The sequence below is a fragment of the Phodopus roborovskii genome, unplaced genomic scaffold, assembly GCF_943737965.1.
Source record: "Phodopus roborovskii unplaced genomic scaffold, PHOROB, whole genome shotgun sequence".
NCBI lineage: Eukaryota > Metazoa > Chordata > Mammalia > Rodentia > Cricetidae > Phodopus > Phodopus roborovskii.
The window spans coordinates 54,985,876-55,037,066 of record NW_026126480.1 but is presented as its reverse complement, the minus strand read 5'-3'; the positions used below and the strand labels follow the sequence as shown (position 1 = coordinate 55,037,066).

General features: G+C 46.4%; 1 protein-coding gene across 1 annotated transcript; it reads left to right on the top strand.

The window, feature by feature from the left end:
• The first annotated feature begins 24,539 nt into the window (after window positions 1-24,539).
• Window positions 24,540-50,604, top strand: Capn1 (calpain 1). The gene is made up of 22 exons (XM_051193772.1): window positions 24,540-24,801; window positions 25,692-25,959; window positions 26,101-26,170; window positions 26,457-26,575; window positions 28,463-28,596; window positions 28,699-28,867; window positions 30,231-30,314; window positions 30,649-30,734; window positions 31,232-31,306; window positions 31,391-31,551; window positions 42,496-42,671; window positions 43,832-43,843; window positions 45,373-45,581; window positions 45,669-45,708; window positions 46,207-46,272; window positions 46,354-46,411; window positions 47,795-47,859; window positions 48,245-48,313; window positions 48,543-48,621; window positions 49,580-49,696; window positions 49,986-50,044; window positions 50,559-50,604. The coding sequence occupies exons 1-22, from the start codon at window positions 24,797-24,799 to the stop codon at window positions 50,583-50,585; spliced, it is 2,148 nt and encodes a 715-aa protein (XP_051049729.1). The 5' UTR covers window positions 24,540-24,796; the 3' UTR covers window positions 50,586-50,604.
• The last annotated feature ends 587 nt before the right edge of the window (window positions 50,605-51,191 follow it).

Below are 51,191 nucleotides of genomic sequence, written 5' to 3'. Positions count from 1 at the left end.
GGAGGATGAGGAGGATGTCTACTAGGATTGTTAGAATTCTCTGGACAGAGGCCCTGCCAGGTCTGTTAGAGCTGCTTGGAGTTGCTCGGAGCAGCAGGAGCACCCGGCTGTTCTAGGGAAGGCAAGAACTAAACCGGGTGTGGTATGATCAGAACACTCAGGAGTCCAGACAGAAAGATCCAGAGTCTAAGGCTAGCCTGGGCTACATAGCAAGATCCTATCTCAAACAAAACCACACACTCACATAAACATCCTCTTCAGTACAAGAATCTGGAGCCTCCACGGTTCAGAGCTTCCAGAGGAAGCCATACTGAATCCACCAGAACCAGGACACAGCAGTTCCAAGGTGTAAGTCTCACCTAACTGAAACTGTCCAGGACAGAAGCTGGAGGCGCAGGGACACGGAGGCATCTGGCTTTTCCATGCCGCTGTACCAAAGCTCTCTGGCCATGTGGAGTTCTGCGTGGTCTGCTTCCAGCTTCCCTTATCCCCAATCATGCTCCTTTCCACGTCCCCAGACTCCACTTCCCTTTCAGTCTAGTTGTCTTCTCTGTGCCTCTCCCTATCCCAAGTACAGTAGCTTGCCTTCCTTCTCCCATTAGCCCAGGGAACCCCAGCCACAGGCATTTCCAGCCTCAGGCTTGAACTCAACAGAGTGAGTTCATGTGCTTGGTATTTGACCCAGTGCAAACACAAGCCTGTATGACCAGAAAAATCACTTGTGTGTGTGACCTCGCAAGGGCAGAGTTCATAACAATAAAAAACATCTTCCACTTGCTGTACACAGAAGGATCTAACAGACTGTTGTAGGCCAGGCACAGTTTTAATCCTCATGCCAATCTCATGAGCCAGGCTCCGTTATTTGGCCTATTTCATAGGTGAGGAAATTAAGGCATGGAGATTGAGCAATTTGTCCAGGTTTGCCCAGCTAGTAGGGAAAGGGATGAGACTCATTGGTATAGCATTTGCTTAGAAAGTGCAAGACCCTGGATTCCATCCCCAGCACCTTAAGGGAAATAATAATAAGGCTGGGAGTGGGGACCAGGGAGATGGCTCCTCTGTGGAGGGCATTTGGCTGCTCTTCTAGAGGACCCAGGTTTGGCTCACTGCTCACACAGAATGGCTCACAACCATTACTAAATCCAGTTCCAAAGGCACCAGGCATGTCCACAGTGCACAAATATACATGCAGGCAAAACATTGATAACCAGACAAGATAAATTTAAAAATTTTTAGAACCTCAAGATATAAATGTAAGGGTTGTAGATATAGCTGAATTGATGGAGTGCTTGCCTAGCATACATAAAGCCCTGGGTTATTCCCAGCATGCCCTAAACCAGGTGTAGTGTGATGATACATGCTAGTAATCCAAGCATTCAGGAAAATGGGAGTCAAGAGGATCAGAAGTTCAAAGTCATCCTCTAATACAAAGAAAGCTCAATGCCAGTCTGTACTAGTTGAGACCCTACATCAAAATCAATAAATAAGTAAATAAAAATAAGCAGTCCAAGAAACTGATTAGTGATGGATGGTGGTAATACACACCTTTAATCCCAGCACTTAGGTGGCAGAGACAGATCTCTGTAAGTGTGAGGCCACCCTGATCTACAGAGTGAGTTTAGGACAGCCAGCGCTATTTCACAGAGAAATTCCATCTTGAATACTCTGCCCTCCCCAACACAAATAGCTTAGCAAATAAAGGCTTTTGTCACCAAGGCTGACAAGCTTTTTGATTCTTGAGACCCACATGGTGGAAGAAGAAAACTACAACTTATTCTTTAACCTCCACATGAAGCAATAAATGCAGTAAGTTTTATAAATACACAAAAATAAATAAATGCATAACATAAAAATGTATCGCCAGTGAGAGGACTCAGCAGGTTCAGGATTCAGCGGGCCAGCTTGACTCATAGTAGAAGGAGAAAACACGCTCCTACACGTTGTCCTCTGACCTCCATGTGTGCTTGAATCCCAGCACTGGGGAGGCAGAGGCAGGGATCTCTGTGAGTTCAAGGCCAGCCTGGTCCACAGAGCTAGTTCCAGGACAGGATCCAAAGCAATACAGAGAAACCCTGTCTTGAAAAAAAATTATAACAAGCTGGGTGTGATATTGCATACCTGTAGTCTGAACTCTCAGACAGTAGAAGTGGGGCGGTCAGTTCATGTCATCCGTAGCTATATAGTGATTTTAAGGCCAACCTTGGCTATATGAAATCTGTCACCCTGCCCCCCCCAAAAAAAAAGACAACAACCAAAACAATAAATGGGATAGGGTGTGGAGTTCAGTGGGAGAGCTCTTGTCTAGCACACAGCAGGTTCTGGGCTCAATCTACAGTACCACATACATAGTAAATCTGAGCAGAGTAGCACAGGGCCCCATTCTTACCTCACCATTTGTCACATGTCTATTTCCTCTATCCAAAAACAGACAGACATCTTATTGATGAGAAAACAAATACTCAGAGATGCTAGGAAGCTTGTGCTGGGCAGTGGATAAACCAGGAAGCTGTCTGTCTAGTTCTCTGTTGCAGCAGGGACCTCATTGAGGACCTCTTGCAAGTTCCTCTCAAGCTGGTGTGGTACCATGGGGCCAACCATTCCCAGAGGTTTCTGGGTAGAGCCTTGGGACAGCCAGTTCAGGCACCAAGCAGATTGCCCATGCTATAGAGGTCATGGAGCCTGAGTATCCTTGGATGGCGGCAGTCAGGGACAGGAAACTAACTCATGTGTTTCCCCAGTGTAGCAGACAAGTAGGTCAGCTGGCCAAGCAGGTCTGGCCTCTGTGAAAGGAAGCAGAGTGTAGTGGATACACGGTAACAGGGCTCAGGATGTGACAGTCAAGGGATAGATGATGGTGGAGAGGGCATGACACAATGCTGAACAGGAACAAACCTGCCCTCATTCATGAGACTTTTTCTTTTCATTTCATCTTTTTTTTGGGGGGAGTGTTTTTTTGTTTGTTTGGTGTTTTGAGACAGGGCTTCTCTGTGACCTGGAACTTGCTTTGTAGACCAGACTGGCCTCTCATGAGTCACCATGCATGATATTTGATCTCAGACATCTTCCCCAGCCTCCGAATTCTTCCTTCTTTCCTGAATGGGCAGTTCCCCTCCTCCCATTCATTCCATGGTTTAGTCACCTGACCACCATTCGCAGAGAGCCCATAGTACCCCAGGCTTTGCTTTGTGGAAAAACTCATTGGGGAGTAAGTATAAAGAGAAAACAACCTGCCTCGGAGTTGGAAGGTGGCTTGGAGCTTCAGAGCACTTGCTCTGTCCTCTTCCAGAGGACCCACAGGGCTGCTCATAACCATCTGTTACTCCAGTGGCAGGAGACCTGATACCTTCTTCTGACCTCTACAGGCACTGTACACATTTACATTGGCATATGAGCATATAGTCTCATACATATAAAATCAAATATCAACCTGGCATCCATGGAATTTATGATCTATAAAAGAAGAAGAAATCAGCCGGTAAATACACAGAAAAGCAACAACTAGCCTCTAAGGGAGAGAAACTGGACCAGGCTGGGAAGAACCAGAAGCAGAAAAAGGAAAGCAGGGCTGGGTATGGTGGTGCGTGCCTTCAGTGCCAGCATTTGGGTCTTCTCTAAGTTGGGCCAGCCAGGTCTACACAGTGAGTTCCAGGACAGGCAGTGTCATGTAGAAACCCTGTCTCAAAAATAAATAAATAAATAAAATAAAATAAAATAAAATAAAGGAAGCCATTCCATCTCAGTGGGAGGGATGACAGATATAGGCTGGAAACACAGGAGCAGAGAAAGGCTGGATGAGAGCAAGAGAATGGTGACCATTTGCCCAGCAAACAGGACGACTGGAATGGGACATAGCTCAGGTGATAATGCGCTCACTTAGCATGCCTGAAGCTGGGAGTTAATCCTCAGCATTACATTACTTGAGCGTGGTGGTACATGCCTAGTAATCCCAGCATTGAGGAAGTGGACACAGCAAGATCAGGAGACATCCTTGACTACCTAGCAAGTTTGAGGCTAACCTGAGGTACACAGTCAAACAAAATCACCAGGCCCAGGTGCTGGAGAGATGGCTCAATGGTTAAGAACACTGGCTGTCTTCCAGAGGTCCTGAGTTCAATTCCCAGCACCCACATGATGGCTCACAACCATCTATAATGAGACCGGGTGCCCTCTCCAGGTCTGCAATCATACATGCAGGCAGAACACTATACATAGTAAATAAAAAAACAAAACACCAAGCTAGAGGAAGAACAGTTAGTGTTGGAAGAAATTGCTGGTTGGTTGAGATCACAGATAATCTAGCAGATTTCTCCCTAAGCAATCTAGAAACTCTCCTTCCTGAGCAAGGCTTCCAGCTCTCTACCTGACCTTATGAACTTCCCTGGGCCTGGAAGACTGACCGACCTTATCTAAAAGCTGTCTCTAAGCCAGTTGCCTGATTCATCTTTATCTTAACCCTTGGCACAGATCCCTGCTAAGAAGACTTGTGCTAGGAGCTCTGCTACAGGAATCTATTGCCCCATGCTAAGCCTTGTGATGGGAGTGTGCCACTTAATGCAAATGAGGGTTTGTGACCCGCTGGATCTCCAATCCTATATATTCCTTACGCTCTGGAATTAAGTTGAGCTGATTCACCGAAGTCTATCTTCTGGAGGTCTCCCTCTGTGTTCATGGGCCACATACAAATCTTTCTGTCTCTTTCCCTTCTTGACCTGGTGGCCAATGGGCCAAGAAGGAAAAAGGACCCCCATATTACAACCCAACAATCACACAGATGGTCCTGGTTAAGCTAAATAGGCATGTACATGTGTATGTGGGGGGGTGCTCAGGGTCAAAGGACAACTTGTAAGAGTAAGTACTCTCCTTACACCATGTGGGGCCCAGGTATCAAACTTATGTTGCTAGGTTTGGTGTTGAGTGCTTTTACCTGCTGAGCCATTTTTTTTTTTCCTTTTAAAAGAACTTTCTAGCTGGCCTGTGAAATCCCAGCGCTCGAGAGGGAGAGGCATGCAGACCTGTGTGAGTTCCAGACCAGCCTGGTCTACAAGAGCTAGTCCAGAACAGGGCCCATACATACACGGAGAAACCTACACAGAGACTTAGGTATTTAGGAATAGAAAGACACATCAGTAGTCAAGAGCACGGTCTGCTCTTCCAGAGGAACCAGGTTTGATTCCCAGCACCTGCAGAGGAGCTCACAACTGCAGCTCCAGTCCCCAGGATCCAGCATCTTGTTCTGGCTTGCAAGGGCACCAACCATGCATGTGGTGTACATACATAATGCAGGCAAAACGTTCATATATAGAGAATAAAATAATAACATGGAAGATTTCAATACTTTTGTATATGAGTGTTGCATCTGCACATGCGCGTGTACCATGTGATACCAGAAGAGGGCGCCAGATGCCCTGGGGCTAGAATTAGAGCCATGAGACACCATGTGGGTGCTGGGAACCCTCTGTAGGAGCAGCCAGTGCTCGTAACCACTGAGTCACCTCTCTACCCCTTCTCCAAAGTCTTAAAAAGCTAATTTCTTATACACATAGGACAATTATCAAAGTCAAGAATTTTACTTTGATTTTAAAAATTACCTAGGGGGGCTAGAGATGGCTCAGGTTAAGAATACTGGCTGTGCTGGCAAGGAACAGGGTTCCATTTCCAGAGCCCAGAAATGTATCTCTTCCTCACCCTCCTGGGGGCCAGAAGTCCAGAATCAAGATGTCGACAAGGTCACGTGAATGTCTCTTGCGGGGTCCATGGTCTCCTTCCATCCCCAGCTTGCTGCTGTGTAGCCATAGTCTCCTCCTTGTTGCTCACTCGGGGCGTCTCTGTGTGCTGTTGTCTTTACTCAGTGCTCTCGTTGTGTGTTTATGCCTGTCTTTTCTCTTCCTATAAGGACTCCATAGTGGATCCTGACCCACACTTACTAAGATGAATATGAGAAAGAGAAGGGGGAAGATGAATAAAGCCAAGTGTGATGGTTCATGCCTTAAACTGAGCACTCAGGGGGCAGAGGCAGGAGGATCTCTAGGAGTTGTAGTTGAGGCCAGCCTGGTCTACATGGTGAGTTTGAGGCCAGTCAAGGTTACATAATGAAACCATGTCTCAATCAAAGAAAAAAAAAGTATGATTGTATCTTAAGTTGATTGGCATTTTCAAAGGCCCTAGCCCCAATAACATCATGTTCACAATCATCAGGATAAGGACCCCAACACATCTTCCAGGGAACCTAATATAACCAATGATAGACATTATGTACACAGAAACAAGTTCACAAACTGGTTGTTGTGGATTGTGATCCTAATCCCAGAATTTATGAGACTAGAGCAGGTAGATTGCCATGAGTTCATGACCAACCTGAACTACATATGGAGTGCCAAGCTAGTCTGGACTACAGGATGAGCCCCTGTCTCAAAAAAGCAAACAAAAAAAAAATTAAGCAGGATGTGGAGATACATGCTTTCCATCCCAGCACTCAAGAGGCAGAAGCCTGCCTGGTGTACAAAGCAAGTTCTAAGACAGCCAGGGTCGTTACACAGAGAAGCCCTGTCTCAAGGGGAAAAAGAAAATAAAACCAAAACAACACAACAAAAACCCATGTACAACATCATTATCCAACAGAAAAAAGTCTTCTACCGAATGGGTCCTAGAGATCTATCACTGGACTTGAGGCTTGATGGCTAATGGGTCATCCTGCTAAGCACCTCACTGGTTCTATTCATTTATTTATCCTATTTATTTGTTTGCTTAGGCAAGGTCTTAATGTATCTCGGACTCACCTACCAATCAGAATCCTCCTGCTTCACACTCCCAAGGGCTAGGATTACAGGCATTACCACAATGTTCAATACTAATACTCTTTTTTTGTTTGTTTTGTTTTTCAAGACAAGATTACTCTGTGTAGCCCTGACTTTCCTGGAACTCACTCTGTAGACCAAGCTGGCCTCAAACTCACAGATTTCCACCTGTCTCTGCCTCCCAAGTACTGGGATTAAAGATGTGTGCCCCAGACTCAGAGATCCATCTGCTTCCTTTGCTGGGTTAAAGGAATGTACCAGCATGTCTGACTTTTTTTTTTTTTAAACACAGTTTCACTGTGTAGTCCTAGCTGTCTTGGAACTCCATTTGTTGACCAGCATGGCCTCAAACTCAGATATCTTCCTGTTTCTGTCTCCCAAGTGCTGGGATCAAAGCCATGACCATCATCACCCGACTTACTGCTAAGATTCCTGAAATGACATGATTGAGAAAATTAATGGTTTGTTTGAGGCAGGGGTAGATGCCCATGTGTCTCTAAGGGAGTTTTTCTGGGATGATGATTGTCTTGATTGAAATGTTGGTTACAGGGATCTATGCAATAATAAACAATCATAGAAGTAGGCTTGGCATGGCAACATGCATCTATAATCACAGCTCTAGAGAGGAAGAAGCCGAAGGACTGATGGTTGGAGACTAGCCTGGGCTAGTGAGACCCTGACTCAAAAATAAAAACAACTTGGGAGTGAGGCACACACCTTTGTCCCAGATATTGGGAATCAGAGGCTTATTAGTCACAGGTCTGCCTCTGCCTCCTGAGTGCTGGGATTAGAGGCTACACAAGCTGAGCCTGTATTAGACTAAAGGAAGGCTGGGAAGATGCCACAACTCAGGCAATGAGAACCTAGGTTGAAATCCCTAGCACCCATATCAAAAGCTGCCATGCCCATGCTGTCTCTTGTATGGCCAGCACTGCACAGGGCAGTTCCACAGGACTCCTGTAGCTTGCTGGCCTAGCTCCAGAGTCAGTGAGGGACTTTGTACTCCAGGATATGACAGACAATGATAAATCAGGATACCACATACACTCATATGCACACACACTCTCTCTCTCTCACACACTCATACACACACACACACTCTCTCACACACACACTCTCTCTCATAAATATAATAAAAATATATTAAAACTTCAAAAGAAGCAGGGTGGTGGTGGCACACGCCTTTAATCCCTGCACTCAGGAGGCAGAGACAGGTGAGTTTGAAGCTACCCTGGTCTACAAGAGTGAATTCCAGGACAGCCAGGACTACACAGAGAAACCCTTTCTCAAAAAAAAAAAAAAAAAAAAAAAAAAAAAAAAAAAAACTGAGCTAGTAATAGGCGAGCAAAGTCTCAGTGTTGGTTACTTAGAAAATGGCTGCAGGATGGAAAAACTCTGCCTATAGTGTTACATTTGTTGATGCTGTGAAACATTTGCTTAATGATGCAAAGATGTGTTGCATTCTTTTATGTTGCATTTAACTCTGTGAAGTTGTGTTACTTTGCCTGACTAAAACACTTGACTTATCTAATAAAGAGCTGAATGGCCAATAGCTAGGCAGGAGAAGGGATAGCCAGTCTGGCAGGCAGAGGGAATGAATAGGAGGATAAATATGGGAAGAGAGGATTGGGGAACAAGAAAAGGAGAAGGAGAGGAGGGCATTAGGGGCCAGCACCCAGCTACACAGCAAGCCATGGAGTAAGAAGTAAAGAAAGGTATAGAGAAGAGAGAAAGATAAAATCCCAGAAGCAAAAGGTAGATAGGATCATTTAGGTTGAGAAAAGATTGCTGGAAACAAGCTAAGCTAAGGCTGGGCATCCATAAGTAAGAAGAAGCTTACATGTGTGTATTTATTTGAAAGCTAGATGGTGGCCTCCAAAGAGCAAAAAAAATAAAACAACAATCAACAACAAGGCTTTGTCTAGAAACAGCTTTGGATTGGATAACCAGACCCCAGGACTACCAGTTGATCCCTCTCTGGAGGCTGGACTTGACAGCCAGGTAGTCGGTTGGTTCTCCACTTACAAGCTGTGTGGTTAGCAGAAACTTACTTAACCTCTGTTGGGGAAAAAAAAATCAAAGCTATTGAGAACAGGTGACACTTAAGTGCTCAACCCTAAATGAAACATCTCTGTAAGTCCTTCTAAAACATAGGGAACATGGAGGGAGGAGAGAGCTGAAATATTGTCAAGACCCAGAGGATTGGAGTGTGGTGAAGCACTGTTCAGGACAGGATATGGCTGTTGCACACAGGGCCCCAGGGCAGTGGTGGTGGTTGCTTGCACAAGACTGGACCCATTAATATTTCACCACGGGGCCTGTAGAGATCCCTCAGCAGTTAAAAGCACTTGTTGCTTCAGAAGATCCAGATTCAATTCTCAGCACCCACATGGGGCTCACAACTATCCATAGTTCCAGTTTTGTGGGATCCAACCCTCTCTCATGTCCCCTGCAGGCACCAGGTAAACACATGATACACACACAGGCACAAAACACTCATACGTACAAAAGTGAAATAAATAAAGCTGGATGGGGGAGAGGTCTGTGAGGCCCCACCCTACTCCATGAATCCATAGATTGTTAACAATTGCTAGCGAAGAGGGAGTCCTCAGTGGTGTAGCATGAGTAAGTTACCTTTACTCAGGTAAATAACCCTTCATCCACCCTCATGCAAGCAACCTTAAATAAGCTAAATGGGAAATACACAAAAGACATGGAAGTAGGAGCAGGGATTGCTGTGAACAAGAGATTGTAGTTTAGGGCAGGGGATTGGATGGTAGGTAATGGGGGAATATGATTAAGGTGCAATAGATATATGACATTGTGAATGAATAAAAAAAACATGAAAAAAAAACCCAATTCTCTTTCAGTGGTTGTTTTTCTTTTATAAAATGAGGCTGTTAACATTGCCCAGGGACCCAGGAGGCCTGTGGATATCAAGGCACAAGGACATTGAAGACTCAAGAGAGAAGGAGAAGGTCATGAAAGGACCTCAGACAAAGGGGAATCCGAGGTGTCAAGTGTGGTAGTGTAGGCTGGGAAGCTCTGCCACTCAGGTAACAAGCCTGAGCTACCTGAGTGAGTTCTAGGCCAGCCTTGGACACTGGGACCATGACTCAAAATGTATAAAATAATGGGGTGGGGATGAGGAAAGCACTGGCTGCTCTTCTGGAAGATACAAGTTTAAGTCCTAGGATCCACACTATAGCTCAAATCATCTGTAATTTCACTGCCAGGGAATCAGAGAACCTTTTCTGCATCAGGCACACCGATACATGATGCAAAACACTCATACACATGAAATAGTAAAATAATGATGATAATAATAATGAGGTCTGAGTGAGAGAGCAATTTGCTTATCATGTTGTCTGAAACTTTGCATTCAACTCAGGCTCCTGCATTGCACCAGGACCAAGGGGAGAGAGAGAGAGAGAGAGAGAGAGAGAGAGAGAGAGAATATTTCTGAGATCCAGATGGAAAGACCTGGAGACCCAGGAAGGCCCATGGTGTTCCAGAAACTCACATCTATCTTTGAAGACATGAAGACAAAGGAACCCAAAGACCCAGTGATCTCAAGACTGCTTGAAGGCATCTTCAGGAACCATAACACACCCGCCAACCAGAGCCGGGCCTCATGAAGGAGCTTAGTACCAATGCTGTATCAGTGAAGAAAACGGTCTTAGCTCCCTGCAAATCTTATGGAGTTTCAGACAGGATGACTCCAATGGTTGGCCTGTCTTCAGCATTCCTCACAAGCCTGGAAGGTTTTTGTTAGCACAATTAATTAGTTAACTGTTTTGAGACAGGACCACCCTACATCATTTGCTTGCCTGTCCCAGAACTCATTATGTAGACCAGGCTGACCTGGAACTCAGAGATTTCACTGCCTCTGCTTCAGGATTAAAAGTATGCCATCAAGCCCAGCTGGTTGTCCTTTTTCTAAGAGAATCTCAAGTAAGTGGAGGAAACAGGAAATGTTGAGAAGCTCCAGCTAGCCTGCTTTAAAGGAGGAAGGTGAACAGGCTCATGGTAAGGGGGAAGGACACTATTGGTCTATAAATGGGGTGGAGCCACACGAGGGCTATTTAAAAGCACTAGCCTGGGCCACAGAGGGGAACATAACCTCAGAGATCTAGTTGAGAACAAGCCTAAGCTATGGCTGAGCTTTCATAATTAATAAGAAGTCTCTGTGTCATTATATGTGAGCTGGTGGCCCAAAGTAAACTACAACTACAACCTCTTGCCCATAGTTGTGGTCTACTTGCCAAACGCTGGCCTGAAGTTCAGTGATGCATACACAGCATCCTCTTTCTGGTGTTAGGAGTGGTAGCAGGATGTGCAGGGCCAGGCCATACACAGCCTCCACCCCCTTGATCTCATTCCTCTCCAATGACACGGAGGAGAATGTGGAGGAGCCTAAATGTGAGATGGGCCTTCCCATGGGCCTGGGAGAAGCTGTTCTTAAGTGGGAGAGCTCTTGGGCCATAGGGATTCCCTGTGAGCAAGGGTAGGCTTCCAGGTTGCAATGAGGTAAGAGAGGTGAGGTAGGGCTGGTTGCCCGGGGCGAGGAAGGCTGGGCCTCCACAGACTGTTCACCATCCACTTTGGCCTTCTGAGGTCATGGCCGAGGAGACAGCTCAATGGGCCTGGACTGTGCCAGCACCATGGTGGAAGGAGGTGCTCTGAATCAGGAGTCCCTGTGTCTGGGCCCAGCTGCAGGCCCCTGTGCCCCTGCTGCGGGAGTCCATCCCTGCCGTCTGAATGTCATTGTTTTCATTACCAAGGCTTCTCGGTGGCCAGAAACCTCTGGGGTTGATGGTTTTGTTCCCTCAGATGGGACTGGAGCCAGGCACCTACATGCTCTGAGTTAGGAGACAGAAGCTACAAGTTAAAACTACGTGGGAGGGAGGGGCATCTGGGCTGGGTCCACCTCTGCCTCTTCCTGCTTTGTGGCTTTGGCAGATTTCCCAGTGCAGATCCATCATGTCCCTTGCCCCATCTTCCCCTAGCCGCTGACAGGGTCAAGAGCTGCCTGCTTGCTTTCTGGTTGAGCCATGTTCTGCCACCAGCTGGGTCTGAACTCCTGCCTGTGGGCCTCAGGCTGGCAGTGCTGACCCTACCCTACCCCTCACTTTCCTCTTCACTTGAAACACATCCCACTCCAGCCTCAGCCTCTAGAACAAGCATGTGTGATGGACACCCACTGCTTAAGTCCTGGTTTGGTTTCTTGACTCCTGGTGGTGGGGGAGGGGTCCAGCCGGTATCAGGCACAGACAGTTCCAATCTGCCCCTTTCCAACCAGTGGCCAATTGCTGGGATTAAAGGCATGTACCATCACCATCCGGCTTTCAAAGTCATCTTCAGTTACATAATGAGCCTGAGAACGTTCTGGCATGCAAGAGACCCTGTTTGAAAAAACCCAAACAAAGAAATGAAGCCTGGTTCCTTCCTGGGACTGCAGTCAAATGTACCATATTAATTCTTATAACAGCACCCCACCCCCAGAGACATAATGAGTGAATGTCCAAGTTGGGGGTATAAGCTCAATGGTAGAACCCATACCGCACCACAGCTTCAAGTCTCAGAACCGCAAACCAAAACACAAAGGTAAATTATTGCTAATGGAGAGAGAGGCTTCCTAGAAGAGGGGGCATTTAAACTGAACCTGGACACTCATGGAAAGGCAGTCCTATGCACCTTGGAGGCAGGTTCTAGGAGTGGCTCCCAAGGAGCAGAGGCAGAAGAGCTGCAGGCTGAGACATGAGAAGCCAAAATGAGCGCCACAAAGAGTTTCTGCTTGCTTCTCCCTCCTCCTCCCTCCTCTTCCTCACTCTCTCCCTCCCCTTCACTCCCTCCTCTTCCCCCTTCCTTTGCCTCTTCTTTTTTGTTTTGAGATGAAACACTTGCCTAAAACTCACTGTTTAGCTCAGGCTGGCCTTAATTTATATCAACCAATCCTGTTGCAGCCTTCCAAGTGCTGAGTGTGTGTGTGTGTGTGTGTGTGTGTGTGTGTATGTGTTACAGAGCGCATGTGGAAGTCAGAGGACAACTTTCGGGAGCTGCTTCTCTTCTTCCATCATTGGTTGCAGAACAGTAAAAGACACTGTTTGTCTTTTACAGCAAGTGCTTTACCTCATGGGCCATCTCAGTGGCCCCTCATGAATTTCTTTTGGCCTTCTCTAGAAAAAAGTATAAACAGTGATATATATGTGTTCACGTGTGTGTATCAGATACACATATGTTGGCCTCTGACTCTGTTCCTGATACACAGCTCCTAAGACCCACACCATTTTCTGTGTGATAGAATATGTCCTTCACAGAAGGCTTTCAAAGACTCATTCATACAGCATGTGGAATTCATGCTAATGAGGTGACAGGGCCAAGGCTGCTCCTTAGAAAGACCCCTCTGGGACCGGAGAGACGACTCAGCTGTTAGAGTGGTGTCCTTGCCCAAAATTGTGAGGACAAGAGTTTAAATTCTCCAAACCCAAATATGTAGTGAGTGGGCGTGGTGGCTTGCCTGTAAGTCTAGCTTTGACACGAGGGTGGGATCCCAAAGCAAGTTGCCTTAGTAACACTATCCAACCACTCAGTGAGTCCTGTGTTGATAGAGAGATGCTGCATGGATAGGTAACATGGAAGAGGATTGAGAATATTTTTTATATCAACACATGCACACATGCATACACACATATACACATACACATGCAGATGCAGATACGTGTATGCTTACACACACACATCACATATACACAAGAACTTGAAAAGAAAGATATATCTAGGGGGTAGCCACTCAAGGGTACATATATATGTCTTCCATACACATATGTATAAATCTCTATAATATATATATATATATATATATATATATATATATATATATATCTTTTCTTTTTCGAGGCAGGGTTTCTCTGTATTGCTTTGGAGGCTGTCCTGGAACTACATCTGTAGGCCAGGCTGGTTTCTAACTCACAGAGATCCACCTGCCTCTGCCTCCCGAGTGCTGGGACAAAAGGCGTGTGCTACCAACACCTGGCTGGTTATGTATATTTAGTGGTTTTCTTTTTTTTACAGGTCATAAGAAACTTTCATGAGATGCCAATAAGATGGTCAACTACGTACAAGCACTTGATACACAAATTTTACAATGAGTTTGGGACCTGGAACCATGGGAAAAAGAGAGACAAACTCCTGAAAGTTGTCCTCTGACCTCCACACAAGTTCCAAGTTCCAGAATACATACATGTCATCCATCTATCCATCATACACACATCCATCCATACATACATCACACACACACACATACACACACACACACACACACACACACACACACACACACACACACATGCAATGAATGCAGTTTTAAACTTAACTCTAAATGCATGAGTAAGCACACTGGGAGGGGAGGGGCCAACAGCTCCGCCCTCACACACACCTTGTCCTGCCCTGCATGACTATGCTGTGTGGCTATCACTGAGCAGTTTCTTTCTTTCTTTTTTTCATTTTTCTTTTCAAGACAGGGTTTCTCTCTGTGGCTCTGTTGACCAGGCTGACCTCAAACTCACAGAGATCTGCCTGCTTCTGCCTCCCAAGTGCTGGGATTAAAGCTATGCCCCACTGCCCGGCCAGCTGTTTCCTTCTTACTCAACTGGTAGGAAGCACAGTGCTATTGCCATATTCTCTAATCTGGTGAGGGGTTGCAGGAAACCCTAAATGTGTAGTAATGCGGTATCTCAGCTAGCATTTCTACTGTGGTGATAAGAACTACAATCAAAAGCAATTTGGGGAGGAAAGGGTTTATTTCAGTTCACACATCTCGATCACAGTCCAGCCTGAAAGGAATCAGGGTAGAGCTCTAGGCAGGAACTGAAATAGAGACCATGAAGGAACACTGCTTATTGGCTTGCTCCCCCTAGCTTGCTCACCCTGCCTTCTTATACACCCCAGCACCGCCGGCCGATGCCCCAGGGGTGGGCCTGCCCACAGTGAGCTGGGCCCTACCACATCAATCATTAATTAAGATCATATATCCCACAGACTTGCCTACAGGACAGTCTTGTGGAGACGTTGTCCTTATTGCCATTGTTGACTGTCTGAGACAGGGTTTCTCTGTGTAACAGCTCTGGCTGCCCTGGGACTCACTCTGTACTCCAGGCTGGCCTTGATCTCACAAAGAGCCACCTGCCTCTGCTTCCTAGGTGCCAGGATTAAACAACTGCCCAGCTGATTGATGGAAGCATTTTCTTAGTTAAGATATTCTCTTCCCAGATGTGTATAGATTTGTGTCAAGTTGACAGAAACAACCAGCACAAGCAGACATAAATGAGTCACTTGGGTACCCTGGTTGTGGATGATATCTGAGGTAGGAACAGCTATTTGTGGCAGAGCTTTAAACCTGTGTGATAGTTAATGGTGAAGCACTGGTATGTTAAAACATATTCTACATCCACTTATTGTGTGTGCATCACACATGTGCTACCAATATGCATATGAAAGTCAGAGGACAACTGGTAGGAGTCAGCCCTCTCCTCCTACTACATGGGCCAGGGTCAAATCAGGTTGTTAGGCATAGTAGCAAGTGTTTTCAGTCACTGAGCTGTCTCCCAGGTCCACAGCATCTCCTTCTAAAGCTCAGACATCACTGTTGAAGTAACACAAGTCTGTAGTCCCAGCACTTGGAGGCAGGAGGATCTGCGATTCAAGGCCAGCCTGGCCTTCTTGAAACCTTGTCTCATAGGAGGTCATTGAGGGGCTGGAGAGATGCTTAGCAGTTAAGAGCACTCACAGGCTGCTCTTCCAGAGATCCTAGTTAGAATCCCACACCCACACCACAGCACATTCACTATCTGTAACCACAGTTTGAGGGGATCTAGTGCCTTTGTTCTGGCCTCCTCAGGGAACCAAGCATGCAAGTGATACACAGACATATATGCAGGCAAAACACCCAAACATATTAAAAATAGAATTGATTTTATTTTGGTTTTTTGAGACAGGCTATTTCTGTGTAGCTCTGGCTGTCCTGAAACTCATTCTGTAGACCAGGCTGACCCTCAATTTAGAGATCCACTTGCTTCTGCCTCTCTAGTGTTGGGATTAAAGGTGGGTAACACCACTGTCCAGCTCAGAAGAAAAGATAGGCAATGGTTTCACACACATTTAGATGGAGCATTCAGGAGGCAGTGGCAGGTAGATCTGCAAGTTCAAGGCCAACCTAGACTACAGAGCTAATTTCAGGACAACCTCGGGCTTCATAGAAAGAACTTGTGTCAACAAACAAACAAGGTAAAACAATAAAAACATCATGTGGCCCCACCGTTAGGTGGAGGGCACAGGGAAATGTATGAGAGCCACGTATCTCCTTATGCCGTGTGGATTCCAGGAACTGAACTTGGGTTGTCAGGTGCCTTTACCCACCTACCTATTTCACTGCCACCACCTCCCTCTGAGGCAAGGTCTCATGGATTCCAGGCTGGCTGTGAACTCCTCGTATAGCAAGGATGACTTTAAGTTCATGATCCTCCTGCCTCCACCTCTGGTGCTCAGGTAACAGGTGTGCACCACTATGGGCAGCTGCCACAGCATCCTCCAAGCATGACCCTCTGGTGTCCCCCAACTTATCACCCCATCATCTCATTAGCCCACTCAGAGGTTTAAGCCACATCCCAAAATCTAAAGTTGCATTTGATACCTCTCCATCTTCCAGGAGCCCCACCTGCCAGGACATTCCTGAAGGTCTTCTAAATGGCTTTATTGAGGAATAACTGAAACATAACAGACCATACAGATTTGAATGAATAACTTGTTTCAACACATCACATATCCATGAAACCAATATTATAGTCTGGAGAATGAACATGTCACCCCCTGAATAAGGAAGTTTCTGTTCTGCAAGGTATCCCTATCCTTCAGACCCAAATAAGCACACAGAGACATTTGAACTCTTAAACTGTTCATCTCTGGCTAGGGCTTCTTACTGGCTAGCTCTGTCTTAATTATTAAACCATAACTACTAATCTATGTATTTTTACATGGCCTTATCTTACCAGAGAATCCATGGTACATCCTATCTTCCTGGTCTCCACATGGTGTCTCTTCCTGGCCTCTTTCTCCTCTCTCCCCAGAATTCTCATCTCCTAGTCCCAACTATCTTTCTGCCTGTGCTGGCCATTAATCAGTGTTTTATTTATCCTCCAATACCAGGAACATATATACAAAATAATATCCTCCATATCCCTCCCCCCAAAAAAAATTTTTTTCCTCAAGGACATTGGTAATGTATCCCTCTTATCCTTTTCAACCCAATAGTTACCTCACCATGCAACGCTAAAGTAGTGTGAATTTTCTAGAATATTCCCCTGTGTCCTCATGGTCGTTTGAGTAAAAATGGCCCTCACAGGCTTATATGTGTTTGAATAGTTGGCCCCCAGTTGTAGAATTGTTTGGGAAGGGTTAGGGGTGTGGCCTTGTTGGAGGAGGTGTGTCATGAGGGATGGACTTTAAGGTTTCAAAAGCTAGTGTCAATCTCAGCTGCTGCTCCTAGGCTGTGCCTCCCTGGCTCTGCCATGTTCCCCACCGTGATGGTCATTGACTCACCCTCTGAAACCACAACCCCATAAACTGCCACTTCTGAAGGTTGACTTGGCTGTGATATCTTAGCATGCAATAGAAAAGCAATGAAGATCTCTCTCCCTTGTTTCCTCCATCCCTCTCTTCCTGCTGGGTACCAAATGCAAGGCTCATCTATAGTAAGCATTTTGTTTTTGTTTTTGTTTTTGAGACGGGGTCCTAAAGCGTCAGACTTACTCTGCAGTTGCAGATGACTTGAATGCCTGATCCTCCCAGGTGTTGGTACAAAAGGGGTACACGCCACATGCAGTTTAAACAGTTCTGAACATTGAATGGAGGCCTTCCTATATGTTAGGCATGTGCTGTACCCTTATTGAGATACATCCCCGGCCCCTTTAATTTAAATATTTGTTTTTTATGCATGGTTGTTTGCATATGTGTATGATGGGAGATGTCATTCTGTAAATATGTTTCTCTTATTGGTTAATGAATAAAACATTGTTGACCCATAGGAAAGCAAGATAGGCGGGACTAGGAGACAAGGAGGATTCGGGGAGAGGTAGAAGATTCAATGTGTAGGGACTTGAGAATAACTCCAGACCCTCTCTCTGGTAAGATAAGACCATGTGTAAAGATTTATATTGATAGAAATGGGTTAATATTTAAGGAAGAGCTAGCCAATAAGAAAAGCCAGTAACAGTCCAACAGCTTTATATCTAATACAGTGTCTCTCTGTGTTATTTGGGGCTGATGTGGCTCTGGGACCAGGCTGGATGGAAAAGTGCTTGTAACAAAATTGTGCCCAACATGGGGCTTGAGAACTTTCACTTAAAACTGGACAAAAGCTTAAAAAGGGTTTTAGAAACAAAAGAACAGAGACAAGCAAGGCTTCTTGGTAGCAGCATTTATTTTTCAGTTGGGCTCTGTTTTGCTAGAGATAAGCATACATTTTCGTGGCCCCTTTCAGGAAAGTTTCCTGACTCAGCATAGAGGCAAAACAAAACAAAACAAAACAAACAAACAAACAAAAAAAAACCCCAAAGACTTTTAAGAAGCCCTGCTAACAATTTAATGGTGTGTATGAGAGCTGGCAATGACAGGGATCACATTTCAAAGCCAGCAGCGTGCTGCTTGATGGCAGTATAGACCCAGGCAGAGAGCACAGCTCTCAGTTCTGGTGATAAACTTACCCCACCATCTTGAATAGACCATGGCTAATACAGCTGTGGCTTTAATTTTAGCAATGTTGTTTAGCAGATAAAAAGACTCCTAGCCAGAAAAAGATAAAGATTTACAGACAGATTCAGAAAAAAAAAAAAAAAAAAAAAAACCTCTAAATGTTTTAAAATATATGTAGGCTTGGGAGAGAAAAAGAAACAGGATAAAGTAGTTTTAAAAAAAAATAGAGACTATCTGGGTGTGGTGGCACATACCTTTAATTCCAGCACTTGGGAGGCAGAGGCAAACAAATCTCTGTGATTTTAAAGTGAACCTGGTGAACAGAGTAAATTCCAAAGCAGCCAAAGTTACACAGAGAAATGAAAAAATAGACGTAGAAGAAATAGAATAATCAAAAAGCCATGTAAAGATGGAAAGCACAGAGAGATTTTGGATACTGTATGCTATTGTGTTGTCTTTGAATTGCTCAATTGCTAAGGAAGGAATAACTGCTAAAATATACTTGATTATCAATGCTGCTAGATTAATCCATTTTATATATTTCAAAAAATGCTTTGACTTCCAAATTTAAATCTAAGGGTAGGTTACTGGGGGAAAGTATTTCTATTTTTGTTTCCACAGAAAATGAAAAGCTGTGGATTCCTTCCATATTAACATGGTTTGATCAAGCAAGACCCCCGAAACAGAGTCCCAGGTGACCCAACATTCAAAACAGCTGGGACAAGGCAGCCTTGCAGATCACTACAGCCAGGGTTTCTGCATCTTCTTAGGATCCCCATGACAGTGCCCCCTACCAGCAGGAAGCAGTTTGGAAAGAATGATACCCAAATTCCCAAATGTTGTCTGTAAATGTTTATTTTCATTTAAATGGGCTTGGTTATAAATGGTTAATAATCACAACCAAATTCTTTTTAAGGTAAAAAGGGGGTTATGGTATAGAAATGAATTCTTTGTTTTGGAATGGATTTTCATTTATTGATACAAATTTAGGGTCAATTTGTGATAAGTATATTTCTCCTCTTGTTTAGGTATTATGTTTATGTAGCTCATTAAAAAATGTAATATAGGGCTGGAGAGATGGCTCAGCTGTTAAAGGCCAGGCTCACAACCAAAAATATAAAATTTTAATGTATAACTTAGTACTGATTGTACTGATTGTAGATAGTTACCTATAATAGACAAAACTTAGAGTTAAGTTAGTTAGGTTTTCAAGATGTATTTGAGATGGATAGGCATTCTTCAAACCTTTCAAAGACCTACCGAATATGGCATTTAAAATGGTTTAGGGTTTTTCTTAACAGTGAGACATAAATGCTCCTGGCAACACCACCTGTATCAGAACAGAAGATGGACACCAAAGAAACACATTATGGAGTTTGCTTTCACTATGGCAAGACTAGCCATTTGGGCAAGTCTTGTCTGGACTGTTTGACTTTATGCTGTATAAACTGGACATGCAGGACCCACAGGAAAGTGACTGCTGAAACAAGATGGACAGTGCTACAGGGTTCCTGCTTCATGGAAGAGTCTGCCAGACAGTCTGCAGGACACAAAGAAAAGTGACTGACAAACTGCCAATACAGGTGGACAGTTTAAAGTTCCCTGCTTTGCTGAGGAGTCTGCCAGACACACTATGGCCTATAGGCTGAAGATAAAACATTACATAAGAACTTTGGGTGACTGACCAGGTAGCAAGATGTCTGTCATTTCTAGAGTTTATATATTATCCTTCTGTGGCCTTTGATGGAGTTGAAGGCAGGTAGTTATGGATATAGTTTTCCTTAGTTAGGATTAAAGATAAGTGTAGGACTTTAGACTCACAAAGAGAGGATAGATGATGGAATATTTTCTTTAAATCTTGCTAAATGTTAATGGCTAAATATTGTTAACTGTGGTTCTTATTTGATAACTATTTTGTTGTATATTTTGCTATGTTAAGGTTAAAACCGTACATTGAATGGAGGACTTCCTGTATGTTAGGCATGTGCTGTACCCTTATTGAGATACATCCCCAGCCCCTTTAATTTAAATATTTGTTTTTTATGTATGGCTGTTTGCATATGTGTATGTTTGTGCACATTTGGGGCAGTGCCCACAGAGACCAGAAGAGGATTTTGGAAACCCGGAACTGGAGTTACAGATGGTTGCAAGTATTCATGTGGGTACTGGAAACTGAACCACAGTCTTGCAGGTCTTGCAGGAGAAGCATGAATTCAAGACGAATTTGAGCTACACAACAAGACTATGTCTTAAACAAAAGCCACCATTTTACATTACCTTGCTCAGCTTGTTACAACTGCTGAAGCAATATAGACACAATGTTACTAACTGAAGCCCACAGTTCACCCTCAGGTACCTCCTTCGTGTTGCTGGTCTGTGGGCTTACTGGCACAGTGTCATATATCCACCACAACTCAGTCACTTCCCAGGCTTGAAAATTCCCTGTGATACACCCAGTCACCCCTCTAGTCCCACTTCTGGCAACCACTGATCTCCTCATTTTGTCTTTTTTGCCTCTTTTTCAGGAAGTCTAAGATCCAGAATCATTCAAGTTACCATTTTCTTTTTAATTGTTTAAAAACTATGCTGCTTTTTCTTTTTTTAAAGATTTATTGTGTATACATTGTTCTGCCTGCATTCAAGCCTGAAGGCCAAAAGAGGGCACCAGATCTCATTACAGATGGTTGTGAGCCACCATGTAGTTGCTGAGAATTGAACTCAGGTTGAGGCACCATTTTGAAAAGGAGATCTGCAAGATCAGGGGTAAAGGTACTCAATGCCACACTTTACAACCTGAATTTGACCCAGAACACACATGGTGGAAAGAGAACTGACTGCCAAATGTTGTCCTCAACATGAACGCTGCAGCTTACAACACACACTAAACAAACTCACTCTCACATTTGCATTTTGCACTTACAAACATGAATTTAAGATCCAGCAACATCCTTGTAGCTCACTTCTTTCTTTTCTTTTTCATTCTCTCTCTCTGTCCCTCTCTTCCTTCCTCTATCCCTTTCTCCCTTCCTCTGTTCAGTTCTGGGACTGAATCCCGAGCTTAATACTTGCTAGGCAGAGTGACCTAGCATTGAGCTACAGCTCTTCCCGGTTTCTTTTTAGACCTCAGTCTGTGCCATCACGTCCACCCGGAAGACTATGGGCAGCCTGTCTGGGAAATGTTTTCTGACAGCCATGGGGCTATCCAGAGCATCATCATGCACAGACTAACACTGTCAAGGTCATAATGAAGGTTAGCTTTAAACTGAACGAATCAGAAGCTCCCCGGAATGCCCTTCCTGTGCCCAACCACAACATCTAGGATCCTACCTGCCTGCAGTCAAGAAAAAGTCACAGAGTACAGTGACATCAAGAAGGTGGTGAGCTGGGTGGTGGTGGCACACTCCTTTAATCCCAACCCTCAGGAGACAGTCTCAGGAGGATCTCTATGAGTTCCTGGAGTGAAATTTTGTCTTTAAAAAAAAAAAAATGGTGAAGTAGTCATTGGAGATTCTGAACCAGCAAATCAGCCTCAGGTCAGTTCCTGAGTGGGGGCTATGTGGATGAGGAAAAGGCTAGCTATAGAGACAGAGACACAGGATAGTATCAGTCCATATTGAATGTGCCCCAGTTCATTCATACACCAGTTTAAGTAGTCAACCAAAGGTGGGGGACAATGGCAGAAGACTTCTATTATATGTATAAAGGACAAATAGCAATTACTTCATTTAATCTTTGTTTGTTTGTTTGTTTGAGACAGGGTTTCTCTGTGGCTTTGAAAGCTGTCCTGGAGTTAGGTCTTGTAGACCAGGCTGGCCTAGAACTCACAGAGATCTGCTTACCTCTGCCTCCTGAATGCTGGGATTAAAGACATGCACCACCAACACCCGGTTTATTCCCTTAATTTTTTTTTTTTTAAACAGGGTTTCTCTGTGTTGTTTTGGAACCTGTCCTGGAGTTAGCTCTGTAAACCAGGTTGGCCTGGAACTCACAGAGATCCACCTGCCTCCCAAGTGCTGGGACTATTCTCTTAATCTTAAAGACACTCCATAGCTGCATGTATGACCTAGCCTTAAGGGTGATGGTAAACCCCTCTGGGCCCAAGTCTATTGTTATTTAGATAGAAGTCATTCACCACCAGGCCTGGGCATCCTACAGTAGTTAAACTAATATCTTAGAGACAATAGGAGTGATTTGAGCTCTCTGAATTCGTGGCAAGATGGAATGGATTCCATATACTTGTCCCCTGAACCTTTCATTCTGAGAGTGGAATTTCCTTCAATGACCACATTGTCAAATTCATTTCCTGACAGGACAATGAATATGGGTACAGCACCAAGGTGGTAGCACTTACGTTCCATGTGGATTCCAACAACTAAGAATCTCTGAGCCACCAGGTCAAGCAGTATCATGAGACAAAGAGAGAGAGGGCTTTATCCTTGCCCCTACTGAGCACCCAACACACAGAAAATTCCCTTCCTTATAGTACTACATTAATCGTTAATATCATTATCATCAATAAAGTTCCCTCCCTTCAAGAATACCCACCACCTCTTTGACTTGAGCCATCCTCATCTGTCCCTGGGTATTTTAAGCCCACCTCTTCTCTTGTCCCCTCCAACCTACTCTTATTCAGCCTCCTTTGCTTGTTAACTTAGAATGAAATCTAAACTGGCAGGGTTGAGTGGTAAATTCTGTAATCACAATAGTTTGGAGATGATTGGGAGCTCAAGGCCAGCCTCAGCTACATATAGAATTCAAAACTAGCCTAGGCTACTTGTGCAGGTAGGTGTGTGTGTGTGTGTGTGCTCGCGCACACGTGTGTGCGTGCACACACGCGTGAGTATGTAGAGAAAGATGGCTCAGCACTTAAGAGCAATGCTGCTCTTCTAGATGTGCCGGGTGCCCAGCACTCATGTCAGGCAGCTATAGACTGCATACAATATAACTCCAGCTCCAGAGGGTCTAGATCCCTCTTCTGCCCTTTTGATGCTACTTATATGCATATGTACACACACATAAACAAAATAGATTTTCTTTAAAAATTTTTTATTTACCTTTATTTTATGTGCATTGGTGTTTTGCTTGCATGTATATCTGTGTGAGAGTCTCAGATTCTGGAGTTACAGACAGGCTTCAGGCAGGAAAGTGTTATGGACCAATTTTCCTTCCCATTAACTATGAAGGCAGAGGTCCTGAGTCTTCATCATCTTATGCTCAGTTGAATACAATGCCAGGTACGGAGTGCCCATCTAGGGAAAGTCAGATGCAATCAGTTCTTAACTTTTGGACTGTCATGGTGTCTAGAATCCCAAGAGAGGTAGGTACCGTTTATTCAACGAATGTGTGTAGGGTGCGTGGGCCATGTTGTGACTTCCAGACCTAGGAAGAGACCTGAACCTGGGTACCACCGCCCTAGACCCTCCAAGTCCTTGCCTTTCCAACCGTTTGAAGTGCACCAGGTGGGATCCGGGGTCCCAGGTGGGCCTGCCCTGGTGCTCAGGGCCTCTGCTGCCCTCTCCGGGGGTCAGGCAACCCCCACAAAGGCCATGCTCCCAGGTGGGTAGACAAGAATGTGGGAGAAAAGGCCAGAATGACCAGTTGTCAGCGTCTGAATTCAAGAAACCTCAGAACGGTACAATGTTTGGCTGTGGTCATTGATTGTCCCTCTTCTTCCACTGCATGGTTGGGGAATCAAGGCACAGATTTACCTAAGGACCGCTTGGGCAGCGTGCTAGCTCCGCAGGCCTGCGTCTTAAGGTTCAGGGGTGGGGAGCTGGCCCAGGGACAGGCAAGGGTGGGGCTGCCATTTGCCTTGTGTCCTGTAGAGGTCCGCTCGCACCCAGCACGGGAGGCTCTAGAGAGTAGCTGCAGCGGCCGGAGGTAATCTCTGCCTCACCCGGAATGTCGACTGGTCTGGAGGACGGACGGCTGCGACCCAGTAGGCGCGCGGGAGTGCGGGAGGCGAATCAGGGCTGTGAGACTGTGCCACAGCCCGGATCGTCCCCAGTACCTTCCCGGAGGGCGACGTGGGGTGGGACCAGTGGCCTTGCAACTCGATCTGAGCCCTAGTTAAAAATACCCTTGCCCTGCCCTCCCTTTGGCTGGCCGTGCCCTTCTGTCCCAGCCCAACCCTCCTCACCCCGACAGGCGCCCGGCCCCTCCCGGGGGACAACTCTGCCTTTTAACAATTTGTCCTCTCGCAGAGTTGGCTCAGAGCCCGAAGAGAAAGGGAGGGACCGAGGGACACCCTGAGCATGAGGTAGTAAAAAACGTTGCGGGAGAGATAAGAGATAGCATACAGGGAACGTAGTAAAAGCCCCAGGAGTAGGTGGAGGACCAAAGAGGGAGGAACCAGGGCCGAGGGGCGGTGGAGAAGGGCGGGTAGGAACGCTCTTCCTGGTTGGGCCCTGCCCTGAGCAGCACCAAAGAAGCCAGCAGCAGGGACTGCAGCAATCTCCCAAACTCCCCTCCCCCAGGTAAGGAGTTGGATGTCCAGACTACGATTGTCTGATCACGGTCACTGGTTCTGAGTCTAGGGTACTGTCACTGGTTCTGAGTCTAGGGTGCTGTCACTGGTCGGCCCCTGTGCCAGGTCCTCTCCTTGCTTGCCTGAGGGGTAGAGGTCAGGAAGCAGCTCATCGCAGGCTCTCAGCCTGTCGCGAGCACTGTGTCCAGTGCTCTGATGTTCAGCCTGTCTCTGGAGCCTGTGGAGGGGTATCAGTGCCTGGAGTTTTCAGTTCCTAAGCCGCGGAAAGGGGCAAGTGAACTTGATGCTTAGCAACTTTATGGAGGGGGCTACAGGCAGGCAAACAGGGTCACAGATCTTACCTGAGGTACCGCTGTGGGCTGGCCTACGCCCTACACCATCTGCCTGGATGCTGGATGGCTGACACAGAACAGTCAACCCTGGATAATGGGAATAGGGAAAAGGAGAGGAGGTGGCCAGTGTACCTGAAAATCAGGCATCATTTTTCAGATTCGGGGATCCTAACAAGGTGGTTGAGAGTTCCAGGCTCTGTAAAGGGGTCAGTGAAACAGAGAAAGCAAGTTTGGGGAGGACTGGACAGGTTCAGGAAAGCAAGAACAGGCAGGACTTGTGTTCTATTCCTGGGAAGGCCTGGGTTGCTAGCAGGCCCATGTGTCCCCCAGGATGGCAGAGGAGCTCATCACAGCTGTGTACTGCACTGGGGTATCAGCCCAAGTGCAAAAGCAACGGGCCAAGGAGCTGGGCTTGGGCCGCCATGAAAATGCCATCAAGTACCTGGGCCAGGATTATGAAAAGCTGCGGGCAAAATGCCTGCAGAATGGGGTCCTCTTCCAAGATGAAGCTTTCCCTCCCGTGACTCACAGCCTGGGCTACAAAGAACTGGGTCCCAATTCCTCTAAAACATACGGCATCAAATGGAAGCGTCCTACGGTAAGAAGGCCACACTAGGTGGAACTTGGCTCTGACATGGGTGAGGAATGGACTGGGGCCCCTGTTGTTAGTGGTGTCTGAGGGGCTGGGTGCCAGTTTCTAGGAGGGACTGGCTCAGGAACAGGACTGTGGGTCTTGTAGGAGCTGCTGTCAAACCCCCAATTCATCGTGGATGGAGCCACCCGAACAGATGTCTGCCAGGGATCACTGGGTAGGCACCCAGGGTTGGGTTCTGGGTCTTTCTCCCAGTGTAGTTCCCCATTCCCGTTCCACTGGGCACTGCCCCAACTCCTCCCTCCTGCAGGCCCAGACAGGTTTTGGCTATCAGCACAGGTGCTGGTTTGTCCAGATTCCTGGGTCTTTTCTGTAAGCAGGGAGAGAGGAAGGGTTCCTCACCCAGGGAACCCCAGGTTGTCCCCCGCACTCCCCAAACACAGCACCTGCCTCCCCGGAGAAGATCCACAGGCCAAGCCTAATAAGGGCCTTTCTTATCGCAGGGGACTGCTGGCTCCTGGCTGCCATTGCCTCTCTCACTCTTAACAAGCCCCTTCTGCACCGAGTGGTTCCCCATGGCCAGAGCTTCCAGGATGGATACGCCGGCATCTTTCATTTCCAGGTGAAGGGTCCTGTACCCTCGCTGGGGTGGAGGTATAGTTTGCATTAGGGAGATGTGAAAGGATGCCCACAGCACTGTGAAGTTGGGATGGCCAGGACCACACCCTGTGGGGGCAGCCCTCCCTCTGAATGGTATTTGACCTCTCAGGGCCACCTCTGGTCTGTCATGTGTGAATGGTGGGCAGGTATTTCAGCTGGCAGTCTTCCTAGATAAGGTCGTTCTTAGTGGATGGAGAAAGTGTGTGGAAGGAAAGAGACTCTGTGCTTTGGCTCACAAAGCAATCTTTTTTCTTCACCCAAGCCTCAGTTTCCCCAGCTGAAGATGGAGTATTCTTCTGGGGAAACCTCATGGCTGTCTTCATGTGTCGGTTTGCCTTTTCCCAACTTCCTGGCATTGACCAGCTCCAACAGAATCTAGGAAAAAAAGATAGACTCGGGATTGAAACCACCTTTTCCTACATGACCCACTTTTCAAGTTACATTATGGAATTCTCCAGGAGCTGGTGTTGAGAGAAGCACACTCCAAAAGTTTTTGTTGAGGCCTTCCGGCCATGACCCTGGCCATGCTTTGAGTCCCTGTGTTGCTTCCTCTGGCTAGTCAGGACCCCCTACTTCAAACTGCTCTGGCCAAGAAGAAATGGAGGGTACTACACTGTCTGCTGACATCCCCATACCTAACCCAACTCTAATCGTCAGGGGCGTGGCCTCGCCACCCTTTTCCCCGCCCCTTCACTCAATTCTCCAATTTATTCCTCTCCAGCTTCTGATTGGTCCATTCAGTACCTCCTCCCAAATACTTCAATGGGCTTCTTATACCACTATTGTGAGCTTCTGCCAGCCATTGTTATTGGCGCTCTTGGAAGCTTCCCTTCCTAGGCAGCCTAGACCTGCACCCAACCTGTTATACACTGGGAAGGGGGTCCTTTGGCACCTCTGGGGCAAATCCGGTGATTTGGAGAACCAGCCCCACCCTCTGCGGTCGAGGGTCTGGGCGAGGCATTTTCAATCCACATCTCCCTCTTTTGTCCACATTCAGGTTTAGAATAGGGAGGCAAGTAGCAGGCAGCAGGACCTAGAGGTCCCTGAGGAAGAACCGGAGCTGGAGGCCTTCTTACCCAAACCCACTCAGTATCTGAAGAGCAACCCTGTTCCATTTCAGTTTTGAGTTATAGGTGTCGCCTGCATTGTTGAGAAACCAAGGTTGTAGCTCCTTTTCCTGGGGAGGAAACTGAGGCTAGGCCTAAGGCAATATAAACATCCCATCAATAATTAAACTGTTTGCCTAGAGGATAATGTCAAGAGACAAGTCTGTCCTTGTTCATTTATACATTTTAATTATATTTATTTATTATTTTTGCGAGTGTTTGTGTGTGTGCATGCATGTGTGTCTGTGGTGGTGTGTGTGTGTGTGTCTGGTGTGTAAAGGTCAGAGGATGATTTGCAGAAATCAGTTCTCTCATTTTAACATGTGGGCCCTGGAATTGAACTCAAATTCTCAGGCTTAGTAGCAAGCACCTTTATGTCCAGAGCTATCTCCATGACCCAAATATGGTTTTGTGGAATTGTTATTTTGTTTTTGAGACCCAGTCTTACTGTGTAGCCCTGACTGTCCTGGAATTTATTTATTAAGTAGCTCAGGCTGTCCTTGAACTCAGAGATTGGCTCCTGAGTGCTGAGATTGAGTGTCAGTAGTTGTGATCCCTGATGCTGAGGTGGGCTAACAGGCTATATACTCTGGTAGAATGAAAGCATGCTTCTATAAATGTTGTGTGTTACACATGTAGCCAGAATATGGATGTAAACCCATGTACTTAGCAAGACCAGTTGAAGCTGGAGCTGAGGCCTGGGGGATCCCAGGGCAGTTGCTCACCTTGCCCTTCCCCCACAGCTGTGGCAGTTTGGAGAGTGGATAGATGTGGTCGTGGATGACTTGCTGCCCACCAAGAATGGGGAGTTGGTGTTCGTGCATTCTGCCCAGGGCAATGAGTTCTGGAGCGCCCTGCTTGAGAAGGCCTATGCCAAGTGAGTAGGAACCCAGAGCATATTTTCAGTCTCCAGTGGTGGAAGGGGTTGCTCCTGGCTCTCTTACCTGGTCCTACCTCACTGACCTGGAACTGCCCACAGGGTGAACAGCAGCTATGAGGCCCTTTCAGGAGGCACCACCTCAGAGGCCTTTGAAGACTTTACTGGTGGGGTCACCGAGTGGTACGATCTGCACAAAGCACCCAGAGACCTCTACCAGATTATTCTAAAGGCCCTGGAACGAGGCTCCTTGCTGGGTTGTTCTATTGACGTGAGTGATATCCAAGTTCTACTCCCCAACCCTAACCTCAGCCTGAGACACACCCCCCACTTACCTCTTTGTAGGTTGTGGATGCAAAACCAGCCCCACCCATCACCTCCTTCCCATTTCAACCATCAAACCCCTGGCCTCAGCTGTGCCCCAGACTTGTGCTAATGATTCTTCCTGCTCTCTTCCCTTCTCAGTTGTTTTTTAAAAAATGATACTTGCATTTTATGTTTGTTGGTGTTTTGCCTGTATGTCCTTGTGAAGGAGTTAGATATCCTGGAATTAGAGTTACAGACAACTGTGAGCCTCCGTGTGGGTACTTGGAATTGAACTGGGCTCCTCTGGAAGAGCAGCCAGTGCTCTTAACCACTGAGCAATCTCTCCAGGCAGCACATATACTAAAACTGGAATGATACAGAGAAGGTTAGCAAGGCCCTTTCTCATCCTTGGTACCTTCCCATGTTCCCAGGCCATCACAGTCAGGTGGTTCAGCTTTCTGATAAGATCTCTTTCCTACTCCCAGACTTCACCCACTCCTAGCTCCTCCCTCTCCTTTCTCCTTCTTACCCTTGTCAGCCCCACAACCAAATCCTGACCTCCCTGGTCCCGTTTCTGATTACTCCACACCAGCATCATGCAGTCTTCTGGGATACCCTTGCCTAATGCTGCTATGTGGCCCAACACAAACCCTTGGAAGCTTAGTTAAAATTTGAGATTTGAAACTCTGTGACTTGACTGAGCTATTACCAAGAGTGAACTTTGTGACTGACAATGCCATGCCACAGTGACAAAAAGGTTGGCTATGGGACTGGAGAGATGATTAGTAGGTAAGAGCATGGACTGCTCTAGGAGACCCGGCTTTGGTTCCCAGTCCCCACATCAGATAACTCCCACCTTCCTTGTCACTGCCACTCCAGTGCGTTCCGATGTCTCTGGCTGCTGAGGTCTCTTCACTTACCTGCACACACCGTCACAGTCACACACAGAGAGACTTAGAGTTAATCATGTAAAACTTTAAAGCGCTGCATGACTCTGCCAGTTTGCCCTATTTAGAGCTGTCCTTTCCTTCCCCCCTTGCTTGTGCCCGCACTGAGTCATCCTGGGGGTGTGCTTGATTGTAAGTGTGTATATGCATGTTCACAATCTTGCCAGCCCTAGCCAGTGACAGCAGGGTGACAGCATCGGTGAGGTGGATGGACCCTGCTCCAGGAGGAACAGCATTGTGTGCAACAATGGAGTGGATGGGATAGGAGTCTGACAGTTTCTCCTATCAGCTTGTGTGGGTTGTGTGTACTGTGTGAGCCCTGTGATCACTCCGAGCAGAGATAGCGCCTCATCTTCTGACCACAGTGCATGTTTCCTGTAGATCACCAGTATCATGGATATGGAGGCTACTACCCTTAAGAACCTGGTGAAGGGCCATGCATACTCTGTGACAGGTGCCAATAAGGTATTTCCTGGGTGGGGTCTGTCCTGCAGGGTGGTTCCCATCTTCATGCTTTCCTGGGATCTGCCCTGGGTTGTGTGAGGTGATTTCTCCTTTTATGACCTCCTGGGATAACCATTCTGCGCATTCTGGGGTGTGCATTGCTGTTTATCCCACGTGACTCTAGTCATGTGTACAGCTGGCTATCTGGGCTGTTAATCCCTAGAGGGCTGGCTTCAGGGTATATTGACTCTGTGGCCCTGGTGTGCTGATGGGTACTAAGCAGGGTGAGATGGTAAAGAAGTGGGCCAGGCAGGGTGTCAAAGGCCATGGCACTGATGTGTGCTCTGGGGAACAGGTGAATTACCAGGGCCAGCAGGTGAGCCTAATCCGAATGCGGAATCCCTGGGGCACAGTGGAATGGAAAGGAGCCTGGAGTGATAGGTAAGGGGCAGGGCAATGGGTGCTGGTTGGGGAGGTTTGGGGAAGTTGGAGAAAGCCCTGGCATTTCTCCTTGGACCTCAGCTGGCTGGAGGTGGACTCAGTGTTGGGGAAGCCTGAGGATACACCCAGGACATCGATTTCACATTGATAACACCCCCTGGCTGGATATGGTGGTTTATGCATGGAATTCCAGTATTCAGGAAGATGAGGCAGGAGGATCACTGCAAATTTGAGGCCAGCCTGGGCTACACAGAGTGAGGCCCAGCTGGATCTATGCTACAGAGTCTTTAAGGCAGGGAGAGTGTGGTAGCTATGTAGTGAGACCTGTCTGAAAAAGAAGGGCCCTTGAGTAGGGACCCATAAGGACCTCCAGAGGACTGGTTCTAGAGAAAGCCCCTTGATCTGGGCTCTGGAAAACATGCCAAGTTGGACAGAACCCAGGGACAGAATCCCACAGGTCAGTAGTGTCCAGTCCTAGCTGTGCTTGCTTCCCACAGCTCCTCAGAGTGGAACAGAGTGGACCCCTATGACAGAGAGCAGCTGAGGGTCAAAATGGATGATGGGGAGTTCTGGTAAGCAATCCTCTTCTCTACTTGCTCCTCTAAAGCTCAGTTCATGGTGGGGGCTGTGGTTCACCTCTGCCCTTGTGTCCTCAGGATGTCATTCCAAGACTTCTTACGTGAGTTCACCAGACTGGAGATCTGCAACCTCACACCCGATGCCCTTAAGAGCAGCACCCTCCGGAACTGGAATACTACACTTTATGAGGGCAGCTGGCGCCGGGGAAGCACCGCTGGGGGCTGCAGGAACTACCCAGGTACCTGAGCCTAAGGCAACCTGGGAGACAGGGCAGGGCTGTGGGGCAGACCCCCTGGCGGAGCCTGTTCTGTCCCCCGAGAGACAGACAGTCAACCTCGGGTGTTCCTCAAATTAGCTTCGAGGAGTACATCCTTAAGGTCCTTAAGGAGCTAAAGGGCCATGCTGGACTGCCTGGGGCCTGGGTAGGTAAACCTGGTTATGCAGGCATCTGCTGGTCACTCCTCCTCATTCCCAGCACCCTTCCTTCCTGACCTGCTGACTTCCTGTTCTCTCACATTTCTGTCTTACTTATGGGTGACCTCCTGACTATTGTGTCTTGGGGTCAATCACAATGTCTGGTTCCCCCGTCCCTTTCCCGTCATCCTTTTCCTCTACTCCAGCTCCACTCTGTTCCACCACAAAGCATTCTGGGTCTTGCCATTGCCTACTCCCCTCCATCTGAAAACATCTGCCCCTGCCCAGGCCTCAGCCTCTGCCTTGAAGGCCTCGGTGTCTTGGAATTGACTGACCCTGTCACTCCCACTTGAATTACTCTACTCTCTCATTTTGTACACATTGTCTGTCTCTCTCTCTCTTTCTCATATTAGGGTTATTTTATTTTGTTTTGTTTTGAGTCAGGGCTTAATGTAACTGAGCTTACCTTGAATTTGCTGTGTAGCCAAGGGTGACCTTGCATTTCTGACCCTCCTGCCTCCACTTCTAGAATTGTAGAATTATGGGTGTGCATTACAACACTTGGTTTTAGCGGTAGTAAGGTTGGAACCCAGGAATTTGGGAATACTACCAACTGATACTCAGCCTAGTTTCCTTACCCAGTTTTTTTTTTTTTTTTGAGACATAATTTCTCTGTGTCACCCTAGCTGTCTGGAACTCACTCTGTAGACCAGGCTGGCCTCAAATTCATGATTCGATTGCCTCTGCCTCCTGAGTGCCGGAACTAAAGAACTGTGTGTGCCACCACCACCTGTTCATTGTAATACATTTAAAACGTTACATTTGTTTTTTATGGGCATGCATGTGTATGTACATGCACACGTGCCACAGTGTGTGCCTGTGGAGGTCCTACTCTCAGGGCTGGTTCTCACTTTCCATCATGTGGGTCCCAGAGATCTGACTCAGGGAATCAGACTTGGTGGCCAGTGCCTTTACCCACTGGCCAGTCTGCTGGCCCTCATTGTTTCCATCTTGACCTTGCAAATGTCTAGTTCCCTGGCCTTTCTCCCTCTCTGCTCCTGTCACCCAACACAACCACAATCCCAGCTGAACCAAGCTTTTGCTACTGACTCAGAACCACTAAATGTGGTTGGAGAGAAAATACAACTGAGGCTGTTTGCCTTGTAGATTCACAGCCACAAACCTCTAATAAGCACTTTGCATAGTCCTAACCATCCACTAGAAACTCCCCACCCTCCTCCAGCTCTCTCTTCTTTTACTGTCATCTAGAGACCTTGCATTTTACTGAAAAGAGACTCTGTTCCGTATGGCAACTCGTGCCTGTCATCCCAGTGCTTGGGAAATAAGGCAGGAGGTTCAGGAGTTCAAAGCCAACTGAAGCCAGCCTGGGTTGTCAGAAAAGAGAGGTAGAGAGTGCCAGGTGGTGGTGCATGCTTTTAATCCTAACACTCCACTCAGGAGGCAGATGCTGGCAGATCTCTGTGAGTACAAGGCCAGCCTGGTCTACAGAGTAAGTTGCAAGACAGCTAGGCCTACACAGAGAAACTCTGTCTTGAAAATAAAAACAAACAAATAAATAAACAAATAATAATTAAAATAAAAAAGGATTGAGGAATAGAATAGAGGGAGAGAAGAGAGAAAGAGGCCTCAGTACACAGCGCTCCTCAGGTCCCTCCTCTGCCTCCTGTTTATCTCCCATGCACTTGTGTGCACCTGTTTGTCTGATGGTTCACTACTTCTGCAGTGGTGGAAGTGTTGCTGCTCCTGCTCTTGCTCCTGGGAGCCCCGCTGTTCCTCAGATCCTGTCCCCCCTCTCCTCTGAAAGCATCCTGCTCCCTCACCCTCCAGGCTTCCTTATGGGAAAATCCCATTCTAAAGCTTGTGGCCCTCTCTTGACCTCCGGCCTCCGGGCCCCGGCCTCCTCCCTCTTCTGCTCCGAACTGCCCTGCTGCCCTCTCCTTCCTGGCAGCATTGACTTGGCCCAATTCACCGCTATGGTGGGCTGCATCCTCTGCCTGTTCCCTTGAGAAGCTCACCCGTGTTGTTAAAAGCATTCTTCTCCCCACTTCTTTTTTCTCCAACACTCCTGTACCAGAGCCGAGCGGACTGTGCTTCCCTCTGCTGGCTGTTCAGCGACATTGTACAGTTCCCGTGTCTGGGTATTTCTGGCCCTGGCCCAAGCATCTGTTAATTGCTCATTGATGTAATTGTTTTGTCAGAAGTCCTGTTATCAGGCAAGGTGTATGACTTCTTCAGGAGTCTCTTTTCTATTTTTTTAAATTCATTTTTGAATTTATTTGTTTTAGTTTATGTATATATGTATTTTGCCTGCAGGTATATCTGTGCACCACGTGCATGCACGGTACCGGTGGGCAGAAGGCTCTGATGCCTAGAATTGTACTTAAGAGAAGTTTGTGAGCACCATGTGGGTGCTGGGAATCTAACAACAGTCCTCTGCAAGAGGAGTATGCACTCTTAACTGCTGAGCTTAGCCCCTCCATCCCCAAAGGAACAGAGTCCTGTAGCCCACCCAAGTTCTCCTGGAACTCTAGTTCAAGTAGAACTCAATTTTCAGCCCAGGATGACCTTGAACTTCTGCCTCTGCTGCCTCCACCTTCTTTTGGTTTCTTTAATCTTTTTGTTGTTGTTTATTGTTTTTTTCTAAGACAGAGTTTCTCTGTGTAGCCCTGGCTGTCCTAGAACTCACTCTGAAGACCAGAATAACCTCAAATTCAGACATCCCCCTGCCTCAGTCTCCAAGTGCTAAAGGAGTGTGTAGCCACACTTGACTCTTCTTTAAACTTGCCTTTTGTTTTGCTTGCATATTTTAGCATTTGGTTAATGAATCATTTTTTTATAAGAAAATTTGGGCACACTGGAATTTTAATTAGGTGGTAAGAGTGTTTTCTGGCAAGTATGAGGCCCTGGATTCCACCTTAGATTAACCAAAAGTGAATAAATGCAATAGTTTATTTTTAAAAGATTTCTGTTTAGAGACTGTTGGGTGAGTCAGGAGAACTTCTGTGGATTTATGGCCAGCCTGGGATACAATGAAAAACTGTTTCATAACTAAAATAAAATTAGATCTTATTTGGAATTTACATTAAATCCATGAACCACATTTTTATAATTTGACCCTCTGATCTCAGAACATAGTTTATCTTTGTGTGTGTGTGTGTGTGTGTGTGTGTGTGTGTGTGTGTGTGTGTGCTTGCTTGAATGCTTGAGCTCCCATATATGCAGGCACACATGTATGTTCAAATGTTCACACGTGTGTTCAAGTGGAGGTCAGAGGACAACATTGGAGGTTCTTCCTCTGCCACTGTCCACCTTGTTTTTGAGACAGCCCAGGCTGCCTGGCCAGAGAAATCAGAGATGCTCCTGTGTCCACCTCTCCTGCTCGGGGATAAGAAGTGGGCAATGACACACTTGGTTTTGTTTGCTTTTAGTTTTTCAAGACACAGTTTCTCTCTGTGGTCCTTCCTGGCTGTCCTGGAATTACTCTGTAGACCAGACTGACCTTGAACTTACAGGGGTCCGAGTGCCTCTGCCTTCCGAGTGCCGGGATTTAAGGCCTGTACTGCTCTTACAGCTGTAGCCGCCACTGCTACCACCACTGGCAACCTGCTTTTTCTTTCTTTCTTTCTTTCTTTCTTTCTTTCTTTCTTTCTTTCTCTCTTTTTTTTAATGATTTTTAATGTGGGTTCTGGATATTGAACTCATGTACTGTGCTTGCCGAACAAGAACTTTTCAGACTGAGCTATCCCTCCAGCCCTTTATTTTGGCCTTTAATAAATACCTTTTTATAAAAGAATACAAATTTTAAAGTATTTGTACATCTTTTGAGATCTAAGAGCCTGGTGGTCCATCCTTTTACTACAAGGACAAACAGACTATCTATGCTTTATAAAAAAAAAAAAAAACACTTGACCCAGAAATAATTCAGATATTATATATTTTTGGAGTTTGACTTATTTTTATATGTGTATAGTAAGACTTTTTATTTTTATATTATACATATGGGTGTTTTGCCTGCATCTATGTCTGTGTACCACATGTATGCCCAGGATCTGTAGAGATGAGAAGAGGGCTTGGCTCTCCTGGGATTGGAGTTACAGAAAGTTGTGATCTGCTATGTAGATGCTGGGAATTGAACTCAGATCTTCTGAAAGAATAGCCATCATTTTTAATTACTAGCCGGTTCTCCAGCCCCAAATAGCTTTTAAAATAGCATTTATTAGTTAGGCAGTGGTGGCTAATGCCTTTAATACCAGCATTTGGAAGGCAGAAGTAGGCAAGTCTCTGTGAATTGGAAGCCAGCTTGGTCTACAGAGCAAGTTGCAGGATAAGCTCCAAAGCTACACAGAGAAACCCTATCTGGAAAAAACCAAAAACCAAACCAAAACAAAACAAAAATGACATTTATTGAGCCAGGAATGATGGTGCTTGCCTTTAATCCCTGCATTATGGAGGCAAAAGCAGGTGGATGTCTGAGTTTGAGGCCAGACTGATGAGTTTGAGGCCAGACTGATCTACAGAGTGAGTTCTAGTATAGGCAGGGCTACAAAGAGAAACCCTGTCTCAAAAACCAAAATAAATCCATAAATAAATCTTTGCTCTGAAATGATACTTATGGATACAATAATGCACAGTAGCTCTTTTAAATGTATTTTGTATCCAGACTCACCTCTTGCTAGATTCTTTGTATTTTGCTAGGTGACAATCAACAAATAACAAAGCATTTGTTTTGTCTTGTCCCATCCTTATAACTTTTGTTATTTTTTCTTTCCTACTACCCTCTCTAGAAGGAAATAGGAGCCACTATTAAGGGATTCCTGTCCAGCTTGGCTTTTTGTGGTTGCTTAATTTCACTATATTTTATTTACTTTGTGAGGGGTTCACATACAAGGTCAGAGTACAACTTGTAGGAATTGGTTCTCCTCTTTCTTCACTGTGGGACTGGGGGTGGAACTCGGATTGTTATGCTAGGTGCTTGCTCCTGTGGCTTGTCTCCCTATCCCCAGTAATATATATTTGCTGTAGGTTTCATTATTGAAAACTTTTGGGGGAGGGGTTGGAGAATGAAGGGCTTGTGTGAGGTTCTGTTGTTTCTCTGTGGTCTTAAAGATTGAATCCAGGGACTTATGCATGCTAAACAAGTGATCTGGTACAGAACCCTTGCCCCTTGTTTTAAGACATGGTTTCTGTGGCCTGGAATTCATGGTTGTCCTTCCTGTGCTTCCCAAGTGTTGACATTATAGATTTGCATAGCCATGCATGGGTTATAAAGCACTGGGGATGGGACCTTGAGCTTTGCACAGTGGGTCTACTTGGAGGCAAACACTCTACTAAGTAAGCTATATCCCCGCCCTGATAAAAGTGTTTAGTTTCATAATTTGTGCATGTGTATGGGTGCTTTGCCTGCATGTATATCTGTGTACTACATGTGTGTCTGGTGCTCACGGAGGCCAGAATCTGACAACAGATCTCCAGGAACTTGAGTTACAGACAGTTGTGAGCCACCATTGAATGCTGAGAATCAAACCAGGTCCTCTGGAAGAACATCCAGTGCTTTTAGGTGCTGAGCCATGTAAGGATTAAAGTTTTTCCACCAGCCTGGCCGGTCTTGTCCCGCCTCCGCACCAGCCCCAATTAACACACGGAGACTCTGTATTTGTTATAATGCTGTTGGCCAGGTACTAGTTTCTTATCGGCTAGCTCTGTCTTAAGTATTAACCCATTTCTATGTATTTGCACGTGGTCTTATCTTACCAGGGAGAGGCTGCTGGTGGTTCTGCTCTCTCTAGACTGTCCATCTTGACTCCACCTTACTACTTCCTCAAATCCTCCTTGTCTCCTAGTCCTGCCTATCTTGCTTTCCTAATGGCCAACAGTGCTTTATTCATTAACCAGAGCTCTCATTGAACTTTCATGCATTGCCTGTTCATTCTTTGCTTGTACTGAACACACTGCTGTTGGGCTGTCTGCTCTGTTAGAACGGCCTCTTCCTTGGTGTTTTCTACAAGAATTTGCACAAGGCGAGGTGGTTTGTTTGGTAGAATGTACTGCTGTTTCCTTTTTTTTTTTTAAAGATTGATTTATTTATTATGTATACAGTGTTCTGTCTGCATACATGCTTGCAAGCCAGAAGAGGGCACCAGATCTCATTATAGATGTTTGTGAGCCACCATGTGGTTGCTGGGAATTGAACTCAGGACATCTGGAAGAGCAGTCTTTGCTCTTAACCTCTAAGCCATCTCTCCAGGCCCCTGCTTTTTCCTTTTGTGTTCAGGGATGACACCTTCAGTCTCATGAGTATAGAGTAAGTGCCCTACACTGAGATACATCCCCAGCAGTCCCTGTCCATTCTACTTGTCTATGTACTTATTTTAACTTCACCTATCTATCTATCTATCTATCTATCTATCTATCTATCTATCTATCATCTATATGATGTGTATATAATTTTTGCCTTTATATCTGTGACCACATAAATGACTGGTGCCCATGGAAGTCAGAATAAGGCAACAGATTTCCTGGAACTGGAGTTGCAGACAGTTGTGAACTTCCATATGGAGGTTGGGAACTGAACCCAGGTCCTCTAGAAGAACAACTCGTGTTCTTAATCATTGAGCTGTCTCTCTAGCCCCATAGGTGATCTTATAATACTCTAGTTTCAAAATTTTCTTTAATAAAGACTTATTTACTTACTTAATGACATTGGGGTTTTTACCTGCATGTATATCTGTAAAAGGGTGTCAGATCCCCTGGAACTGGAGTTACAGACAGGTGTGAACTGCCATGTGGGTATCAGGAATTGAACCCATGTCCTCTGGAAGTACAGTAATACTCTCAAACATTGATCTCTAGTCCCCCAATTTTTTCCTCTCTTAAAAAATTACATTTACTCTTATTTGAAGTGATGTGACTGTGAACACACGGAGGTCAGAGGACAACTTTGAGGGTATCAGTCTTCTTCTCCCACCACGTGTATGCTAGGGATCAAACTCAGGTCATCAGGCTTGGCAGCAACCACCTTTACCCACTGAGTCATCTCATCAGTGTAAGATAGTAATAATTATTTCAGCTCATTTACTTTGTCTTCTCTCCCTTACCTCCTCTTTTTTCTTCCTTCCCCCACCTCTCATTTTTGTTTTTCAAGACAGAGTTTCTTTCTGTAGCATTGACTGTCTTTGAACTCATTCTGTAGACCAGGCTGGCTTTGAACTCACAGAGATCTGCTTACCTCTGCTTCCTGAGTGCTGGGACTTAAAGGTTTGTGCCACCACTGCCCAGCTAGACAGAATTTTACTCTGTAGTCCATGTTTGCCTGAAATTCATAACAACCCTCCTATGTAGTAAGTTTTTCCCACTGTGGATTTGAATATCTCAAGACCATAGTTAATGCATTTTGTTTCATTTCATTGAGACACAGGGTCTCACATAACCCAGGACAACCTTGAGCTGGTTCTGTAGCTCAGAATGGCCTTGGACTTCTCATCTTCCTGTCTCTACCTCTAAATGCTGGGATTACAGCACAAGTCACCAAGTCTAGCTTTCCTTTTTTGTTTTGTTGTAGTTGTTAGTTTTTCCAATTTCTGTGGCTCAGTCCTGGGGCCTCACATTTGAGATTCAAGTGCTCTGCCACTGAGCCCCAGCCCCACAGCATGTATTGTGGTTAGTCAATCCTCCAAGCAAAGGCAAAGATCTTAGAGCATCTTTCTTAGCTTGTCCTTCCTTTTGAAAGATGATATTTCAATTCTAAACAGTTTTTGCTTGCCCTAAATTAAATGTTATCATCCCATGAGTTTGCATTATTTGTAGAGTAATGATGATATCATATTATCAGACCTGTTCTGGGCTCATATTCTCTACATGAAATGTCTTTTTATGAACTTTTTGTTTGGCTGGGGGCGGGACCTGGAGAGATAGATGGCTTAGAGGTTAAGAGCACTGGTTACTCTTCCAGAGGTCTTGGGTTCAATTCTCAGGAACCACAAGATGGTTCACAATTATCTATGATGATATCTGGTGCCCTCTTCTGGTGCAGGATACATGCAGACAGAAGGCTGCATACATAAGAAATAAATAAATCTTTAAAAAAGTTTTTGTTGAGGGCACTCAGTGTGAAAATTAGAGGCACAGATTTCTAGAGAAAGAGGAAATAATAGTGTCTAGAAAGAGAGTTGAATTATAAATCCCAGTATCTGGAGACATAGTACTTTGAGCTTTTTAGAAGCTAATGGAAAAAAATAATTTCGATGCATAGGATTGAATGTCAAGGCATTCACTTCCAGAGAATGCCTGTCAGTTGGATAGTCAATACCGGAGGATAACAAATGCTAAACAGGAGTGGAAGAAGTTCAAGTACCTGGAGTAGTTGGTGAATTTCCAGTTGTTAGTCCAGGTCAGATATAGGAATACACAGTTTCACCCCATTTCCTACGACATCAGACCATTTGGAAGGGTATTATACCTTCCATTATCTGTACTTTAAGGACTAGGACTTTTATGTTGCCATCCTCTGATTCCACATGGCACATCCACCATTCAGGGTGTCTATAAGCCTCCCAAGTGCTAGACCTGTGTCACCATGACTACAATAGATCAGACTTCCCTTTAATGAGCTTGGTACCACCTTATCCTTAAATGGTTGATATTCATCAGTGAATCTATCTGGGAATGGAATTTGTGTTGTGGGAAAATTTTAAAACATGGATTCAATTTCTTTAATGTGTTTATTTTGTATTTCTTCTTGTTCCAGTTTTGGTAATTTTTGTGCCTTTCAAGGAATTTGTTTTATTTCATTTAAATGTTGAATTTTTTGGCATAAGGTTATTCACAATATTCCATTAATATCCTTTTAATGGCTACAAGAGATGTAGTAAAATACCCTCTTTTATTCTTAATATTGGTGATTTATATCTTTTTAAAATCACATTATTTTTATTGATTATTCAAGAAGGAACAACATTTAGTTTTGATGGATTTTCTGTATGATTTTTTTCTATCTTAGTGATTGGTGCAGTTGTCTTTATTTCTCCTACTTTGAGTTTAATTTTTATTGTAGCTCTTAAAAGTAGAAGTTTTCCGGGAGTTGGTGGCACACGCCTTTAATCCTAGCACTCAGGAGACAGAGGCAGGCGGATCTCTGTGAGTTTGAGGCCAGCATGGTCTACAGAGCTAGTCCCAGGACAGGCTCCAAGGCAATACAGAGAAACCCTGCCTCGGAAAAAAAAAAAAAGTAGAAGTTCAGATACTTGATTGTAGACCTTTCCTGTTTCTAACCACTGTTTTAGCTGCATTGCACAAATTTGGTGAATTTTTATTTTGGTGAATATTTATTTCAAAATATTTTCAGATATCCCTTGTAACTTTGACTTATGACTGTATAGAAATAGTTTAATTTTCAAGTATTTGGATATTTTTCAGTTGTCTTTTGCTTATTGATTTCTATTATTTTAATAGGAGAACTTACTGTGTCTTGCTAAATTTTAATGTTTTATGACCCCAAATTATGTGACGTATTTCTATATCTTGGGACTTTTGTGTATTTGAAAATAATGTATATTCTGCCATGTGAGAATTTATTCTATAAATGCCAGACCAAGCTGGTTGATTGTGTGACGGGGTTTGTCCAGTCATCTGTATATTTCTTGCTTCAGCCATTGAAATAGATTATTGTTGAAATATTAAGTTAATGTTAAGGCTTTGTCCAATTCTTGCCTCATGCATTTTGAAGTTTATAATTGTGTTTGAATGCTTAGGATTTTTGTCTGTTTATGGAAGTAGTCTTTTGATTGTCATCCACAATAACATTCCTGACCTAAAGTTAAGAACATTGAGGTATGTTTGGACAGGCAGTCAAGCTTGATCCTTTTGTTGCTTGTTTTTAATATTTGTCTCAGTGAATGTAAAGTATGGGTTTTACTTAAGGACAGTGGTTCTCAAGCCTTTGGGTCTCATCATCCCCTTAGATGTATAAATCTTCGATGATTCCTAAGAACTCATTGGCATGGTCATGTCAGTGTTTGCTATAAAAGAAATTAAAAGAGAACATTTATAATAGTATCAGTTTCTTTTAAAATTACAGTAGGTAAAACCTTTACATCTTGAAAAAAAAAGTTATTGTTGGGCTAGGGAGATGGCTCATTTGTTAAGAAAGCACACTGCTCTTCCAGGAGACTCCAGTTCAGTTCGCAGAATCTACAGCAATGCCTTATACTTGCCTGTACCTCCAACTCCAGGGTATCTAATGCCCTCTTCTGCCCTCTGTGGGTACTGCACTCACATGCACATAACCCCCCCATTCATAAAAAAATTAAAAACAAACAAAACACGCACATGTGTGTTGTGTGTGTGTACATGTGTGCCATCATGCCAACTTGGCTGGATGTCTGGTCTAAGACTCCAGACTCAAAGCTTCTTGTAAAGACACTGAGAAAACCAGGCACTGGATACTCTTTTGGGGCTCAGGCTGACAGCAGCTTGCTTCTCTTTAGAACCCAGGACCTTGAGTTACAATAAATCCTGCCGCTCTTCCAGCTTCCTTTGCTTTGTAGTAATTCTGATAATTCCCTCACTTCAGCTTCTGGAAGACAAAGACACTGTCCTGCCCATCTGCTGTCCTGTCTTCTGACACTCAAGGGGCTATATAATTGAAATATTGAAAGAATTTATGAATGAGTAGACATGGGATATGAGTGCAGGGGACCATGGGAAGCCACACGACCTTCCTGCTTCTGATCCTCCTCCTCTCCTCCTGCAGCTACCTTCTGGGTGAACCCCCAGTTCAAGATCCGGTTGGAGGAGGTGGACGATGAAGACGACTATGACAGTCGCGAGTCAGGCTGCAGCTTCTTGTTGGCCCTCATGCAGAAGCACCGCCGCAGGGAGCGTCGCTTTGGCAGAGACATGGAGACCATTGGTTTTGCAGTATACGAGGTTAGCCTCAGGGGTTGGCTCCTCTTTCCACTGCAGCAAGCATCCACTAGGGGTCGCCCGAGACGCTTCCTGAGTGCCTGAGTGGCTGTGGTGCTGATGGAGCTCCTGTGTGTAGCTGCTGAATCCTACTGCTGCTGCAGAGGGCAAAGGAGATGGCTGATTCCAGGACAGGAAGCTTCTGTGATTCATCCTTCTCCTAGAATGTGGGATGCAGCTCTGGGGAAGAGGGAGCTGGGTTGACTGCTATCTGTGCCACAGTTTCTGGGGTCAGACTGTGGACTCAGCTTTGGAAGGAAGTGCGGCACTCTGTGAAGCAAGGGTGTGAGCAGGAGCCTATGGAGGGGAGGATTGAAACACAGGGAGAGGCTGTTTTAGGCCCTAGCTGGTGCCCTCTCCCACCAACCCAGCCTCATATTTTGGTGTTTTGTTTCTGTTTTCCTAGGCAGGGTTTCTCTGTGTAGCCTTGGCTGTCCTCAAACTCACTACATAGACCAGGCTGGCCACAAACTCAGACATGCAACTACCTCTGCCTCCCAAGTGTTGGGATTAAAGGTGTGCACCATTGGGCCTGGAGAGATGGCTCAGTGGTTAAAAACACCGGCTGCCCTTTCAGAGGTCCTGAGTTCTATTCCCAACAACCAAATGGTGGTTCACAGCCATCTAGAGTGGGATCTGATGGCCTCTTCTGCCATATAGACTTACATGGAAATAGAACACTCATATACATAAAATAAATTCATTAATAAAAAAGGTGTGCACCATCACCTCTGAAATTCTCCTGCATCTTATTCTGCAGAAAAGGAAGCTTCTAGATTTCCCTTGTCAGGATGAGGGAGACCATAGCCTTGGTCTACACCCAGAGCCCTATCAGAACATGAAGTGGAGTCTCTAATGTCCCTGGGCTTAGTCACACTGAGACTGGCCACCTGCCAGCTGTCCTGGGCTTTGTCACACTGAGATTGGCCACTGGCAGCTTTTCTAAGAAACAGAGGCCCAGGAAGTCACAGGGACAGAGACTTATACGGGGGTCATAGGTATGGGTCACCACAGGTCCATTTCTTGTCCCCTGGGCTCCCTCCCTAAGAGCTCAGACCTCTACCCTTCATGTCTGTCCCAGCTGCCTGGGCAAATATGCATTATTCTCTCTGTCTCTCTTGCAGGTCCCACGGGAGGTAGGTGTGGCTCTCTTTCTACTTACTTGGTTCATCAGCCCCTGAACTCACCAGCCTGACCAGGCCTGGAGGAGCATGGTCCAAGTCACCCCTGCCTCGAATACTGCATCAGGAGACATCACCTTGTCACTGCCTGAGAAATGCCTTCCCCTCTAGCCTTGTTGATCAAGGAGGGCAGTCATTGCACTCCTGAGGGCAAGGGGCAGGTAGCAAAGATTGTGTCTGAGACCCGCTCCTCAGGTCCCCACTCAGCTCTCACACAGGCTAAGTTCTCTATGCCCTGCTGCTGTTCACGCTGCAGAAGGGCTAATCAGGCCTGAGAGTGGGAGGGTTAGGAGCATGTGTCCCTGGGCTGAGCCTTCTACACTCTTGAACAATTGCTGAAGCCCTGGGCATTGAGGTTCATATTGAGACAGCTCTTCCCAGCTGTTCATGGTGGCACATGCCTGTAATTCCAGCCCTTGGGAAGTAAAGGCAGGAGGTTCAGGAGTTCAAGGTCATCCTTGATTACAAAAAGAGGTCAGGGCCAGCCTAGGCTACATGAGGCCCTATTTTAGTGGGAGAAAGTAGACAGCATTTCCTTTGGAGGCATCAAGACAGCAAAGTGCCACTGGTCAGGTTTCATGCAAGGCACAACACAGGGAAAGTGTCGATGAGTGATAGCTGCAGCGGAAGTTGCATGGTCTCTTAGGCTTATTTACAAATACTGGAGTCTGACTCTAAGATCTCACACGTGCTAGGGATGTCCCACAAGCATCACAATCTTTAAATTTTTATTTGTAGCTTGTATGTGTGTGTGAGAGAAAGGTATACATACCACCTGAGGAGTGTAGAAATACAGGGAGGACTTTGTGGAGTTGGTCTCCTTGCCCCTTCCATAGCTCCCAGGGATGAGACTCGGGAAACCAGGCTTGGACTGCAAGTGTGTTTACCTGTTGAGCCATCTCAACAATCCCTGCATTATTGTGTTGTAGAGTCCATTATCTGCAGCCAGATGAACATTCTTATTTATTTATTTTTGAGATAGGGTTTATGTCGCATAGGCTGGCCTTAAATTCACCACGTAGCTGAAGGTGACCTTGAATTCCTGGTCCTCCTGCCTCAATCTCCTGAGTGTTGGGATTGCAGGCACAGTTATAATTTAATGCAGTGCTGGAGATCAAACCAGGGCCTGGAATGTGTCAGTATGTAAAAGCACAAGTCCCCAAGCCTGAAGAGCTGAGTTTGATCCCTGGAACACACATGGTGGAAGGAGAGGACAGACTCCCACAAGTTTTCCTGACTTCTGCTCACACATTAGCATTCAGGCATCCCTTCCCCAGCCATGACACATAAATGTGAAGGTGGTGGGGAGGTGCTGTGCCCTGTAGCACTGAGCCCACCTCCAGCAGAGGCACTCAAGCTTTGCAAAAGGTAAGTGACTTCTCAGGGTCTTGCAGGCTGTGTGCCATGACTATGGGCCCTGGCCAGTGTCTAAGGGTACATTGAGTGGGCACTGAGTCTCCTGCTTGTTTCTTTCCTCCTGCCAGCTGGTGGGTCAGCCTGTGCACTTGAAGCGTGATTACTTCCTGGCCAATTCTTCTCGGGCACGCACAGAGTCCTTCATCAACCTTCGTGAAGTCAGCAACCGTGTCCGCCTGCCACCAGGGGAGTATATAGTAGTGCCCTCCACCTTCGAGCCCAACAGAGAGGCTGACTTTGTGCTGCGTTTCTTCTCAGAGAAGGGTGCTGCGACCCAGTGAGTAATAGATTCCCCGCCTCTCCCACCTCCCCTATCTCCATTACAGCCACCCGGGCACTTTGACTGACCTTTTCCACTCTGTAGGGAGCTAGATGACCAGATCCAGGCCAACCTCCCTGATGAGGTACGTGGTCCCCTCATTTCTCCCAGGTATGTGAGGGGATATGGGCTTTAGCTGGCAGGGCAGACTCCCTCCTGATGAGAACCCTTAAGAGCAACACTAGCTAGTCCCTTGTTTGCCCAGCACTTCACAGTTTGAGAAGGACCTGCGATGATGATGATGGGCGGCAGTCCCAGTGCTAGGTCTGTGTATCTTGTTTCTTCCCCATAACTACTTCATCTGGGACCTCATGATATCACCCTCTAAATGGGAAACACAAGTTCAGAGAAGCTGATGAATTCTCCTAAGTTCACACAGCAGGGATCCTAGCCCAAACTTTTCAACAGCTAACAGACTTGCACCCACCATTTAAGCTACAAGTGCAGATCCCATTTTACAGGTTAGAAAAGTGAGACTCAGAGAGATGGGGTGACTTGTGAGCGCCCCACCCCAGCTCTGGTGGCGTTCCTACAAGCAAAGGTCAGACTACTTCCTGATCTATTCTCTCCATTTTGGGTACAGGAAGTGCTCTCTGAAGAGGAGATCGATGATACCTTCAAAACCTTGTTCAGGAAGCTGGCAGGGGAGGTATATAAGGGCCTGGGAGGGGGTGGTCGAATGAGGAAAGCCTGTGTGAAATGGGGGAAGCTAGCAGATTTCTTTCCCTAGGACATGGAGATCAGCGTCAAGGAGTTGCAGACCATCTTGAACAGGATCATTAGCAAACGTGAGGATATCCAAATGGCTGTCCCGACTCCATGTCCTGTTCCCAATCAATTCCAGTCCTCATGTGCTTGTTCTTCGTGGAACTGAACCCCATACCTTGGTCTAGGCAGCTGGGGAGCCTACCAGTGTCTGGGCCCCCTACCCCCATTCCCATCCCAGGATCCTCACTAATCCTGCTCCATCCCATGTACTCGCTGCAGCTCTGTGGCCTTAGGGAGGGCAGACAGCCCCTAGCAGGCCCAGCCACAGGTGCTCAGTGCCAATGAAAAGGCAAGGATGCAACCTCCAGCCCAGGCCACAGGTGTTGGGAAGTAGAGTAAGACTAAATCCCAGGCCGATGTGAGAGGACAGGATCAGCTCTCCTGACCTTCCCTTCCCTTCCGGTCTGGCTGCTGCATTCAGGCATGAGCCTGCCTGTGGTTTGCTGTGCCTCACCCATGTCTACACACTGCCCTTGGCCCAGGATGTTCCTGGCCACAGCCAGAAACTGCTGACTCCTCTTCTACCTAATTTCTTATGTGTCTGTTCAGTACTTTCTTCCGTTCATTCTGGGCCATTGGTGGATTCAGACCTGGCTCCTGACACACAGAAATGCTCTGTTTCCCATAACAACAGCATTCCACCCCATGCTCTCCTGGTCTCAGTACCCACACGCAGAACTGGAGCCTCTCTATCACTGGTCAGTTCAGGGCTCCCGGCATGGCCTCCAAGTTGAGCCCTGGGACCGGTTCCTTCTCTATCTCTGCCATTTCTCCTGGCACATAAGGACATCAGGTGTCCTGCTCTCTCACTCTCCATCTATGCCCCTGAGACATAGTCTCTTACTGAGCCCAGGACCAGGCTGGCAGCAATCCTCCTCCCTCTGCCCCCAACAGAAACAGTGTTACAGACTGTGGGTGTCTGTGTGTGTGCCTGGATGGTGAGGGTGGGGCATTATATGGACACAGTGGATTAGTAAATTTTTATTATATATTTTTGGATATAAATGCTTTGCCTGCATACATGTATATGTACCACATGCATGAATCACATCCCCTGATGTGGAGTTATGGGATGGTTGTGAGCTGTCATGTGAGTGATGAGAATCAAACAGAGGTCCTATGCAAAAGCAACCAGTGCCCTTAACTACTAAGCCATCTATCCAGCGTTCTTGTTTTCTCTTAGTTTCTTTTCTTTTTTAGACAGGGTCTATATACATATGAGACAGGCCTTGAACTTATGATCCTCCTTGCTCCTACTTCCAACTGCCATGCTTACAGACATGCTTCACCACACTTGGTTTATATGATGATGGGTATCAAACACAGGCCTTCACGTATGCCAGGCAAGCATGCTACCTGTGAATGACATTGCCATTCACTGTTTGTTTATTCGTTTGTTTCAGACAAAGACCTGCGGACCGATGGCTTCAGCCTGGAGTCATGCCGCAGCATGGTGAACCTCATGGACGTATCCTTCCATCTGATTTTGTTCTTATGGATTTGAAGTTGGGGGAGATACTGTCTAACTGTCCTAGGAGCAGCTGAGAAGCTTGGATAAACTGGGAGGGTGTGGATGTGGTGGCCTGGTGTTCAAACACCTTCCTGGATCTTCCAATTGGCCAGGAAGAGAAACGGAGGCACAGATCTCTCCGCAACTGACCCTAAGGCTGGTATTATTTCTCACCTCTTCACATCCCAATTCACTAAACCCAACACATAGAACACTGGTCATGGGCTGCAGGAGATTGCTTCGTCTCTCCTCTCTCCTCTGCACAGCCAGGCTCCCTTCTCCCAGTGCCCTCTCTTACACATCTGCTTTAAACTGTGTGGTTTCCTTCTTAACATCTGTCAAGCGTGATGGTAACGGGAAGCTGGGCCTGGTGGAATTCAACATCCTGTGGAACCGAATCCGAAATTACCTGGTAGGTGGTCCCTGACTGGGTTCTCCTGCCCCTCACGGCACAGCCAGGCCTAATGGCACAGCCCAGGCTAGCTGTGTAGCCAGGTCTTCATCCAGAACTTCCTTTCTGTGTGCATCTCAGCAAATGACCCCTTCCTGGCCAAATCCCTTCCCCCTCACTCTCCCTGGGACAGGAGCAGTCATGAAGAGCCACTGACTCACACAGTCCTCACCCTTTGCTCTCCACCCAGACCATTTTCCGGAAGTTTGACCTGGACAAGTCTGGCAGCATGAGTGCCTACGAGATGAGGATGGCCATTGAGGCTGCAGGTGAGGCCCAAGGCTGATGGCCCCACTGCTCCTGAACCCCAGGCTGCCTCCCTGACAGCTCCCAAGGACAGTGGCCCACCTGGCTGGCCCTGGTCTCTGGGAGATGTTGGTGGTGATGCTATAGGTGCTGTGGTTACTAGACTAAGTACTACATCTCTCCATCCCTCTCCTCTCCTCATAGCTCATCAAGAACAAGGGCCTTTTAATTAACTTGTGCACGTATGTGTGTGCAGTATGCATGTACTTATTTATGTTCATATGCATGTGGACATACACAGAAGCCGAGGTTGACATCATCTATCTTCCTCCATTGTTCCTACTGAGACAGGGTCTCTCATTGAACCTGGATCTCACACATTAAGCTAGTTTAGCTCTTCTACTTTACCCATCTGCCTCCCAAGTGAATGTTGGGATTACTGGCTGACTACCACACCCCTGGAATTTGTTTGGTTGTTGTTTTGTTTAGTTTCATTTTTGAGACAGGGTTTCTCTATGTAATGGTTCTGGGATCCAAACTCTAGAGTTTGGAATCTAGTTTCATAGCAAGTGTTTTATCTATGGAACCAGCAAACAGAGCCTTTTGTTATCCCCAATGTGAAGATGGGGTAAGTAATTCTCGCAGGGAGAGTGACTCAGTTGAGAACACATGACCAGGGCAGGCAGAGAGGGGATGGGCAGCTCCAGTCAGACAGGTGTAGGACTCTCCCACACTGGCCTGTGTTAAAAACAAAACAAACAAACAAAAAACCCAACAGTTTGTTTTGCCCAAATGTGACCAGATACCTAGGTCTTCTGCAGCCAGCTCCCAATTTCCTGGGTTGAGACCCAAGAGGTCTTCAGACCTCCTCCTTTTTCCAGCAGAAGTTTGACCCTAAGTATCCTGTATAGACCAACTCCTCCACTGCCCTGCGAGGCTGAACCTGCTCAAGCCCTCACTTGCTCTTCTTCCTCTGTGCAGGCTTCAAGCTTAACAAGAAGCTGCATGAACTCATCATCACCCGCTACTCAGAGCCCGACCTGGCCGTGGATTTCGACAACTTTGTCTGTTGCCTCGTACGACTGGAGACCATGTTCCGTGAGTGTCCCTAACTAACCCTGCTTTCCCACAATGCCCACAATGTGTCCTCTTGAACCAGTGGGAGAGACAGAGGAGCCATAGGGTGGAGGATCAGTGGGGACAGAGGACTTTTACATAGATATTTGGTGTATGAATGTGGGCAGAGGAGGGCCTATGGAGGCCTCTTTGGGCAGGGAGCTTCATGGCTCTCAGGGGCCCTGGGGGGGTGCGTGGGAAGTGGGAAACAGCCTTGCTGGATTTTAACTGGCTAGTGTTCCAGACTTAATTAATCTGTTCTTGAACACAGGGTTTTTCAAAGCTCTGGACACAGACCTGGATGGTGTTGTTACCTTTGATCTATTTAAGGTGAGATGGTGTCCATGGTCACCTGTCTTTCAGAGCAGGAGTCCATGGCCTTGGAACCAGCCCTCAAATCTGGGCCCTAGTCCTGATATGGGTTAGGAGCTTTTGGGGCTCGTGTTGAGTGACCTCTTGGGTAAAGCCAGTTCCACAGAAGCTGTGGGAGTCAGCAGGCTGGTCTCCTAGACAAGAGAAGCAAGAAAGCACCTCCTACTGAGCGTGGTGGTGCACACCTCTAATCCCTCCACGAAGGAGGCAGAGACAGGTGGATCTCTGAGATCAAGGTCAGCCTGGTCTACAGAGTGAGTTCCAGGACAGCCAAGACTATTACACAGAGAAACCCTGTCTCAAAAAACTACTACTACTAACTCTACTACTACAACAACAAATCACTGCTATCACCAGAGGGGATAAGTTGTGGCTGTTGAAGGCTGAGCCTTGGGGCTGGGTGAAGAAGGGGGCTGAGGGGGCCATGCTGCCCTTCTGCTGCTCCCAGCAACCTGTCCATCTTGCCCTGCAGTGGTTACAGCTGACTATGTTTGCATGAAGTTTGGATTCAACTCCCATTGCCGTGCTCTTCCTTTCTTCTGCTGCCAAGCCATGTCTTCCTGCCATGCCACACGAGACCACGTCAGCTGCAAGTGCCTTGCTCGGAACAGGAAGCCACCCTGTCCTCCTGTCCTTTCTCCTCCCCACTACCTCTATTCAGCTGCTCTGGACAGAGTCATGGGGCCCTCCCTGCCTCTGTGGCCAAAGGCTCTGCACCCTGCTCATGGCCAAGCCAGGAAGGCAGCTGCCTGCTTATTCCTTCCTCTGGGGCAGGAGCAGGTACCCCTGGCCCAACCCCTGCTAGCGTGTGGATGTGTGTCCTCCCTAATCTGTAGAGGCTATAGCCCCTGCCATACCCAGACCTGCTGACTTTATAACCACTAGCTAGCTCACACTGTCTGCATCTGGGTACTGAAAGCCTCTCCCCACAGCCAGGATCACCTGTGCCTTCCTGTGCAGCAACCAAGATCCCCTCTGCAAACCCCTCCTCTCCTGCCCCCTGTGCCCATCAGGAACTTCCTGGCCTGAGGGTGCTCTGGCCCTCTCTCCCTCCCTCCCTCCCTTTTTATAATGGTCATTTTGGAGGGAATGCTTGAGGGGCTCA

Excerpts from the sequence above, each read along its gene's own strand:
- Capn1 (XM_051193772.1), top strand. Across the intron at positions 25,960-26,100 it reads TCAAATGGAAGCGTCCTACG|GAGCTGCTGTCAAACCCCCA; the intron begins GTAAGAAGGCCA and ends TGGGTCTTGTAG. Across the intron at positions 26,171-26,456 it reads TGTCTGCCAGGGATCACTGG|GGGACTGCTGGCTCCTGGCT; the intron begins GTAGGCACCCAG and ends TTCTTATCGCAG.